The sequence below is a fragment of the Pelobates fuscus genome, chromosome 3 (genome assembly GCF_036172605.1).
Source record: "Pelobates fuscus isolate aPelFus1 chromosome 3, aPelFus1.pri, whole genome shotgun sequence".
NCBI lineage: Eukaryota > Metazoa > Chordata > Amphibia > Anura > Pelobatidae > Pelobates > Pelobates fuscus.
The window spans coordinates 258,589,914-258,662,002 of NC_086319.1; the positions used below are offsets into that span (position 1 = coordinate 258,589,914).

Below are 72,089 nucleotides of genomic sequence, written 5' to 3' on the forward strand. Positions count from 1 at the left end.
GCAAGCACTATATTTGACCCTGTAACTCTCCAAGACAACATAAAACCTGTACATGGGGGGTACTGTTTTACTCGGGAGACTTCGCTGAACTCAAATATTAGGGTTTCAAATTGGTAAATTGTATTACAACGATGATATTTTAAGTAAAAGTGACGTTTGTTTGCATTTTTTACAAATGAACGGCACTTTTATGGACTATATTATTGTTGTAATATGTTTTACTGTTTTAAAACACTAATATTTGTGTTTAGTGAAGTCTCACGAGAATAACAGTACCCCCCATGTACAGGTTTCATGGTGTTTTGGAAAGTTAGAGAGTCACATACAAGGCTTGCATTTCATTTTTTTGACATTGAAATTTGCCAGATTGGTTATGTTGCCTTTGAGAGCATATGGTAGCCCAGGAATGAGAATTACCCCCATGATGGCATACCATTTGCAAAAGTAGACAACCCACGGTATTGCAAGTGGGGTATGTCCAGTCTTTCTTAGTAGCCGCTTAGTCACAAACACTGGCCAAATATTCGTTTTTTGCTTTTTTAACACAAAAACAAATATGAACGCTAACTTTGGCCAGTGTTTGTGACTAAGTGGCTACTAAAAAAGACTAAACATACCCCACTTTCAATACCTTTGGTTGTCTACTTTTACAAATGGTATGCCATTATGGGGGTAATTCTCATTGCTGGGCTACCACACCGTCTCAAAGGTAACATTACCAATCTGGCAAATTTCTATTTGAAAATGGAACGTTCTATATTTGACCCTGTAACTTTCCAAAACACCATAAAACCTGTTAATGGGGGATACTGTTGTACTCGTGAGACATCGCTGATTACAAATATGTGCATTTTTGTGCAGTAAAGCCTAACAGTATTATGACATTCACAGCTAAAATGTCAGATGGAAATACAAATTTAAAACAAAAATCTTATTTTCTCCCATTTCTTTTAAATTGTATTCATAATGAATTATGTTCCATATATGAATAGTTAATGATAAATTAAAGCCCTGTTTCTCCTGAACAAAATGATATATAATAAGTGTGGGTGCATATAATATGAAAGAGGGGAACTACGGGTGAACAGACATATAGCGCAAATACCAGTTTTTGTTTACGTTTTGTTTTGATCAGAACGTGCACTATTGACTCCGTCCTGAATGGGTTAAATAAACTTTAGTAAATAAACCCTAAACAACCATAAAAATGCAAAATTTGCAAAGTCATTTCTCTGTATGCATGCATGGCTTTGCCTTTAAGAAGCACATAGCTGGGTGACAAATATAAAGCCAAAACCTCAGAAGACTTATAGGATGAGCACCTAGTAAGATTTAGGGGACAGCCCTTTCACCTCTGCTGTAGGAGAAATGTGCAGTATGACTACATGTGCACCTCTTCTGACCTCAGCAGGGGGCAACCCTTATAATAAAAACCCAGCAATTCCCAAACAGAATACCTTAACCCTCATCTGTTACCCGAGAGATAAAAAAAAAAGGGTTAGAAGGTCACATGTCATATTTACCCTGAAAACCTCCAGCTTCACCCCCATATTCAGCACAACAAGCTGGCCACGCCTTCTCGCTTCTCATTGGTCGCACTGTTACATCACCGCTCTCAGTGCGAGAGAAAGTTAGTTTGAGGCTGCTGATTGGTCAATATAACGTTCTGGGCGGATGCTAAACTGTCACTCTAGGACACCAGAAAAGGGTGGGATTACTAGTGAGTTTACCAAATCGCCATTTTAATTATTGGCAAACATGTAGACTAGCCGTGTTATAATCCCGGGAAGATGTTGTAATGCAATGCAATAACGATATCACCCGGTATAATTTGAGGTCGGATTTTGAGCACGATGTAAATTTTGCTTAGTTTCTGCGAGTTAAAGAGACACAATATGCACGAGTTGACCATTCCCCAGTATTTAGCGCATTGGTAGAGAATGCATAAACAGAGTAGGAAATAAAATAAAATGACCCAGAAGATTCCTTTAAAGTGCCTATGATGTAGATTAATTTTTAATAATTCTACATCACCTACTAGTGCTACAAATTATTAATTCACATTATGCAAACACTTATAGTGTTTTAGGGACAAAACCACTGAAAAATAGAATTAGGTGAAATTATTCTATCTTGTCCTGTTTAGTATTTGATTGAACAGGCACTTATATTCCTTCTCTAAACAAATAATTAAAAATATGATTTGGGTAATTTTAAACACTCCTTTTAATTTGAGAGAAATTAACGTTTTTTTTTTTTTTTTAAATATATAGTTTAAAATATGAAAAACAAAAAATATCTTGGCATACTAATTTGTCTGCTTTTAAGAGAATTCTGACCTCGAGACACAGGTAAGGCTGCACTTTCTTATGTGCAACCTTACTGTCTTATCTGTCCTGGATGTTTACAGTGACCCGCCCAAATAAGGAGTGATGTCATCCTACATCATAATTTATTATATCATAATGATTTATATAACATGTGACTTTCACCCTCTGAAGTCAATGCGCTCAAATATAGGAGTGATGTCATCCTACGTCATAATACGTGATATTAGGGTTTATTAACATGTCATAAAAAGCTACAATAAAGGTAGAACGTGGAGCACAAACCATATGAAGCCACATTTCAGACTTTGGGCACAGGGCCGGCGCCACCTGTAAGGCGACCTAGGCAGCCGCCTAGGGCGCAACTTACCAGGGGGCGCCGGATCCCTGTCCCCGCTGCGCCTCCTCATGCTGCGCCACCAGAGCGCTTTAACAAGCCCCAGGCGGCGCAGCACTGCTGCACGGAGGGCGGCCGGGTTTGAGTGACCGGCAGGAGGGAAGCGCAGAGCGCTCCCTCCTGCCGGTCTCTCCATGTAGCATGGCCGGGCGGCGCGGAACGCGGGACAGGAACCTTTGAGCATTTCCGGTCATTCCGCCGGCGGCCGGGTACAGGAAACAGAGGTTCCTGTCCCGCGTTCCGCGCCGCCCGGCCACGCTACATGGGCAGGAGGGGAGGGTAAGGACCACTAGGGGGGGAGGGGGGGGTTGTAAGGACCACTAAGAAGGGGGGGTTGTAAGGACCACTAAGGGGGGGTATAAGGACCACTAAGGGGGGGGGTATAAGGACCACTAAGGGGGGGGTATAAGGACCACTAAGGGGGGGGGGTATAAGGACCACTAAGGGGGGGTATAAGGACCACTAAGGGGGAGGGGGTATAAGGACCACTAAGGGGGGGGGGTATAAGGACCACTAAGGGGGGGGGTATAAGGACCACTAAGGGAGGGGGGTATAAGGACCACTAAGGGAGGGGGGTATAAGGACCACTAGGGGAGGGATGGGGGGGATAAGGACCACTATGGGAGGGAGGGGGGATAAGGACCACTATGGGAGGGGGGGGGGATAAGGACCACTATGGGAGGGAGGGGGGGATAAGGACCACTATGGGAGGGAGTGGGGGGGATAAGGACCACTATGGGAGGGAGGGGGGATAAGGACCACTAGGGGAGGGAGGGGGGATAAGGACCACCAAAGGGGGGGTAAGGAGGGAGGACTACTAAGGAGAGGGGAGGAGGGTGATTACCACTAAGGGGGTGGGGGGAGTAGGGGAAGGTCTACTAAGGGGTTTGGGAGAGGGAGGACCACTAAGGGGTTTGGGAGAGGGAGGACCACTAAGGGGGGAGGGGGGAGTGAGAAGACCACCAAGGGGGACTGCAGAGGGACAGGGGGCCAAGGGAGAGCACTAAGTGACAGAAGGGGAGAACACGGAGGGACAGAAGGGAAGGGGAAATCAATAATTGAGGGGAGAGCACTATGAATTTTTTTTAAAAAAAGAAAGAGCTGTTCCCCTCCCAGTCTCTATCCTACCCCACAAACCCTCTCTTTTACACTACACACATACACAATGCACCCCCCCCCACACAGAAACATACAATGCATTCCTACTCACACACAGACACACCCGAAACACACAATGCATCCCTTACGTTCTCTTACATAATTAATGCACCCCTTACAGACACACACTGCATTCAATTACATACACAGAAACAAACCTTGCACCCCTTACACACACACACACACACACACACACACACAGAAACATACAATGCATTCCTTACACGCAAACACACACTACATCCCCTATAAACACACTACATCCCTTACACAAATTGCACACATAAAACATCCCCAACTCATGGATGGGCCATGTAGGTGGATTTATGGGTGGGCATTGTAGGCGTATGCCCCCTGGGGGCCTTGAGCTGTGTAAGGGGCCCTAAAAAATGGAGCTGCTTCCTGTTCGTTAATTGTTGTGAGCACTGTTAAAAACAGTCTCCAGAGAGCCTCTTCTACACCAGACCTGTGGAGCCAGACTGAGCCCATCATCAGCCTCTTGTCCTCATCTGGTGGTAAGTAGGCAATCCAATATATTATTAGTGGCACTAATCTCTCATTTACCTCACATTAAATGGATACTATAGTCACCAGAAGCACTACAGCATAATGTAGTGGTTCTGGTGTCTATAGCCTGTGCCTGTAGGCTTTTTAATGTAAACACACTGTATTTTCAGATAAGACACTTTGTGAAGACTGGCGTTGGCCCATATGGCAGAGCATATGGGCGGGGCATTGTGATGTCACATGGTGGGCTGGACATATGGGGGGCGGCAAATTTTTTTTGCACCGGCCCTGTTTGGGCATACACAGTCTGAAATGTCTGAAATGTTTAGACTAATAATGGACAAGACTAATATTTACATTAAAGGGACACTATAGTCACCTGAACAACTTTAGCGTAACCCCTTAGTGACCAGGCCATTTTTCAATTGTATTACCGTTAAGGACCAGGGCTCTTTTTACATTTCTGCAGTGGTTGTGTTTAGATGTAATTTGCCTCTTACACATTTACTGTACCCATACATATTATATACCATTTTTCTCGCTATTAAATGTTCATTCTAAAGATACCATCATTTTCATCATATCATATAATTTACTAGAATAAAAAAAGTAAAATATGATAAAAAAACAAACAAAAAAAAACACAGCTGGCCATCATGCACCCATGTCCCAGTTGGAACATGTCTGAAGCCGACCAATGTAATTCACCTCCGTCAAACTGTATGTTTTTGAAAAGTACACACCCTAGGGCATTTCACATGGTGGCATTTGAACACTTTACATGCACTAATTCTACCACCAGTCTCTGTCAAACGTTTTTGTGGTGTTATTTTTCACTCACACATTCTACTTTGTGCATAGATTCTAAGCTCCTGTTAGGTGTTACTGCCAAAGGACACCACAATATGTACTTGGCATCATCTCCCGAGTACAGCGATAACACTCATGCATACGTTTGTCGGGTTCACTGGGGGGGTGCAAAGCGAAATGTCTGATATGCGTTTTTCAAATTTTATATATCTTGTTTGCCTATCTTGCTTTTGAGGGCCTTATCAGATATCCCAATGTATTTTCTTGCCATGAGCGTGCATATATTTGAAAAGTTTACACCCCACAGTAGTTGAAGAACGTGTGTGGAGGTAACTGTTCAATCCTCAATTTTACACACGCACACCGCTATTTGACTGTGATTTAGGAGAGCCCGCTGTTGGTTATTGCAAGAACATACCCCGGGTTGTTTTCTGCGAGGCCTCCTAAGGACACCCATGCCCCCCCCATGCATAGGTCTGCCAGGATTTGGGGAAGGTACGGTAACAATTGAATGACTTGCCATTTGAGTTGAAATTGAGAGTATGTCTTCTGATAGGCCTATCTTTAGCTTGGGGCTTATCACATACCCCAGTTTTATATATCGCCACAAAAGGGTACATACTTGAAACGTAGACACCCCGAGGTATTGCATGTATGTGGAGTGCTTTGATGCAACTTTTTTTTAGCCAGACAAAAGATAAAACAAGTTGAAGAACGTGTGTGGAGGTAACTGTTCAATCCTCAATTTTACACACGCACACCGCTTTTTGACTGTGATTTAGGAGAGCCCGCTGTTGGTTATTGCAAGAACACACCCCGGGTTGTTTTCTGCGAGGCCTCCTAAGGACACCCATGCCCCCCCATGCATAGGTCTGCCAGGATTTGGGGAAGGTACGGTTACAATTGAATGACTTGCCATTTGAGTTGAACTTGAGAGTATGTCTTCTGATAGGCCTATCTTTAGCTTGGGGCTTATCACATACCCCAGTTTTATATATCGCCACAAAAGGGTACATACTTGAAACGTAGACACCCCGAGGTATTGCATGTATGTGGAGTGCTTTGATGCAACTTTTTTTTAGCCAGACAAAAGATAAAACAAGTTGAAGAACGTGTGTGGAGGTAACTGTTCAATCCTCAATTTTACACACGCACACCGCTTTTTGACTGTGATTTAGGAGAGCCCGCTGTTGGTTATTGCAAGAACACACCCCGGGTTGTTTTCTGCGAGGCCTCCTAAGGACACCCATGCCCCCCCATGCATAGGTCTGCCAGGATTTGGGGAAGGTACGGTTACAATTGAATGACTTGCCATTTGAGTTGAAATTGAGAGTATGTCTTCTGATAGGCCTATCTTTAGCTTGGGGCTTATCACATACCCCAGTTTTATATATCGCCACAAAAGAGTACATACTTGAAACGTAGACACGCACACCGCTTTTTGACTGTGGAACACACCCCGGGTTTATCACGATTCCGGGAACCTAACACGCTAACAGACACACACACACACACAGAAAAGGTGCCGTACCGGACCTTAGAGTGGCCGGGCTAAGCACACACAGAATAGTCAGGAGACAAGCCGAGTCAGGGGAACCAGAAAACAGAATAACGAGAAACAAGCCGAGGTCAAAGGGTAGGAGAAAGTCACAAAGTCAGTTTAACAAGCCAGAGAGTACGTAACCACAAATCACAAGTTCAGAATCAATACTATACAGCAAAGACCACAACAGGGCAGGGAGGAACAGGAAAGGTGAGTATAAATACCCTAGGTTAAATTCTGATTGGATAACTTCCAATCAGAATTAACAATCACATGTGGGAGATATCTAAGCCTCCCACTGTGATTGTGGTACTGTTGCTTTAACGCCGGGTCACTCACGTGACCCTGGCGTTTGCATAAATCAACGACCTTCCAGCGTGCAACGTTATACATGCTGCCGCTGGGAGGCGTGACGGATGCGAGCGGCGGAGAGGAGACGCCGCTCGCCGACAGGTAGGAGGAGGGGAGACCGCGGGCGGCGATGGACTGAGGGTGAGTGCTGCGAGTTGCGAGCAGCCTCCCCTACTAGCCGCCCGCGGACCCCTGACAGGGTTGTTTTCTGCGAGGCCTCCTAAGGACACCCATGCCCCCCATGCACGGGGTAAATGTAACAACCCCCCCCCCCAAAGAAAAAGACACCAAAAAAAAAAAAACTGAACGGCAAAAAATAAATTAAAAATGGGCCAGCGTGTGGTATCGTTTGAAACAGTCTCCAATGCAGAGTCCAGGCTGCCCAGGGCAATCAGGACAGTAATATACACTGTCTTTTCTCTGCCCCCTCTTAGAACAGACCCTGCATCTTTTTGGGGGATTCTGTTTTGCCGCAGTAGGGGGAATTTTAAAAATAAAATGTGTAGCCCCAACTCTGCTCTCTCCCATCACCGCCCGGGGAGCAGGTGCATCATGGTACAAAATCCCCGAAATGATCTGGAGCTGAAACTGTAAAAATCTCAGTTGCGTCCCGGGGTTTGCTTTTTTGAACAACAAGAAAGCGTTGTGGGTTGCAATCTGCATTAGGTAGATTGCAACCTTTTTGTACCAGGCCCTTGTCTTTCGTATAACTAGGTAGGGCTGCAGCAGCTGATCTGCCAGATCAACCCCACCCATATGACGGTTGTAGGCCTTGATGCACACTGGCTTCCTCGTTCTCTCAGCTCTGCCACGTACAGGGACCTCCACAGTCCCCTCAGTGTGGATGGTGGTAAGAAGGTACACATCCTTCTTGTCTCTGTACTTAACTGCCAACAGCTCCTCTTGGCGCAGAGCTGAGGTCTCCCCCCTCCGTAGCCGGGTGCGTGCAAGTTGTCCTGGGAAACCTGTGCTGTTCTTTTTAATTGTGCCGCAAGCTACTGTATCAAAACAGTACAGTAGCTTGAACAAAGGGACACTTGTATAAAAATTGTCAGTATACAAGTGGTACCCTTTGTTCATCAGGGGGAATATCAGGTCCCAGACAATCTTGCCACTGGTTCCCATATGTTCTGGGCAACCTGGAGGGTCAAGGTGGCTATCCTTTCCCTCGTACACCCGGAAGGCCTGAGTATACCCAGTCTCGCTATCACAGAGCTTATACATCTTTACACCATACCTAGAGCGCTTGGAAGGAACATACTGCTTGAATCCCAGCCTTCCCTTATACTTCATCAGGGATTCATCCACGCATATATTCCTTCCAGGTGTATAAGCCTCTGCAAACCTGGCAGCAAAGTGGGTAATCAGGGGGCGGATTTTATACAGCCTGTCAAACTGGGGATGCTCCCTAGGGGGACACAGGCTGTTGTCGCTGAAGTGCATGAAATGCAGAATCATTTCATACCTCTTCCTCGACATACATTGGGAGTAAATGGGGGTAGAGCAGATGGGGCTACTGCTCCAGTAGGAGCGGATGGAGGGCTTCTTTATGATGCCCATCAGCATAGTCAATGCCCAGAATCTTTTAAATTCTGGCACATCGATGGGGGCCCATTGCTGCTTTGCCAAAAAAGAGTCCGGTTTTGTAGCTCGGAATTGATGGGCATATAAATTAGTTTGGGCGACAATGTTCCCCAATACATCATCGCCCAGAAACACCTCCATAAACTGCTGAGGGCTAAATCCTGTGACATCCAAATTAATGCCAGGATTTGCAGTAAAGGATGGGATGTCTGGCCTCTGGTTATGAGGCACTACCCACTCCTCAGCAGTTCTGCCAGCTGGAGCAGCACGTCTCCTTCTGGCAGGGGGACTAGCAGGCACAGATACAACATCACCAGATACATCACTAGCAGTAGACACTGTATCGAGTGATGATGTATCTGAGCACCTGGCAGGGTCAAAATCAGGGTCAGAGTCTGACATAGACGCGTCAGACGCTAGCGCAAGGGTGGCATATGACTGCTCAGCGCGGGTTGTCTTCCGTGACCCGTGTGCCATGATCACAATTGCTTTACTTAGTGACCTGTCACAAAAAAAAATAAAAAATAAAAAATAACCCCTGAAAAAATGAACAGACAGCAAAATAAGTGATGCTGTGCAAGAGCCTGTGATCTGTATAGTGATCACTGGCAGGGCAGGGGTTAATCGTTCTGAAAAGAGCTTTTGGGTCTCAAAAAAGATCACAAAAAAAATGAACCCCTAAAAAAAAAAAGGCACAAACAGCAGAAAAGATCTGCTGTGCAAGAGCCAGTGATTATAGTGATCACTGGCAAGACAGGGGTTAATGGCTCTGAAAAGAGCCTTTGGGTCTCAAGATTTTACAAATCCCTACCTATAAATACCTAAATCTCTCTAGCTAAACCACAGATCTCTCTCTCTCTCTCTCACACTAAAACACAAGTGAAGAGAGGGAGGCAGATCCACACTAATCAGAGAAATGGGGAACACACTTGGGATGAAATTGCTAATGGGGCAAGCTGTGATTGTATGACTCCAGCCTGCCCCTTATGATGCGGCATGCTAGGGACGCCCCCAGAAGCCCCATGATTCACTGCCTTTCGAAAAAAAAAGGGGGGGGGCGGGAGTTAATATTGATCATTTTCTTTATTTTATATTTATTTTTTTATATATATTATTTTATATGCACAGAGTGCCAGGACCCCTCAAGGCACTCATCACATGCAGTACATCACTGCTATACTATCAGAGCTTCCAGAGCTCAAAATAGGTGCAGACGTACCAGGTACGTCCAAGGTCATTATGGACTGTTTTCTGCCAGACGTACCTGATACGTCCGCAGTCGGGAAGGGGTAATGAAGCAGTTTTGGTTTATACAACATGTCCCTGCAGCGTCATTGCTCAATCCTCTGCCATTTAGGAGTTAAATCCCTTTGTTTATGAATCCTAGTCACACCTCCCTGCATGTGACTTGCACAGCCTTCCATAAACACTTCCTGTAAAGAGAGCCCTATTTAGGCTTTCTTTATTGCAAGTTCTGTTTAATTAAGATTTTCTTATCCCCTGCTATGTTAATAGCTTGCTAGACCCCGCAAGAGCCTCCTGTATGTGATTAAAGTTCAATTTAGAGATTGAGATACAATTATTTAAGGTAAATTACATCTGTTTGAAAGGGAAACCAGTTTTTTTGTTCATGCAGGCTCTGTCAATCATAGCCAGGGGAGGTGTGGCTAGGGCTGCATAAACAGAAACAAAGTGATTTCACTCCTAAATGACAGTGAATTGAGCAGTGAAATTGCAGGGGAATGATCTATACACTAAAACTGCTTTATTTAGCTAAAGTAATTTAGGTGACTATAGTGTTCCTTTAAGGTTATCCTCAAGAGTAAGAATTATTGAGAATTCAAAGTGAATTTCATTTTCTTTTTCATGTTAGAATTATTAGTATTTGTAAATAGAAATGACAAAAGTGCTGAAATAATGTGAAAAGGGTAGCGATGCAATTATACAATGTGCACAAATAAGATTCAGAGGTATCTGCATAAGTCTAACAAGCAACATTATAATCAAGGTCGGGTGCTGTGGCAGGGATGTGAATCACGTCATATCCCTGCTGGCGCCTAGAGATTGTACTGGGCAGCAGGGAACTCCACAGAGGCAGACAGCACACTTTCCAGGGACTTGATTGCACAGAGCTGAGATGTAAGTATGTAACTGTGACTGCATGTATGACTACCTTTGTCTGTTTCTGTATGATTGTGTCTATATGCCTGTGTCTTTATGTCTCAGAATGCCCTTGTCTCTATGTCTGTGTTTGTATGCCTGTATGTCTCCGTATGCCTTTGGTTGTATGTCTCTGTATGACTATATGTTAAGTATGTATGTCTCTGTATGCCTGTATGTCTCTGAATGCATTTGTCTGTATGTCTCTGTATGACAATATGTATGTGTCTGTATGTCTGTCATTCTATGACTGTATGCCTGTATCTGAAACTCTGGGCATTTCTGTATGTCTCTGTATGACTATATGTCTGTGTATGTATGCTTCTGTATGTCTCTTTATGTCTGTGTGTCTGTATGCCTGTGACTATATGCCTCTGTATGATTGTGTATGTTTGTCTCTGTATGACTGCATATTTGTGTCTGTATGTCTCTGCATGCCTGTGTTTCTCTGTATGACTATGCCCGTATTTTTCTCTATGTGTCTCTGTGTTCCTATATGGTTGTGTCTTTGTGCATGTGTGGCTATATTTGATTGTGTGCCTTTTATGACTGTGTGTTTGTATATCTTTATGCATTGTGCCTGAATAAGTATGTCTGTATGAAAGAAGAGATAGTTAGAAGAGAAGAAGGGCCAGGTCATCCAGAGTTTCAAAGTGGGGAAGTGTCATCCATTTGTGCCAGATTTTTTGGAACCTTGGGAGGGCACACCTGGAGTAGTAAGACAATTTTTCGTACATTTTTGCTTTGGTAAGCCAGTCAAGTATTAGCTGCAGAGTAGGAGCGGTAGAAGACATACATGCTGCAACCAAGAAATGCGTGACCATGTTCTTTGCATATCCCTAAGCTAAACTACACATGTTGAGTAAGACTATTTCAGGACTTTGTTGTGAATTTAAAATGGAAATGGAAACCACAATGTTGTATTCCTAGCCACCCGTGGGGCTGAAAACCCTTTTGTCACTTACCTGATTCCAGCACCGATGTCCCTTGGCTCTGGGTCAGGTTTCTCTTCTGCACCTCCTCCGCCAACGTCAGCTAGCAGGGGGAAATAATGCTATGGAGTTTTAGCTGACACTGGATGTACTCATTGCAAAACATAAAGTCCAATAAAAGTCCAAATTTGCACAACGCGTTTTGGCTAAATAGCCTTCCTCCTGCTGCATATCTATCTCCATCAGCTGTCCATCCTTTTAAATCCTAAAAATGGAAATTGGAACTTGCACCCTCTCCCTCCATTTCCTGCTTGCGGATTGTGGCATCATGCAGAGACGTCATCACGCCAAGACATCTCTACATCACTTCCTGTGACATCCTTGCTGTGAGTCTCAACGGGTAGATGGTCTCCCCGCTCCTACAAATTGTGTCATTGTTGACATCCTGTAACTGAAGTCCTGATCTGCCCTCAGAGGATAATTGAACCATATTTGAAATTCCACATTGTGTAAAAACAGAACAACCATACTGCGCACATAAACCTTTTTAAGCAGCATTCTTAATTCAGACTTATACAGTTAAAAGCAATTATTATACACAAGCATTAGGTGAAAAAGAAAAAGTAAAACCATTAAAAATACCTACATAAAGGAAAAAAGGAGACAGTCGATCACTTATCATATATAACGAAAAACATGCAAAACATGGTCTAAAATATATATTGCATCATATAAGTGTTAAATATGAAAAAAGACCGCTGTTTTCAGTGTACAAATCAATATAAGATTGCGTGTAGAAAATACAAGATTGCTAATTACCAATATTAATTAAAAAATGTATATATATATATATATATATATATATATATATATACACTCTAAAAATGGGGAAGAGGCTGCAGCAGGGTGCACTATGGGAAGAGAGCAGGCTGGTGGATGCAGTGTTATGATCTGGGCAATGTTCTGCTGGGAAAGCTTGGGTCCTCGCATTCATGTGCATGTTACTTTGACACGTACCACCCACCTAGAGATTGTTGCAGACCACGTACAGCCCTTAATGGCAATGGTGTTTCCTGATGGCAGTGGCCTCTTTCAGCAGGATAATGCATCCTACCACACTGCAAAAAGTGTTCAGGAATGTTTGAGGAACATGACAAAGAGTTCAAGGTGTAACCTTGGTCTACAAATTCCTAAGATCTGGCACAACAAATCTGATCCTTGACGGCCCCACCTCACAACTTGCTGGACATAGAAGATCTGCTGCAAATGTCTCGGTGCCAGATACCACAGGACACATTCAGAGGTCTTGTGAGACTACCATTGGAGCTGTTTAGGCCACACAAGGGGGACCTACATAATATTAGGCAGGTGGTTTTAATGTTGTGGCTGATCAGTGTAAGTGTAAGCCTTTTAATATCTGGGTGGACAGGGTTGGTTCCTCATAAAATCCATGTATGCTTATATTCAATTTTATTTTGGTGGTTTGAAATCCATGGGATTTACTGGAACCCCTTTTGTGTAATACACTGATCAGCCACAACATTAGAACTACCTGCCTATATATAGAAAAATATAGTGTAGTAAAATTTAAAACACCATAAATGCGCTTGATAAGATTGCACTCACAAGATAAAAACGAAATATGGGCGTATAAGTAATCTCTCAGGCTTGACGGATAACTGCAAACTTCTTTTGGACCTTATTAGAAAAGGAGAGACACACAAACCATAGTGCACCAATTAAATATAAAGTTAAGTGGTTTTATTAGATTGCACTCACACAAAATCGGTTGAAATCCAGCATATCAGTCACTTAGGGAGTCACAGTGTCGACATCTTTCTTCCCAAAGTATGATGAAAAACGAGAGCCGGATAAAAAACCATAAAAACAATAAAATTACATGAAATAAAAAATAAACAATAAAGTTCAATAAAGTGCTGTTGTGGTCCCTCCGCCCTACGCGTTTCGTCCGAAACCGAACTTCCTCAGGGGCAAAAAATGAAGGTCTATAGTTGCAGTGTTCTTCGTCCGTCTTTTAAACCAAATTTTGTAGTTCCCGCTTTCTGGGTGGCCAATCACCTCCAATCACGTTGCGTCATGTCGTTTGCGTTCCATTCGTGAGTTTCAAGCCTCTTTCTCGTGTCCGTTATGTATGCAAGCATTTCCGGTATTGCGTGGAACGCATAAATGCGTTCCACGATCGAGAAACCAGGAAGTGTCCAAAAAATTTAAACGGAACAAAGGAATAGAGTGAAATAAGAAAAGAGGCAGTAAGTTCTTAATAGAAAATAGTTTTTTCTTCAAATATAAAATTCATTAAAACAGATCAATCACAAAAATAAAGTGCAGATTCGTCTTATTAATATTCCAAACGTATATTAAGAATCCATTATAAATAATTGTAAAATACATATATGTAATTCATAGATGGTACATAGTAGAAAAGGGGACAAAATTGGATGACATAAGGGGGTATTTGTATCTATTAATGTACATTTAAATAAATAAATAAATAAATAGGTAATCATAAAAAGCATATCATGTCAAAATCGACATTCAATCCTTTCGGGCTAAGGGTCTTTAAGTTAAAAATCCAATAGCCTTCCCTTTGCCTTAATTTCTTAATTAAATCTCCTCCCCTGTCATCCAGAGTCACCTTTTCCAAACCCGTGCATAAAAAAGTTTCTAATTTAAAATCAGGACAATTGTTACAGTGGACCGGTACTGAGTGGGTGATCAATTTTTTCTTAATATTGTTACAATGTTCCATGAATCTAACCTTCAGGGCCCTGCTTGTTCTTCCTACATATTGCATACCACATCCACATGTTAAAAGATAAATTACATTTGTGGTATTACAATCAATATGTCCTTTTATTTGAAAAGATTCTCCTGTTATATGACTATTAAATGATAATGTTTTTTGGGGGAGAAATCTACACCCTTTACATCTCCCGCATTTGTAGAAGCCTTTAGAGGTTATTTTATTAATTTCTTTGGTTCTAAAAGTGCTAGGTGCTAGTGTGTTTTTGAAATTTTTCCCTTTTTTAAAAATTATTTTGGGTATTGGTGGAATTTGTTTCTTTAGGAGATCGTCTTCTAAAAGGAGAGGCCAATGTCTCTGTAAAATCTTTTTAATTTTAAAAGCTTGGGCATTATATTGAGTGACAAATGACAAAGTAAAATCATTATTAGAATCCTTATTTTTAACTTTATCTATTAAAAGATCATTTCTAACTGTATTTTTGCATCTCAATATTTCTTCGTCCAAAAATTTAGAGGAATATCCTTTTTCCATAAATTTCTTTTTTAGTAATTTGGATTGATTTAAAAAACACTTTTCTTCTGTACAGTTTCTTTTGATTCTAGTGAATTGGCTCCTTGGGACTCCTCTGAGCCAATTTGGGTGATGTGCACTTTTAGTGTTTATAAAGGAATTTGAGTCTGTGGGCTTGAAAAAGGTTTTTGTTTTAATAGTCGAATCTTCTATGTATAGGGTAAGGTCTAAAAAGTTGATGCTCAGGGAATCTATGTGGGGAGTAAAAACTAATGATAGGCTATTGACATTAATATGGTTAAAAAACTCTTGCAATAAAATAGGTGGCCCTTTCCATATAATTAAAATGTCATCTATATACCTCCGCCATAGTACCAAATTCGCGCCAAATGGGTTGTTGTTCCAAATATTGGAAGTTTCCCAACAATCCATAAAAATATTAGCGTAACTTGGCGCGAATTTGGTACCCATCGCTGTACCTTTGGTCTGTAGATAAAAATTCCCATTAAAACCAAAAAAATTATGTGTCAAGATAAACTTAATACCATCTAGAATAAAACTTTTTAAAAGAGGGGATAAATCAGTGTCTGAATCCAGTGCTCGTTTTACGGCCTCTAGTCCTCTGTTGTGATCGATGATTGTGTATAACGAAGTCACATCCAGAGTGGCCCACAGATAATTTTCTTTCCATTCGACATGTTCCAAAATTTGAATGAGGTTTTTGGTGTCTTTCAAATATGATTTCGCACTTTGGGCATATTTTTGGAGAGAAAAATCTATATATTCTGACAGTCTGGACGTCAAGGAGTCAATACCACTAATAATGGGACGTCCAGGAGGGTGTGAGGTAGACTTGTGCACTTTAGGGAGAAAATAAAAAGTGGGAATTCTAGGGAAATTTAGATGTATAAAGGAAAAAAGTTTATCATCTATGACATTATCGGTTTTATAACCTAGTAGTAATTCTTTTAACTCTTGGTTAAATTCTTTGTTGGGATTTGTTTTTAGTCTCATATATGTGTCCTTATCTCCCAATAAACGGTAGGATTCAGTTAAATAATATTGAGTTGACATAACTACCGTGCCTCCACCCTTATCTGCGCTCTTAATTATTATATCTTCTCTCTTTTTTAGGCCTTGTAAAATGTCATTTTCTTCTTTGGTTAAATTGAAATTTTTTATTTTTGGATTCATTTTCTCTAGATCTTTTGTCACCATTTTAGAAAAAGCCTCTATTTGGCTCCCTTTGTCATTAGGGTAAAAAGTAGACTTAGGTTTAAAAATAGTGCGTTCTAATCCTTGGCCGCTAGGGTCTAATTGTGATTTCTCATTTTTGGCAAAAAATCTTTTTAGGGAAAGTTTCCGTATAAATTTATTCACATCAATAAAAAGGTTAAAAGGATTGGCTGAGGTATTTGGTGCAAATTTAAGTCCTCTTTCAAGTATTTTAATTTCTTCCAAATTAATATTGGCATCTCCTATAATAAAAATGCCTCTACTTAATGCGTATTCTTTTAATCTTCCTCTGTTTCCTCTCCACTCAATCTTCTCCTTTTCCCCGGAATGTTCCAATCGCCCAATGGGGCAAAACGGTTGGTTAGATCTATTCTTGGTAGTTTCGGGGAGAAAAATTGAGTGATATCTTTCTTCTTTTTGTGGTTTGGACCCTGTTCTAAAAAATCTCTGGAGTAACCTGGATGACCTTGATCTTTTTTTGGGTTTGAAGTATATTCTCTTGACCTATATGGCTCTTTATTTTTCCCTTGTGCATGGTCAAAAGGTCTCCCTTTGTTGATATTTATAGGTGGTGATGATTTAGTTTTTTTAGGGAAATCTCCTCTAGGGGGTTTTTTAACAGGCGAAAAATTAGTAGAGGGTCTTCGGTAATTGTTAAAATTTCTCGTCGTTCTAGTTTGGATTTTACTTGAAATTTTGGTGATGGAGTGAAAATTGATTTCTCTATCTCTTCTATCTCTTTGATATTTTTTATTTTTCGTTTCAGCTATTTTTTCGTCAATTTTATTTATTTTCTCCAAGACCAAATTTTCTTTCTTTTTAAAAACTTCACTATTTTTATCGACACAAAATTCAGTATCTAATTTATCTATTTCACTAGTTAATTCTTTTATATTATCTTTTTCAAATTCAATTATAATTTCCATTAAAATAGTGGAGCATTTTTCTAGTGCTAGATCCCATTTACTTGCATATTTTGAAAGCTCCAGGCCATTAGCTGGCATTTTCTTTAGGCGTAAGCCTCTGGGAATCAGATTTTCTTTGATATAAGTTTCAAGGAAAGAGATTTCCCACCATTTTTTAGTTTCTTTAATGGCCAGTTTTTCTAATTTTTGGAAATAAACGTCATTATTATTCACTTGTAGCTCCAATTCTCTATTAGTAGAAAATAGGGAATTAAATCTCGCTTCTCTGGTTTGGTGTAAATTAGATAAAATACCTCTTTTTTGTGTCATATTGGGAAATGTGTCTGTGTATATATGAAGGAAAAAATTGATAAACAGAAATATATGTATACACACGACACACGTGCTCCCCAGTAGGTAAAAAATATATAAAATAAAATTACCAAATGTTAGATTGTAAGAAGAACCTTCAATCTTCTTAATACAAATATACAAAATACAATCTACAGGAAGGAATATAGAAAAATATAGTGTAGTAAAATTTAAAACACCATAAATGCGCTTGATAAGATTGCACTCACAAGATAAAAACGAAATATGGGCGTATAAGTAATCTCTCAGGCTTGACGGATAACTGCAAACTTCTTTTGGACCTTATTAGAAAAGGAGAGACACACAAACCATAGTGCACCAATTAAATATAAAGTTAAGTGGTTTTATTAGATTGCACTCACACAAAATCGGTTGAAATCCAGCATATCAGTCACTTAGGGAGTCACAGTGTCGACATCTTTCTTCCCAAAGTATGATGAAAAACGAGAGCCGGATAAAAAACCATAAAAACAATAAAATTACATGAAATAAAAAATAAACAATAAAGTTCAATAAAGTGCTGTTGTGGTCCCTCCGCCCTACGCGTTTCGTCCGAAACCGAACTTCCTCAGGGGCAAAAAATGAAGGTCTATAGTTGCAGTGTTCTTCGTCCGTCTTTTAAACCAAATTTTGTAGTTCCCGCTTTCTGGGTGGCCAATCACCTCCAATCACGTTGCGTCATGTCGTTTGCGTTCCATTCGTGAGTTTCAAGCCTCTTTCTCGTGTCCGTTATGTATGCAAGCATTTCCGGTATTGCGTGGAACGCATAAATGCGTTCCACGATCGAGAAACCAGGAAGTGTCCAAAAAATTTAAACGGAACAAAGGAATAGAGTGAAATAAGAAAAGAGGCAGTAAGTTCTTAATAGAAAATAGTTTTTTCTTCAAATATAAAATTCATTAAAACAGATCAATCACAAAAATAAAGTGCAGATTCGTCTTATTAATATTCCAAACGTATATTAAGAATCCATTATAAATAATTGTAAAATACATATATGTAATTCATAGATGGTACATAGTAGAAAAGGGGACAAAATTGGATGACATAAGGGGGTATTTGTATCTATTAATGTACATTTAAATAAATAAATAAATAAATAGGTAATCATAAAAAGCATATCATGTCAAAATCGACATTCAATCCTTTCGGGCTAAGGGTCTTTAAGTTAAAAATCCAATAGCCTTCCCTTTGCCTTAATTTCTTAATTAAATCTCCTCCCCTGTCATCCAGAGTCACCTTTTCCAAACCCGTGCATAAAAAAGTTTCTAATTTAAAATCAGGACAATTGTTACAGTGGACCGGTACTGAGTGGGTGATCAATTTTTTCTTAATATTGTTACAATGTTCCATGAATCTAACCTTCAGGGCCCTGCTTGTTCTTCCTACATATTGCATACCACATCCACATGTTAAAAGATAAATTACATTTGTGGTATTACAATCAATATGTCCTTTTATTTGAAAAGATTCTCCTGTTATATGACTATTAAATGATAATGTTTTTTGGGGGAGAAATCTACACCCTTTACATCTCCCGCATTTGTAGAAGCCTTTAGAGGTTATTTTATTAATTTCTTTGGTTCTAAAAGTGCTAGGTGCTAGTGTGTTTTTGAAATTTTTCCCTTTTTTAAAAATTATTTTGGGTATTGGTGGAATTTGTTTCTTTAGGAGATCGTCTTCTAAAAGGAGAGGCCAATGTCTCTGTAAAATCTTTTTAATTTTAAAAGCTTGGGCATTATATTGAGTGACAAATGACAAAGTAAAATCATTATTAGAATCCTTATTTTTAACTTTATCTATTAAAAGATCATTTCTAACTGTATTTTTGCATCTCAATATTTCTTCGTCCAAAAATTTAGAGGAATATCCTTTTTCCATAAATTTCTTTTTTAGTAATTTGGATTGATTTAAAAAACACCTTTCTTCTGTACAGTTTCTTTTGATTCTAGTGAATTGGCTCCTTGGGACTCCTCTGAGCCAATTTGGGTGATGTGCACTTTTAGTGTTTATAAAGGAATTTGAGTCTGTGGGCTTGAAAAAGGTTTTTGTTTTAATAGTCGAATCTTCTATGTATAGGGTAAGGTCTAAAAAGTTCATGCTCAGGGAATCTATGTGGGGAGTAAAAACTAATGATAGGCTATTGACATTAATATGGTTAAAAAACTCTTGCAATAAAATAGGTGGCCCTTTCCATATAATTAAAATGTCATCTATATACCTCCGCCATAGTACCAAATTCGCGCCAAATGGGTTGTTGTTCCAAATATTGGAAGTTTCCCAACAATCCATAAAAATATTAGCGTAACTTGGCGCGAATTTGGTACCCATCGCTGTACCTTTGGTCTGTAGATAAAAATTCCCATTAAAACCAAAAAAATTATGTGTCAAGATAAACTTAATACCATCTAGAATAAAACTTTTTAAAAGAGGGGATAAATCAGTGTCTGAATCCAGTGCTCGTTTTACGGCCTCTAGTCCTCTGTTGTGATCGATGATTGTGTATAACGAAGTCACATCCAGAGTGGCCCACAGATAATTTTCTTTCCATTCGACATGTTCCAAAATTTGAATGAGGTTTTTGGTGTCTTTCAAATATGATTTCGCACTTTGGGCATATTTTTGGAGAGAAAAATCTATATATTCTGACAGTCTGGACGTCAAGGAGTCAATACCACTAATAATGGGACGTCCAGGAGGGTGTGAGGTAGACTTGTGCACTTTAGGGAGAAAATAAAAAGTGGGAATTCTAGGGAAATTTAGATGTATAAAGGAAAAAAGTTTATCATCTATGACATTATCGGTTTTATAACCTAGTAGTAATTCTTTTAACTCTTGGTTAAATTCTTTGTTGGGATTTGTTTTTAGTCTCATATATGTGTCCTTATCTCCCAATAAACGGTAGGATTCAGTTAAATAATATTGAGTTGACATAACTACCGTGCCTCCACCCTTATCTGCGCTCTTAATTATTATATCTTCTCTCTTTTTTAGGCCTTGTAAAATGTCATTTTCTTCTTTGGTTAAATTGAAATTTTTTATTTTTGGATTCATTTTCTCTAGATCTTTTGTCACCATTTTAGAAAAAGCCTCTATTTGGCTCCCTTTGTCATTAGGGTAAAAAGTAGACTTAGGTTTAAAAATAGTGCGTTCTAATCCTTGGCCGCTAGGGTCTAATTGTGATTTCTCATTTTTGGCAAAAAATCTTTTTAGGGAAAGTTTCCGTATAAATTTATTCACATCAATAAAAAGGTTAAAAGGATTGGCTGAGGTATTTGGTGCAAATTTAAGTCCTCTTTCAAGTATTTTAATTTCTTCCAAATTAATATTGGCATCTCCTATAATAAAAATGCCTCTACTTAATGCGTATTCTTTTAATCTTCCTCTGTTTCCTCTCCACTCAATATCTGCCTAATATCTTGTAGGTCCCCCTTTGTGCTCCAAAAACAGCTCTGATGCTTCAAAATGTGTCTTGTGGTATCTATCACCAAGAAGTTAGCAGCAAATTCTTTAAGAACTGCAAGTTGATAGAAGACAACCTTCTTCCATTGCTCCATGGTCCAGTTCTGTCTCCTTTGAAGGCACTTAAAGCAGTGGACAAGGGTCATCATGGATATTCTAACTGGTCTGCAGCTACACAGAACCATACGCAGGAAGCTGTGATGCACTGTGGCAGGTACTAACCACTGCATACCAGGAAAACTCCAGAAGACTTGTCATTTTGGAGATGCTCTGACCCAGTCGCTAGCCATCACTTTTTGGCCCTTAAAGTCAATCAGATCTTTTCACTTTCCCTTTTTTCCTGCTTCTAACATATTAAATTCAAGAATTTACTATTCACTTACTGTCTAATAAATCCCACCCCTTGACAAGTGCCATTGTAACAATAAATCAGTGTTATTCCCTTCACCTGTCAGTGGATTTAATGTTGGGGCTGATCAGTGTACAAAATACAATCCTCGGGCTTCACAGTGTAGTTGCTCTATATTCAGGCTTATTGGTGTAGACAGAATAAAACGAAAAATAAATGTAACGTTTCGGCTTACATGGCCTTAGTAATGCATAATGAACCTCAAATGGCAAACAGTATAAATGCCTGAAAATTTGGTGCCAAAATTATAATATGCCCATAGCAGGTAGCTTCCCCCATTGCCGTGGTAAAACATACAAAATATAGTTATTAGTAATCTCTATTCTAAACATGGCCCCTGTAATACTTAAGTGGAACCACTAGATGGCAGTACAGTAAAATAGAAAAAAGAGTGAAAGATGTATGAATTACTATTTAAAAAATGTAAAAGGCATAGTGTATATAGTCATTTAATGGTTGGGTACACAAGGATGGAATTAGTCACAGAATAGAGCATGCAATCTGTAATTGTGGAAGCAGTAGGGATGTGGGTAGATGTACACTAACCTTGTTCTGAATGCCTTGGGTCAGAGGCAGGATCACTTCATGATCCAGGGCAAAATTAAAATAAAGTAATAGTAGACTTAATGTAGTCAAGTGACTGGGATGCAGTATGCCATTGCCAATAAGATGACAGAATGGGTGACTGACCTGTTCCTTCATTCCAGCTAGTGAGAGGCATTCAGTTGCATGCATTTTTTTGTTGTATCCTGTGTGAATAAATTAAACTGACTGTAAAGTACACTGTGAAGCCCATGATTTGTAATTTAATTTTACTGTGGGGGACCACAGATTCCTCTTTCATGCTGCCAGAAGGGGATCTACCTCCTGGCCATCCTTGCGATATGGGGGGGGGGGGGGGGGGGAGTGGGCAGTGCAAAATATTATTACGGCCCTCTCTACTATAGTTCTGTCACTGTCTGCACAAACCGACCCCAAACACCATGACCACTATAGATCAGTAAAGGGGTCATGGTGCTTGGGGTATTCCTTTAATATGGGTTACTTTAATATTTTCTAATTGTGACATGTTTTCCAATTGTATGTTCAAGAATTTAAAAATAAATAAAATTGAAAAATCTATTACTTTTGTTTTCGTGTTGTTTTTATCCCAAATAAGATGTAAAATCACAAAACTTTAAGCAGCCAAAAAAAGGCAGAACAAAGCGTTCTGTGCTAAAATGCAAAAACGGCTACTATATTGCCTAAATGTCAAGCCTAATGGCTAGACAATACTGCAATTTTTTTCAATGGCAATTCTGAGTTGTCAAACTTAGCAAAATTACATTATTATATATCTAGATTCAATATAAAAATAGGAAGTGAGATAAATTAGTTTTCTACTGATTGATTGGAAAAGTAAAAAAAAGACACTCACTCAGTCCATTCCACCCAGAGAAGAACAAAGCTCCTTTCCCACACATCCAGTCTATAGCTTCAGTGATGGTCCTTCAGTGTGGAAAAACACAGTGCCCTTTCTGTTTGTAATGATTTTGTTCTTTCTCTGTTTTAAGAATCAAACACACAGTAGACAGAGGTAGAGACAGTTTTGCATATAATAGCCCACCAAGTTCCAATAGTTATGTCTGAATAGCAGTGTAGTAGAGATAAATTCCACTTCTCTCTGTTTAGTAGATAAATATCAATCACACAGGAATCCAGGAGAGTAAGCCAGTTAACAAGTACAGAAATCTATATCCATTTAATCAGTCCATGGGCAAACAAATCAGTGGGAGAGGGAACATCCTGAATCCATGAGCAATATAACCGTAAACCAGAAAGTCAGTCCAAAGCCTATCATCAGATTAAATCAGGTAGCGAGCGTGGTCAGGAAATTAAGCCAGAGGCTAATACCATTTATCACTACTACCACCATATCCTGGCTGTCACCAATGAGTCGTCAAGGAAAGTGAGGAATGCTGGCCAGTGAGAACACTCTATAAATCTGGGCAATCAGGCAGGTGTTTTTATTAGCCTGCTTTTTTTTCACATGGCCCTGGAATGAAATCCAACAAAATGTTCAAGGGTGGGCTAGTGGACACTTCACTGCAATGATGATGAGTCCAACATTCTCTTTCCAACCTGCCACTGTCAACAATTGGCACTATCCTCATCATCCCCCCACTCTGCCTAGGGATGGTAATAATGGAGAAAGTTCTCCTGCTGCTGTGCTTATGTTTTTTTTGTTTTGTTTTTTAAATCCTGTCATGGTACTGGTTTCACTATGCTATAAAGCACTTGGGAAAAAAAATATAAAAATAGACTTTCTGTCTACAAACACTTTTGTTGACCTCAGCTTTCTTTCTGACTGCTCTACCGTTTACCAGACCATTCTAAGGATCGGTATTTGTCTATTTGTTATGGTATAGTTTGTAGGTTTTGGTTCTACACTGGTTCTCAGGTTCACAACAAAAAATAAAAGGCCATCTGCGTACGTCACATTATTATACTAAGTCCCTTTGTAGCAGTAACCTTTAACATTTACCGTAGCACAAGCATTTGGAAGATCGGCTTTACGGTGATTTAGATCACTATACAGGTTTAGTTACATTTGGATTTATTTGGTTGTGGCGTGGTTAGCCAGTATTTAAAAAAAAATAATTATTTCATTGGGGCGACTTGTTCAACAATCTCAGACGTGATGACATGAAATCAGAGTTGATGGCAAACAGCTGGATATTGTGGAATTTATAGTACGATGTTATGTTGCTCCATGATAAAGGCACATCTTTAGGTGCCGAAACATAGGGGTTATAGGTGTACACATGTCCAGCACTTTGTGGCTTTGTGTAAGTGTATTATTGCAAATTGTCCTCTGTCCTTTGTACATTTATTTTTGTAGTTGTATTGTTGTGTTTGTGCTTTATTATTGTTATTATTGTTATTTTATATGATTATTGATATAGTGTACATGCTTTTATAAGTACTGTCTTTTTTTAGAAGCCACTTAATCACAAATCCTGGCCATAGTTAGTGTTCATATTTGTGTTTGGCTTTTTGTACTCAAAAACTGCACTTTCACTGATAATATCTTCATCATTACAAACTTTACTGCTCTAAAACACACATATTTTCGGTTTAGCAAAACATGTCTCACAAGTACAACAGTACCCCCCAAGTACAGGTTTTATGAGGTCTCTGACAGGGCCATATATATGGGGCTTGCAAACAGCAGTCAGCTGGTCCCACAAGCAATATTCCCTCAAATTTTTCTTTGAGTATGCAGACATTTTCTCTTGTGCAATTTTTTTTTGTGATTTAGAATTCTGTGCATAATGAATATTTGTGCAAATATAAACGTGAAATTGTTTCTTGATAATTTTAGTACAGCCTCTCTCTCATGGTTAATAAATCTACATTACATTATTACTACATGATAATGTAGTATTAGTAGTTACACAACAGTATTATAGGGTGCCCACATGTCCCCGATCGCCCTGGACAGTCCCGCATTTTGAGAGTCTGTCCCAGGTCCCGGGCACCCTCAAGCTAAGCTACACTGCCGCCCGACTCCAGGCCTGGACTGGTCATTGGGCAAACTGGGCAAATGCCCGGTGGGACGTGATGGCCAAGGGCCGAGGCCGACCAGGGAGATCAAAGGATCTCCCCGGCCAGCAAACGCAGGGCCAACACTCAGTGAGCGCCGCCAAAAAATTTGACAAAGTCCCTTGATGTGACGGTGAGGAAACTGGAATTCTCCCTCACCAGCCCATTGCACAGACAGGCAAAGCGGTGCAGAGAGAGGGTGAATTTGTCTCCAGCTGGGGGCCGGCCATGTGGCCTGTTCCCACATGCTTGGGTTACTGAGAGCGTTGCCGCAGGTTTCCATGGCAACGCTCTCAGTAACAGCGTAGCTCACACACACACACACACACAAAACAGCCCCTGTATATACACATTAAAGCTCCCTACACAAACACACACACATCACAATCTGTCCCCTCTATATATTTAAATTTGATGAAGTGCACTTGTGAAAGTAAGTGTCCCTGAATGGCAGTTAGGAAATGTGGTCACCCTACAGTATTACTGTAATGTCAGCCATTTAGACAGACAAGCCTCTCTGCTAATACCCATTTTTTGGGGGGTGGTGGAGGGCAAACATGCTAATTCCCCATCTTGGGCAGAAACAGTGAATGCAGTCCATGGTGATATATACATAATAAATTCTTCTTACACATAAATCAAATTTAGCTGACATAATTATAGCAAACATTTTGTGGAGAGGAGGTGAGATGTCATGTCACCATAGAATTTGCTACAATTTTGCTACATTCTTTAATACACTTCCTAAAATACAAGAATGCAAAAGGAAAAAACAATTAAAATAAAACTAACTTCTTGGCTTTACAGCAATTGCTAATCTTGCCTAGCCATCAGTTTGTAAAGTATGAGTTTGTAAATGAATTATGTCAATTATTAGTTTGCCAATTTTGCCTATACCAATTCATACATATCTTTTTTCTTTAAGGAAAACTACAGACACACAGACTACTTCATCTCATTGAAGTGGTCTGGGTGCAATGCCCCTGTCCCCCTTAGTCCTGCAATGTAAAACATTGCAGTTTTTGAGAAGCATTACATTACATTACAGCAGTAGGACAGCCTCTAGTGGCTGTCTACCAGGCAGTCACTTTAGGCACTTCTTGGAGTTTACTGGACTCTAGATCACCTAAATAACGCTGGACATCCTTACGCTCTGCATGAGGGCAACTAGCGTCAGAGAAAACCAGTAGAAAAGCATTGATTCAATACTTTCCTATGAGAAGGGCCTAATGCCTATTCCTCTTTCTCTCAATGTCACTGGTTCTTTTGTTCCACATGACTAGTAACATGGCGGATCCAGGAGGGAACCCCGAGAAAATAGTAAAATGCCGAAGCTCTGCCTCACCCCACCCAGCCCATGCAAGCACTTGGCACGCTCCCTCACCGGGAAGCTGTAGTGGTTATTGTGCCTGGATTGTTCCCACCAGTGCCCCTCCCGAGATTAAGTTCTGTATCCGCCCCTGACTCCCCTACATCTCACTTTTCCTACCTATGTACCACCATAAGGTTCTCAACGGGAAGTTAAATTGATCTACGACCTATTATTTATCAGTTCAAGGTTGATTGGTGATTGCACACCTTACAAATGTATTTTATTTGATGCATTATTCGCATATGACCCAGGTTCAAATCATTTCATGGACATGCCTTTACATGACATGATATATGATATGAATTACAATTTGGACTCTGTTATGATAAGTTGTTTTGGAGCTGTGTATCTATAGCAACAATTAATTTCTGTTTCACACAGGAGATGCATATTCCTATGTAATTACTGAGGAGCCTGTCAATATATTATGTTATATTGACACGCCATTGTGACATAATCTGGCAAAGAAATGAAAACTTTTGCTCCCCAGTCCCCACCCCCTTCATAATGTTTGACGGGTAGGGTTATTTACTAATTTAAGAATTGTCAGGAACTCAAAGTAAATTTAATGTCAATATAGCTGAATTAGAAAAAATGCTCTAAGTCAATTGTACTTGCAGTTAATCTATTTTGGTCTAGAATTTGAAATTTACTTTAAATCCACATTGAATTACACTAATCTCACCATAGTAAATAACCCTGAAAATCTATGCTGGTAATGGATTCACACTGTAAGTGGGTCAATTGTTATAATGGGCTAAGAGAAATTCTACACCAATTAAATTGCCCTTAAATACAAATGAATAAAAAACACTTCTTTCCCAAAAACAATTAAGTTTATTCCCTAAACAAAAAATTGGAATTAATTGAAAACCATAACAAATTGCAAACTATTGGCAAAAAGTTCTGATTTTGTAACCTCAAATGATGTGGAGGCTCTTTTAGGCTACATTTTTCATTTGGCTTTTCAGTTTACTATAAATTTCTGTTCAGTTAATAAATTCCCAAAAATATAATGTTTTTCCTTAATACAATAGATTCAGTTGTAAAGGATTATGTTTACGGTCAAGATAGCTGAGCTGTAAACATAACTGATTTTTATAACTTGGCTTTTTTCGCCTATGTTACATAGTTACAGTTGAAAGGAGACATGCTGTTGCTCCAAAAGAAGGCAAAAAACGCAGTTTGAAGTACTTTCCAATATTGCAACAAACTAGGAAACAAATGAATACTTGACCACAGCGAGGCAGTCAGATCTCTCCTTGGTTCAAATAGCCAGGGCCGGACTGGCCCACTGGGGTACTGAGATATTTCCCTTTGGGCCGTCGGCACCTGGGGCCGGGCAGACATCTGGGTGTGCTGGCGGCCGCTGCAGGAGCTGTTCTGGTGGCCGCATGGGAAGCTGTGCTGTGCTGTCTCTGCTCCCCAGCGCGCTACTAAATGAGACCTGGGCTGGAATATGACGTCATATTCCGGCCCCGGTCTCATTCAGTACTGCGCGAGGGCGGGGAGCAGAGACAGCACAGCTTCCCATGCGGCCGCCATCCAGGATCCTCCAGCGGCCGCCAGCACACCCAGCTCTCTGCCCTGCACGACCCCCTGGCGGGTCGCCCACAGGTAATATGTGTAATGCTGTCAGTGTATGTGTGTGTGTGTCTGTCATGGTATGTGTCTGTCTTGTGCCATGGTGTGGGAGTGTGTGTCTGTCTGTCATGGTGTGTGTCTGTGTCATGGTCTGTCTGTGTCATGGTGTGTGTGTGTCTGTCTGTCTGTCATGGTGTGTGTGTGTCTGTCTGTCATGGTGTGTGTGTCTGTGTCATGGTCTGTCTGTGTCATGGTGTGTGTCTGTCTGTCATGGTGTGTGTGTTTGTGTCTGTGTTGCGTTGTGTTTGTGTCTGTATCATGGTGTGTGTGTCTGTCTGTGTCATGGTCTGTCTGTGTCATGGTATGTGTGTGTCTGTCGTGGTATGTGTGTGTCTGTCGTGGTATGTGTGTCTGTCATGGTATATGTGTGTGCAGGGCCGGACTGGCCCACCGGGATACCGGGAAATTTCCCGGTGGGCCGCGGCACCTGGGGCTGGGCTGACACTGACAGCCCCATTTAGTGATCAGGCTCCTGTGATCCCGGCCGGCCATGTGTGAGCTGTGCGGCCACATAGAGCCCCATGGGAGCAGGGGGAGCCAGGCGGCCGGCACAGCTCACACATGGCCGGCCAGGATCATTAAAAAAAAGAACAAAAATTGCGGCAGGGGCGGAGCCTAGTGTGTGGCAGGGGCGGGGCTTAGCTGCGGCGGGGCGGAGCTTAGCGTGCGGCGGGGGCCTGGCTGACTGCAGCATGGGAAGCAGGAAGGAGTCCCTGCTTCCCCAACAACCAGCCTCCAGGAGCTCCAAGGGATGTGGAGGTAAGAAGCAGGTCAGTGTGTGACTGCCTGTAAGTGTGTGACTGTCTGCCTGTGTGTGTGTGACTGTGTGTGTTACTGCCTGGGAGTGTGTGACTGTCTGCCTGTGTGTGTGTGTTTGTGTGACTGTCTGCCTGTGTGTGTGACTGCCTGTGTGTGACTGTGTGTGTGTGTGTGACTGTCTGCCTGTGTGTGTGACTGTGTGTGTGTGACTGCATGTGTGTGACTGTCTGCCTGTGTGTGTGACTGCGTGTGTGTGTGACTGCGTGTGTGTGACTGCGTGTGTGTGACTGCATGTGTGTGACTGTGTGTGTGTGTGACTGTGTGTGTGTGACTGTCTCCCTTTGTGTGTGTGTGTGTGTGACTGTATGTGTGTGACTGTCTCTGTGGGACTGTCTCGGTGTGACTGTCTCTGTGTGACTGCCTGCGTGTGTGACTGCCTCTGTGTGTGTGTGACTGCCTGCATGTGTGTAACTGCCTGCGTGTGTGTAACTTCCTGCGTGTGTGTGACTGTCTGCGTGTGTGTGACTGTCTGTACGTGACTGTCTGCCTGTGTGTGTGACTGTCTGCCTGTGTGTATGACTGTCTGCGTGATTGTGACTGTCTGCCTGTGTGTGTGATGGTCTGCCTGTGTGTGTGATGGTCTGCCTGTGTGTGTGATGGTCTGCCTGTCTCTGTATGTGTGGATGTTTGCCTCAGTGTCAGTGACTGTCTGCCTGTCTCTGTATGTGTGGATGTTTGCCTCGGTGTCAGTGACTGTCTGCCTTTGTGTGTGTGCATCTGCTAGTGAGTGAGCGAGCGAGCATCTGTGTGTGTGTGTGTGCGCGCATCTGCTAGTGAGGGAGCCACTGTGTGTGTGCACCTGCTAGTGAATTTGTGTGTCAGTGAGCTTGTCTGTAGTGAATCTGTGTGTTAGTGAGCTTTTCTGTAGGGAGCATGTGTGTGTCAATGGGCTTGTCTGTAAGGAGAGTGTGTGCGCATCAGTGAGCTTGTCTGTAGTGAGCGTGTGTGTGTGACAGTGAGCTTGTCTGTAGTAAGCTTGTGTGTGTATAAGAGTTTGTCTGTACTAAATTTGTGTGTGTGCCAGTAACCTTGTCTGTGTGTGTCATTGAGATTGTCTGTCAATGAGCCTATTTGTGTGCATCAGTAAGATTGTCTGTGTCTGCATGTGCGTATGCTTTACTGTATAATTTAATTACCCTGAAAGAACTAATATTTTAAATTAGAAGAAGAAATGTATCAAAATATATATTTTGAATTAGAAGAAGAAATGTATCTATATATATATATATATATATATATATATATATATTGATACATTTCTTCTTCTAATTCAAAATATATATTTTGATACATTTCTTCTTCTAATTCAAAATATATATTTTGACCATACTAGCGTGCACCTTCGTCAGGGGCTGAAAACGCGCGTCGGGTTCTTTTCTTTCTCACTTACTACACAGGGCATTCTGTCACCATGCGCAGGGACCAACATTCTAAGTATGGTCCTGCACATTAGCACGTTTTAACCTGTCCCTTTTTTTCTTCCTCCCGTTTTTAGTCTTTTTATATTAGTGGGACAATGTACACACTTATACCTGTTGTTTTTTTCATTTAGGCATTACAGACAGCCACTATAGGTCCGTCAGACCGTTTGACAGTGATGTCACAGTTCTCACTGCTTATTATTTTGTTGGTTTTGATTGTATAGCAGCTAATTGGATAGCTTGTATTTATTGGGTTATCTATATTGTGAACATTTCTCCCTTTTACAGCTATATCTGTGGCTTGTCTACCTTATAATTCTTAACAGGTTATTTCCACCCCACTTTTTTGTACGGATAACTTTGCAGCATTTTGACCTATTAGGCAGTAATTTCTCCTTACAGATTGCTTCCAGACTGCATAGGTCTCTAATTTACCCATGCTGGACATATTCTCCTCAGACCAGGCTTGCAGTCTAAGATATTTATAATTTTACTTTTCAGACATTGACCGCACATCTATGATTAAAGTCAGGAGTCTGAACCAGTTTAGACATTTATAGCAAGCTAGGGAGGCACAGCCATTTGTTTTGAATATGTTTATTGTTATCATGTCTTGAATTCTTACAAAGGGATGAAGCAATAATACTGGCAGGGATAGTAGGGGTTAACCCATAGAACAAATGAAAAAACAGGAAAGGGAGAAACTGGACTGTCCAGTGACCACAGCAAATATTAAAATATAACTTTTAATAGCTATGATTATAAAAAGAACTAGAAAAATATCTGGTTCTAAACGAACAAAAAGGGTAATATAGATCCCTATGCACTCAAAATGTAATCTCCAACGAAAATTCTCCTATGGAGGGATTAACTAGGTGAATAATCCTGTATAAATGATATAGAGTTGGAGGATCTACTATGAAGGGATAAACTAGATGAATAAACCTGCATATATGATACAAAGTGTCTTCTTGGTGAGAAGGAAAAAGCTCATAGAGTAGAAGTGAATAAATAGCAGGAATAGAGATACATCTAGAAAGTAACAGCTAAACTGTTACAATAGCAGCGATCAACAGGAGATGGAGATATAGAGATAAAGTAGGTGCTAGGTAGAACGTGTAACTAATATAGCGAAAAATCCCTGCTATAGCTACAATCTTAAATTCGTCGAGAGGACAATTAGCTCAGCTAGAAATCCCTAGACTGAATAAATAATCCTGGAGATGCAAAGTTAGCTAAATCGTAGCGTCTGACTATCTAATATGTGCTGGTCCGTGGTTACAATTACCCAGTACCGGACCTAGATATAGACAAGAACAGACAAACCCACGAGAATTCTAAGATTCTAACTATAGCTTCAAAAATCAGGACTAGCTAAACTAAAGGCACTGCTTGCCAACGAACAGAGAGTGAAGATACACGTCGCGCGTTTCGCCAGTGAGCGGCTTTTCAAAAAAGCCATTCCGTCATATTCCGGCTCCGCCTCCCAGCCTCACTCTGCGGCGCGCGAGGGAGCTGAGCAGACAGCTCAGAGGAAGTGCTCCCTCGCCAGCTGCCCGCCCAGCCCATCAGCCCGATAGCCCAGCAGCCACTGGACCACCAGGGAGAAAGATGACCCCCCCCAGCATTCCCAAAGGTAAGGAGGCTGGGGGGGTTAAAGTAAAAAAAAAGTGTTAATGTAAGTGAGTGTGAGTGTGTATGTGTGTGTGTGTGTCTGTTAGTGAGTTTGAGTGTGAGTGTGTGTGTGTCTGTTAGTGAGTGTGAGTGTGTATGTGTGTGTCTGTTAGTGAGTGTGAGTGTGTGTGTGTGTGTGTCTGTTAGTGTGTGTGTGTCTGTTTGTGTGTGTGTGTGTGTGTCTGTTAGTGTGTATGTGTGTGTGTGTCTGTTAGTGTGTGTGTGACTGTTAGTGTGTGTGTGTTTCTGTTACTGTCTGCGTATCTGTCAGTAAATGTGTGTGTGTGTATTTAGAAGGCGGGGCGGGGGGAAGGGGTGGCATGGGGGGATGAGGGGGGCGCCTGAGTTTTGTCCTGCCTAGGGCAGCACAAAACCAGGATACACCACTGGCTACCATTCCTTTATTTTCATCTCATATCACTTTTTGAACTGACACAGACTGGAGGCTATTACCAATGGTAACTAGATGTATTTTTAAATCATGGAAATTTATTATCTGAGTCTTTAATATGGAAGGTAACCTTAATTCTTTCATCTGTTTTATTTTCTTACAAGATTGTGACCTAAACGACTCTACCAACTCACCACAGCAGTTCACTATATATGCAAAAAGTGAATAAACCCCAAGTGGTGCCAGATGCATACAGACAAAAATGTGATATGATTTTCTAGATAACAAAATAATTCAGAATTTAAAAGAACAATATAGTGTTACGAATACAAACGTATTCCTAACACTATAGTTATCCGTTCAATGTTTATGTACCGGCCCCCCTTCAAATGCATGAAAAGATTAGATTTATTTACCTTTTCTCCATCACCGTACTGGTCTCTTCCCGGCTGGTCGTGGCTGAGATCATCAATCGTGACAATCCAAAGCTTTCCCCTTGGAGAGCATAGGGGGAATATTGGGTATACATGGCAAAATCCATACAGAGCATGGAGACTCTGAACATAGGTTCTGCAAACAGTGCAGCACTGACAAAGGAAGCACCTCTAGTGACGGTCTAAGTGACTGCAGCTAGAGGTGTCCCTAGGCAGTAATGTAAACACTCTCTTTTTTCTGAAAAGGGAGTGTTTATATTGAAAAGCCTGCAGGGACATGCTATAGACACCAGAACTACTACATTAAGCTTTAATGGTTCTGGTGACTATAGTGTCCCTTTCAGAGCTGGCTTTCATTTGATTTTGCATCTCTCACTATTCTATTATGTTGAAACATATCAAATTTTTATCTACAAAAGAAACAACCCTGATGTTATTCTCTGTTTCTTAAAAATATATCTCAAGCTTGTGGTTTGTAGAAGATGTAGGGTCATAGACGACTGCTGCACATTTCATTAGGGTGTACATATGCATTTCTTCTTTTCTGAATAAAGTGTAAATATTTACATATTTCATAACCCTACTTACCAAATTTATGTTCCCATTTAATGTAACCTCTTCTTTCTATCCCATCCTCCTTCTGTTTTTTTCCACACTTCTTTTTTCATCCCTTGCTTATTTCTTTATACTGTAAGATTGGTTTGGACTAGGTCTTGAGACTCTGAGTAAATAGATCAGCTTCTAGCCTTCTAGCACTTTGCCAGTTCATCCACTTAATTTTAGAAAACCACATAGAGCCCTTCTGTTCCTATCTCAGTCGGTACTCTACCTCCCTTTTGGTCAGAATTTGCTACTATTCATTAATTACCTCCCACTCATCTCATCCTCATCAATGCTTCACTACAATAAACAATCTTATCCAACATTCACAGCTTCTCTTAAATTCACAAGATTCTACCCTTACGGCATTAGGAAATACCTAGGGTCCACCTAAACATTCTCTGTCCTCCTCCTTAACTACTTTGCTAGAATCTCTGACATTGAACTTCTTACTATCCTAAAGCCACCACTTTATTTGCTGACAAAATCAGACACTGTCTTTATTGACTCCCTACTTATTCCATCATACTTGCTCTCAGTTTTTACTATCTCATTCTCTTTTGGCTGTTATTGATATTCCATCTAAATGACAGTACTCATCCCACTTCTTTAACAGCTATCCAGTCCATCAACTTGTCCCCAATATAGCCAATATGTTGGTGTTTGTTGTGCACAACCAATTAATAGAATTGGAGATTCATTTCAGTTCAAACTGCAATTCGTCTAAATTTGGGCCAATTGGGCAATTGGTCGAATTCCCGAACTCTGGTCTGAAATGTATCTGGATCATGAACCAACCAAAATGCAAAATGGGCAAGCATATTCTTTTTGATTTGTGATTCTTGATTCCGACAGTGGCGCCAAAAAAAAAGAGATGATTTATTAGAAAAAATAGGTGGCTGTTGGCTAAGATTTACAGATCAAGAAGTGAGCAATAGAGGGGGAAAAAGAAGATGCAGTAAAAAATAAATAAATTATTATTTAAGTACATTAACTAGCTCCCAGGACCAGGGGCGTACCTAGAGCATTTGGCACCCGGGGCGGACCCTGAGTGTGGCACCCCCCCCCCCCCATAATAAAAATGTAAGAAAACACCCACAATTTTTTGCTTTCCTATTGACTGTTTGAATGTGCGCGCACCTCTTGCCGCGCATGTGCATTCGGCTCCACTCGGGAGCTGACATCGGCGGGGGAGAAGAGGTCACCCCTTAAAACCCATTCAGCCACTTACCTTTCTCCAACGTCGGGCTCCCTCCCTCCCCCTGCCGACGTTAGATCCGAATGCGCATGCGCGGCAAGTGCATTCAAACTGCCCATAGGAAAGCATTACTCAATGCTTTCCTATGGACGTCCAGCGTCTTCTCACGGTAAGTTTTACAGTGAGAATTGCGGAAGCGCTTCTAGCGGCTGTCAGTGAGACAGCCACTAGAGGCTGGATTAACCCTCAGTGAAACATATGTTTTCAGCTGCAGGGTTAAAACTAGAGGGACCTGGCACCCATACCACTTTATTGAGCGGATCCTTAGAAATAGCATAGGAAAGGGATTTGAGTTCAAAAGATGTAGCGGCTAGGGCAGAGGTTTTGTAGAAGGGGGCCAGGGCAGGGGTTTTGTATAAATGCGATATTTTTGTAGAAGGGGGAAGACAAGTGCTTTTGTAGAAAGGGGCTGGTGAGAAACTTCTAGAAAACTCCTTCCCTGCCCCTTTCTACAAAGCCCCTGGTCTCGCCCCTTCTAGAAAACCCCTGCCCTTCGCCCTTCATATAAAAACCCTGCACACTAATCACATAAATTTCATACACTCCGTACACATAAAAACCCTGCACCCCGATCACATAAATTTCATACACTCCCTACACATAAAAAACCCTGCACATCCCCCTTAATTAAAAAAAAAAGCTGCACACCCCCTTAAAAAACCAAAAACCTGCACAACCCACCTTAATTAAAAAAATCATGCAAACCCTTAATAAAAACCCTGCACACCCCCTTAATAAAAAACAAAAACTTTCACAACCCCCTAACAAAAAAACATGCCCCCCCTTAATAAAAACCCTGCACACCCCCTTAATAAAAAACAAAAATCTGCAGTGCACATCCTCCCTTAATAAATAAAATACTGCAACCCCCTTAATAAAAAAAACAACCTGCACCCCCCTTTAATTAAACATACCCCCTCTAAATAAACTTCCCCCGTGCTGCACCCCCTTTAATTAATCCACATCCCCTTTAATTAATCCACAACCCCTCTTTAATTAATCCACCCCCTCTAATTAATCCACCCCCCTCTAATTAATCCACCCCCTCTAATTAATCCACCCCCTCTAATTAATCCACCCCCCTCTAATTAATGCACCCCCCTCTAATTAATGCACCCCCCCTCTAATTAATGCACCCCCCCTCTAATTAATGCACCCCCCTCTAATTAATACACTCCCCTCTAATTAATCCACCCCCCTCTAATTAATACACCCCCCTCTAATTAATACACCCCCCTCTAATTAATACACCCCCCTTTAATTAATACACCCCCCTTAATTAATCCACCCCCTCTAATTAATCCACCCCCTCTAATTAATCCACCCCCCTCTAATTAATCCACCCCCCTCTAATTAATCCACCCCCCTCTAATTAATACACCCCCCTCTAATTAATACACCCCCCTCTAATTAATCCACCCCCCTCTAATTAATCCACCCCCTCTAATTAATCCACCCCCTCTAATTAATACACCCCCCTCTAATTAATACACCCCCTCTAATTAATACACCCCCCTCTAATTAATACACCCCCCTCTAATTAATCCACCCCCCTCTAATTAATCCACCCCCTCTAATTAATACACCCCCTTTAATTAATACACCCCCCTTTAATTAATACACCCCCCTTAATTAATCCACCCCCTCTAATTAATCCACCCCCTCTAATTAATCCACCCCCTCTAATTAATCCACCCCCCTCTAATTAATCCACCCCCCTCTAATTAATCCACCCCCCTCTAATTAATACACCCCCCTCTAATTAATACACCCCCCTCTAATTAATCCACCCCCTCTAATTAATCCACCCCCTCTAATTAATCCACCCCCTCTAATTAATCCACCCCCTCTAATTAATCCACCCCCTCTAATTAATACACCGCCCTCTAATTAATACACCCCCCTTAATTAATCCACCACCCTCTAATTAATCCACCCCCTCTAATTAATACACCCCCTCTAATTAATACACCCCCTCTAATTAATACACCCCCCTTTAATTAATACACCCCTCTAATTAATACACCCCTCTAATTAATCCACCCCTCTAATTAATCCACCCCTCTAATTAATACACCCCCTCTAATTAATCCACCCCCTCTAATTAATCCACCCCCTCTAATTAATCCACCCCCTCTAATTAATCCACCCCCCTCTAATTAATACACTCCCCTCTAATTAATACACCCCCTCTAATTAATACACCCCCCTCTAATTAATACACTCCCCTCTAATTAATACACCCCCCTCTAATTAATACACCCCCCTCTAATTAATACACCCCCTCTAATACACCCCCCTTAATTAATCCACCCCCCTTAATTAATCCACCCCCTCTAATTAATACACCCCCCTCTAATTAATACACTCCCCTCTAATTAATACACCCCCCTCTAATTAATACACCCCCCTCTAATTAATACACCCCCTCTAATACACCCCCCTTAATTAATCCACCCCCCTTAATTAATCCACCCCCTCTAATTAATACACCCCCCTCTAATTAATACACCCCCCTCTAATTAATACACCCCCCTTTAATTAATCCACCCCCCTTTAATTAATCCACCCCCTTTAATTAATACACCCCTCTAATTAATCCACCCCTCTAATTAATCCACCCCCTCTAATTAATCCACCCCCTCTAATTAATACACCCCTCTAATTAATACACCCCCCTTTAATTAATACACCCCTCTAATTAATCCACCCCCTCTAATTAATACACCCCCCTCTAATTAATACACCCCCCTCTAATTAATACACCCCCCTCTAATTAATACACCCCCCTTTAATGAATCCACCCCCTCTAATTAATACACCCCCTTTAATTAATTCAGCCCCCTCTAATTAATACACCCCCTCTAATTAATACACCCCCTCTAATTAATACACCCCCTCTAATTAATACACCCCCCTCTAATTAATACACCCCTCTAATTAATACACCCCTCTAATTAATCCACCCCCTCTAATTAATACACCCCCCTCTAATTAATACACCCCCCTTTAATGAATCCACCCCCCTCTAATTAATACACCCCCCTTTAATGAATCCACCCCCTTTAATGAATCCACCCCCTCTAATTAATACACCCCCCTTTAATGAATCCACCCCCTCTAATTAATACACCCCCCTTTAATTAATTCAGCCCCCTCTAATTAATCCACCCCCTCTAATTAATCCACCCCCTCTAATTAATACACCCCCCTTTAATTAATACATCCCCTTCTAATTAATCCACCCGTTCTAATTAATCCACCCCCTCTAATTAATCCACCCCCTCTAATTAATCCACCCCCTCTAATTAATCCACCCCCTCTAATTAATACACCCCTCTAATTAATACACCCCCTCTAATTAATACACCCCCCTCTAATTAATACACCCCCTCTAATTAATACACCCCCTCTAATTAATACACCCCTCTAATTAATCTACCCCCTCTAATTAATACACCCCCCTCTAATTAATACACCCCCCCTTTAATTAATCCACCCCCCTCTAATTAATACACCCCCCTTTAATGAATCCACCCCCCCCTCTAATTAATACACCCCCCCTTTAATGAATCCACCCCCCCCCTCTAATTAATACACCCCCCCCCTTTAATTAATTCAGCCCCAGACATAAAATAACTACTTTATACTTACATTTTGATGATGCCTTGCTTGCCCGCCGAATCCGACCACTGGGTGCCTCACCGCCCGGAAATGGATCCTTCCGCTGAAGATCCGTGAAGGCGGACTGACGGCGTTGCGCACGTCGTCATCACGTTGCGCGACGCCGCGGCCCGCAACGCTCCTCCCTCTCCTCCTCATAAAGAAGGAAGTCCCGCCGGTGTTTGGCCGCAAAGGTGCTGCGGCTGTGCGCAGCGTAATGATGGGGGGTGACACATGACACTGGAAGTCATGGCACCCCCCTAGTCAGTGGCACCCGGGGCGGGCCGCCCCCCCCGCCCCCCCCTTAGTACGCCACTGCCCAGGACTCACAGCTACCAAGACAAGGTACATCCTTATGTAGAGCCTGGTAGCTCTTTTGGATGGCTTTCCGCCCACTCCTCCCCACACCACCCCACCTCCCGGAACTCACTACATTTATAGATATCACAAATTATCTGACTTACCAAACACACTAATTATGTCTCACAAACCCTCATTACCTGTTCAACTATCACACTACCTACCTGCAACCCCTGACTCCTCCAACCTCATCTAATTTTGCATTACTAAACCTCTTAATTTTATTAAGACACGGAGGCTCCTATTATGCTGCACTCTTTCTTTATTTCCCTCAGCAGCTAAGAAAATCTTTAACAATGAAATCAACACAGGAAACAGTCAGTAACATATCTTCAGGGCCGGATTTTCCTATAGGCTAACTAGGCTTCAGCCTAGGGCCTCAAGATCAAGAGGGGCCTACATTCAAATTGTTAGCAAAATTAAAATTACACTATTCTAAAAACAGTGAACACTAAAACACTGAACCGAAAATAAGGAGAAATTCTATGCATATGATATGACCAGTGGCGTACTAAGGGGGGTGGGGGCGGTCCGCCCCGGGTGCCACTTACTAGGGGGGTGCCCGGGGCAGACCGCAATGCCCCTCCTGCCGCGAATGCCGAGACCGGCGGTCTGCAGCTCCGCAATGTGCAGAGCTGCATACCATGTATCTCGCGTGCACTGCCCAATCAGAGCGTTGCCGCAGGTTACCACAGCAACGCTCTGATTGGGTCTCGCGAGATCCATGGACTGCAGCTCTGCGGAGCTGCAGACCGGAAATGAGGGCCACCCCTCCCTCTTACAATCTCCCCCCCTCTCCTCATCACCCCCCCTCTCCTCATCACCCCCCTCCCTCTCACAGTCAACCCCCCTCTCACAATCACCCCCCCTCTCCTCATCACCCCCCTCCATCTCACAATCACCCCCCCTCTCCTCATCACCCCCTCCCTCTCACAATCACCCCCCTCTCATAATCATCCCCCCTCTCCTCATCACCCCCCTCCCTCTCACAATCACCCCCCCTCTCCTCATCTCGACTTTTTTAAATTTATTATCCGTGCCACATTTTTTATAAAGGTTAGTACCAATCACAACATGTTTCCATAGGCGTGCGCACGGGGTGTGCCGGGTGTGCCTGGGCACACCCTAATCACACCTTCGTGCTGCACTACCTTTGGGCAGACTAACATGTCGGATCCTCGGTCTATGACCGAGGACCCGACACAGGAGGGGGCCGGCGGCGTGCACACAATGCCGCCAGGTGAGATGCCCCTCCCGTCCGTCTGCCCTGATCCTCAGTTTGCAGCTCCGCCGGGAGTGAGCTGCAGACTGAAGTATCTCGCGATCTCCAGCCTGTCAGAGCGTTGCCACGGCAACGCTCTGCCTGGAGATCGCGAGACTCACCATGTGGTCTGCAGCTCACTCCCGGCGGAGCTGCAGACTGAAGAGAGAGGGCGCCCACTGGACCACCAGGGCAGGTATTTAAACCCCCCTCTGCCCCCTGTCACTCACTGCCCCCCCACCCTGCTTCTGCACCCATACCCCCCCTAACCCCTGTCCCTAGCCCTCTAACCCCCTAACCCCTGTCACTCACTGCCCCCACCCCCCTAACCCCTGTCCCTACCCCTCTAACCCCTGTCACTACCCCCAACCCCTGTCACTACCCCTCTAACCCCCTAACCCCTGTCACTACCCCCTTAACCCCTGTCACTACCCCTCTAACCCCTTTCACTACCCCTAACCCCTTTCACTACCCCTCTAACCCCTGTCACTACCCCTCTACCTCCCTAACCCCTGTCACTACCCCCTAACCCCTGTCACTACCCCTCTAACCCCCTAACCCCTGTCACTACCCCCCTAACCCCCGTCACTCCCTCCCTAACCCCCGTCACTACCCCCTCTAACCCCCGTCACTACCCCCTCTAACCCCTGTCACTACCCCCTCTAACCCCTGTCACTACCCCCCTAACCCCTGTCACTACCCCCCAACCCCTGTCACTACCCCTCTAACCCCCTAACCCCTGTCACTACCCCCTAACCCCTGTCACTACCCCCTAACTCCTGTCACTACCCCCCTAACTCCTGTCACTACCCCCCTAACTCCTGTCACTACCCCCTAACTCCTGTCACTACCCCCTAACCCCTGTCACTTTCCCTCTACCCCCTAACCCATGTCACTGCCTCTCCACCCCCCAACCCCTGTCACTGCCCCTCTACCCCCCTAACTCCTGTCTCTACCCCCCAACCCCTGTCACTACCCCTCTACCCCAACCCTGTTCACTGCCCCTCTACCCCCTAACCCCTGTCACTACCCCAACCCCTGTCACTACCCCTCTACCCCCCAACCCCTGTCACACCACTCTACCCCCCTAACCCCTGTCACTGCCCCTTTACCCCCCTAACCCCTGTCACTGCCCCTTTACCCCCCTAACACATGTCACTGCCTCTCCAACCCCCTTAACTCCTGTTACTGCCCATCCACTCCCCCACCCCCTGTCACTGCCCCTCTACCCCAACCCCTGTCATTACCCCTCTATCCCTAACCCCTGTCATTACCCCTCTATCCCCCTAACCCGTCACTACCCCTCTACCACCACTAACCCCTGTTACTACCCCCTATCCCCTGTCACTAACCGTCTACCCCCGCTACCTCCTGTCACTGCCCCTCCACCCCCCACCTCCTGTCCCTCTACCCCCCAACCCCTGTTGCTGCCCCTCCACCCTCCTAATCCCTGTCGCCCACACAGTGCACCCCTCACAATCATACACACTGTACCCCACACACACTGAATCCCTCACAATTACACAAACTGTACCCCTTACAATTACATACACTGTACCCCTCACAATCACACACACTGCACCCTTCACAATTACACCACACTGTACCCCTCGCAATCACACACACTGCACCCCTTACACGCTGCACCGCTCACAATCACACACACTGCACAGCTCAGCTCACAATCACACATACACTGCACCTACGTATACTTGTATTTGTGTGTGTATGTATATATATATATATATATATATGTGTGTGTGTGTGTATATATAAAAATACATATACACGCGGCGTGTGTGTTTGTGCTTTAGGGTGCACACCCTAATGCAACAGGCTGCGCACGCCTATGAATGTTTCATTTAACATATTGATATATATCACAGTAATGATGTATTTTATTGACTCTCATGTAATTTACAAACTTAAAAATGGGAGGTGAAAGGGCCTCATAAGTGGAATAGCCTAGGGCCTCTTTTCATCTAAATCCGGCCCTGCATGTCTTCCATGGTAACCAACAGCCAATCAGGTTCCACTCTCCAGCTTTATAGGCAGTATTCCCTAAACTATTTCCTCTTTCTTTGCTGCTCCCTCAGTTAAGTACACTGATCCCATGGTTTCTTAACTGTGGTATTGATATCTTATATATTTATATATAGTTACATATATATATATATGTTACGATTGCCTCCAGGCTAGCAGGAGGTTTGATCGCTTGGATGTCCTGGTTCCCGGGCTTGAAGAGTCGAATGGAGCGATACTCGGTAGAGACCTGTAAGTGTAGAATCTCCCCCTAGCTATGGTGCAGCTAGGATACCCTTTCCCCACACAAAACGAGTCGAGGCTGCGAATTGAGGGTCAAAATAAGAACTGAGGACTGGGGGTGCCCAGCCTGCTTTTTATTGTAAATACACACAAAGGGGACACTCCCAAGGGGAGGCATAAAATACCCAATCACATATTGGGTTCAACCCACATGTCCCCTCCCCTCAGATAACCAAGTAACGCAATTATGTTACACATACTTTTGTCCATATTCTGGATGTACCCTAAAACCAGGGGGTACACCCCTACATCCTGCATCGCTAGATAGATCTTGTTCGGGAGGCCAACATATCCAAAAACTGGCCCGTTCGGATGAGCGGTTCGGGAGTTAGGAGTTTCTACAGTTTGGACCGACCGCACGGACTTTCCAGCCGAAAATAGTTCCATACGTTTAGGCCTTGCGGTCGGTCTTCGTTCGGACGGTAAAACTCCACAACCCTTTGCCTTCCGTAGTCATCCCTGGGGTCGCTGTATTCTCCATGTGCAGGGCAAGTGCCTTACGGAACGGTGAATAGTTCGGTACGTCCAGCACTAAGTTATGTGAGCCTGGAGGTCTCAGCGGTGTTCGCCTGTGTGTGTCTCCGTTTTTAGTTCCAGATGGCCATGGGCAAACACCGCTGATTGTAGGTAAGATGGCCGCGAACACGTGCAAAGTCCCGAAATGGCGGCCACCTATAGGCTTACATAGCGGGTTCGTGCTGGACCATACGAGGACTGTAAATCAGTCAGAACAGTGTCCAAAGTACCAAAAGTATGCGACAAAATAGGGCTTTCATAACAGGGGACAACAGTGATGTAACAATATATATATATAAAGTAGTTATGGTAGGTTGCACTCACGGATTCTTTAAAATGTAGCTTTTATTTTTAGTATTAAGAGCAAATCAACGTTTCAGTCCCTCTTGTGAACTTTCCTGCTGAAAGTCCACAAGAGGGACTGAAACGTTGATTTGCTCTTAATACTAAAAATAAAAGCTAAGTTTTAAAGAATCCGTGAGTGCAGCCCACCATAACTACTTTTTGGATATTGGAGCCTCGGTGATGCACCTGGTCACATAATTGAAGCCTGAGTGCAAGGTATAGTTGTTTATATATATATATATATATATATATATATATTTATGGTATTATTGTTTTATAGTGTGTTATAGTACTATTGTCTTTGGTTTCATTTTCCTTTATATTGAATATATGTTATGCTTAATATTTTGTATAAATACAATTTGTATGGTAAATGTTCCCCCTTCTGGTTCCCTTTAGTCCATTTTTAGGAGCTTCAGGAGGATTATTATTGTCTCCGGTTTTATACTCTCAGTTTTTTCTACCTACGATTGTTTTACTGCGTTCGCTGTGTTTTCGTGCCCTTTTTTCTCTTAATCTTTACCGGTCGTGGTTTTTTTCAGTTTCTAGTGTTCGCGCATGCGTACCGTTTGGTACTTTTGCCGTTCGTTGGTTTTCTATAGCTTTTCTGTTTCCCTGCGAACCCACGTCTGGTACTTTTCACCGTTCGTGTGTTTCTCATGTACAGTTCATTCGTACGAGTTTGTTAGTTTCAGTCCGGTGTTCTTTCCGATGTTTGTTCACTTCACAGGAGTCTAATAGACTTTTCATGCGAACGAGCAGTTGTTTCGCGGAATTTCAGGCTTTCTTTCTCGATAGTCTTGCCCCTTCACCTTCATTACCTTCTCCTGTCCGCTGCTCGCACCCATTCGGCTAACTCATGCTTGCAGGACTTCCTGTCCTGTTGTGTTTTACGCCACACCTCCTATAGACTGTAAGCTCGTTCGAGCAGGGCCCTCTTCAACCTATCGTTCCTGTAAGTTTTTGTAATTGTCTCATTTATTGTTAAATCTCCCCCTCTGATAATATTGTAAAGTACTACGGAATATACTGGCGCTATATAAATACCAGTGATAATAATAATAATAACAAACATATAATATATAAATAGATCAACTTAGATTGTTTGTTAATGCTCCTCCTCTTTTTCCCTCTATTGGTTACTTTAATCACTTGATCTGTGAAGCAAATGGCGGGGAAATGCTGCTATCAGTGTACTGCAAAATATATACATAATATTAAATTATATTTATATTTTGCATTATTCTGATTAGTTTATTTTTGCGCCCTTTTGATTCGTCTGATGCAGTTCCTGAATCGAGTTTTCAGTACCAAAATTCTGCAAAAGCTGTACCAACATATGACTGAAATGTAGGCATCCTGAAAAATTTCTACGTTTGGGAAAAATGGTTTGCAAAAAGTCCCTGGCCACACACAGTCAGCAGGGCCGGCCTTAGCGGTGTGCGAGCTGTGCGGCCGCACAGGGCGCCATGGAGCAGGGGGCGCCCTGCGGCCGCATAGCTCACACGGCAGGGGCGTATTAGCCGCGAGGCAAACAAGACATTTGCCTTGGGCGGCAAAAAAAGCCGCCCCCAAATGCCCAAGGCAAATGTCTTGTTAGCCTTGCGGCTAACAGACATGCTGGGCAGCTGGGCGGTCGGGCGGCGCTGCTGGGCGGCTGGCGAGGGAGCACTTCCTCTGAGCTGTCTGCTCAGCTCCCTCGCGCGCCACAGAGTGGGGCTGGGAGCCGGAATATGACGTCATATTCTGGCTCCCAGCCTCACTCTGAGGCGCGCGAGGGAGCTGAGCAGACAGCTCAGAGGAAGTGCTCCCTCGCCAGCCGCCTGCCCGCCAGCCAGTGCCGCTCACCCAGCAGCCACTGGACCACCAGAGAGGAAGAGACACCCCCCATCCAGCATTCCCAAAGGTAAGGAGGCTGGGGGGGGGGGGTGTTTAAATAAATTTTACAAAATGTGTTAATGTGGGTGAGTGTGTGTGTGTCTGTTAGTGTGTGTCTGTGTCTGTTAGTGTGTGTGTCTGTTAATGTGGGTGAATGTGTGTGTGTCTGTTAGTGTGTGTCTGTCTGTTAGTGTGTGTCTGTGTCTGTTAGTGTGTGTCTGTTAGTGTGCGTGTCTGTTAGTGAGTGTGTGTGTGTGTCTGACTGTGTGTGTGTGGCTGTCTGCCTGTGTGTGTGTGACTGTTTGCCTATGTGTGTGTGTGTGTGTGTGTGTGTGTGTCTGTCTGTCTGCGTGTGTGTGTGTGTGTGTGACTGTCTGCCAGTGTGTGTGTGTGTGTCTGTCTGTCTGTGTGTGTGTGGCTGTCTGCCTGTGTGTGTGTGGCTGTCTGCCAGTGTGTGTTTGACTGTCTGTGTGTGTGTGTGTGTGTGTGACTGTCTGTGTGTGTGTGTGTGTGTGTGTGACTGCGTGTGTGTGTGTGACTGTTTGCCTCTGAGTGTTTGGCTGTCTGCCTGTGTGTTTGTGTGTGGCTGTCTGTGTGTGACTGCCAGCCTGTGTGTGTGGCTGTCTGCCTGTGTGTGTGTGTGTGGCTGTCTGCCTGTGTGTGTGTGTGTGTGTGGCTGTCTGCCTGTGTGTGTGTGTGTGTGTGTGTGTGTGTTTGTGTGTGTGACTGCCTATGTGTGACTGTCTGGGCAGACTAGATGGGCCGAATGGTTCTTATCTGCCGTCACATTCTATGTCTGTGTGTGTGTTTGTGTGTGGCTGTCTGTGTATGACTGCCTGAGTGTGTTTGTGTGTGTGTGTGTGTATGGCTGTCTGCCTGTATGTGTGTGTGACAGGGTGTGTGGGAAGGGGGAAGAAGTGGGGGAGGGGGGGCGGGAAGGGGGAAGAAGTGGGGGAGGGGGGGCGGGAAGGGGGGGCGCTGTGAAGATTTTTCGCACAGGGCGCCCAAATGCCTATGGCCGGCCCTGACAGTCAGCATCCTCCTCCTCTGTCTGCACTTCACGCATATTAGTAATGGATTAGTTCCTATGCTGCTATACAACCTACCACTCCCAAAAACCTCAAACTGGTAAATTAAACCACTGGCAACAATATCAAAGCCCACTTGATGTGTTTTGTGTTGTTTAGCCTCATTTGTATATATTGTGTACTATAAGTTTTAAAAGAACACTCCGAGCACCATAACACTGTTTATTTAAAAATTATGGTTAGGGTGCAAATGAAGCAACATATAACAAAACAAAACATTTAGATGCAAATTGCTATATACTTTGATAAATATCCCCCCTTGTTTCTGTTTCCCCACCTCCATGCAGTATGTTCCGTTGCAGAAAAGAGCAGAACATCTAACAATGATTGATAGGGAGCTCTATTCTAGGAAATACTTAAATACAGTTAAATCATATTTGGAGCCAATAAACCCATTGTCTAGAAAGCTATTCATAAACAGGACTATGCAAGGTCACACATTTAGACGGGAGGAAAGGAGATTTAGTCTAAAGCAAAGGAAAGGGGTCTTTACAGTAAGAAAAATAAGGATGTGGAATTCGTTGACTGAAGAGGTGGTTTATCAGAGTCTTTACAGATGTTTAAACAGCAACTTGATGAATTCTTGCAAAAACATAATATTCAGGGATATAATTTTTTAATTGTGGGGTAACAGCTTCTTGGCTGCCACTCTTGGATGAAGAATTAACTTTTTCCTAGTTTTTTTTTTTTTATTCTTTATTTTTGATGTGCACAAAGTGAACAGGTAGCCTTGGCACGCCACAACAGCGACACCTGGGTGAATTGGCAGACATTTGCTTACAATGTGTGGCATTAGTTAGTCTGGCACATTTTTGTTATTTATCAAAGTTCAACAATGTAGTTTACATGAAAAAAAAAGGTAATAAACAGAGGACACAAAACAGCTAGGCTAGACACAGTAAACTTTTGTCAGTGAACAAAGAGACAGCGGTCTAGGCTAGCTAATAGCTTGCGACTGATTAGCCACGATGGGTATTTCAAGAAGTGTCCATAGCGCTCGGCCAGAGTGGAGATGTAGCCGTGTGCGGCGGTGGTCGTCCGTGGGGACCGAGATGACCCCCCCGGCCCAGAGGGGGGGAGGGGGGTGGCAGACCGCCGGCCAGAGAACTGGGTGAGCGGCCGTCTCGCCCGAGCTCAAGCCCGTAGGCCTCAGGCCTCGATCGGATGACTTTGGTGCCCTTGGGGGTCCCATCAGGTATCCCTGGAATCGCCATCGCATGGGTGATGTTGTGCTTGTATTTTCATGCTGTTGGGTGCCCATGGCCCGCCGTTAGCTCCGATTTTCGGCTCCGAGGCAGGAGCTCAGACAAAGCGTGTCTGATCCGGACGGCGGCTAGGCCCCACTTTTTCCTAGTTTGTTGCACAATGGGAAAGCGCTTCAAACAGGGTTTTTTGCCTTCTTTTGGATTAACAGAAAAACCATATGTGAGAAAGGCTGAACTTTATATAAGTCTTTTCTCAGCCTGTAAATTAATTAGGTAGCCATATGGATATCTACATATAATTTTTTAAGAACTCACATAAACTTATTAAATATAGGGGATAATTAAATATTATATTAAAATCTTGGAAGTGGTGACTCCCCTTTAATTCAGACCTTCTTTAAACCACTCAACGAGTACTGAAATTAGGCCATGGTAGCACCAGTCCTGCTGCACAATGCAAAAGTAACGTAGTGATTATTAATTCAATTATCAATGTCATACACCCCTTTTATACACCCTTCAATTATAATGCATAGTTTGAAATATGCAGCTAACCTCACCCTATTTAAAGGGAATATTTTTTCCCTTGACTTTTAAATCTGCATTAAAGTTTGTTCCTATTTCAAAGTATGCAGTTCTTACTTTTCAGAAACATCATGATGACTGTGCTTGTTACAAGGGGCATTCCAGATATGACTTGTCCCACATTTTTTAACATAATAAAAATAAACAAACAAGAAATAAAGATACTGGTCTTTGGTTAATGGATGTGCTGCACATTTCAAGATTTTCATACCAGCCAATATTACCTGCCCACCACCTGGGACAGAAATGGGCAGACAAGATCAGACCCACCTATGAAAGAGCAGGATCAACCGTGAAAGCATTGGCCCTATCAAAAAAGTGGGCTTCCTAAAGATGGGGAATAGACTGACTGACAGCTCCGATCTTATTGTAGACTATGCAGAGTGCAGCTAGTCCTAGTGCCTTATCCCTTCTACATCTTGAAACCTGGCCAGCAGATTCAACTGCTGGGCATATTTGAGAATGTGATCTGCCAGGCAGATTGAGCTGCTGGGTAAGTATGAGACTGTTTGACAGGACACAAAATGTGCAACTGTCCAGGCAAACGTTTAACTGCTGCCACCTATGGGTTTTTTCAGTTTCTTTCAATGAGCTCTGCCTAAACCAGGAAGTAGCTGAGATTTGTCACCAATTGTTTTCAGTTCGATGTGACCTTACCTGGTACAGTTATGGTTGCTGGATTCACCATGCATTCCTAGACATATATCACATCTTTGTGTCAATGGGCAGCATGTGAAAAGTGCTAAACTATAGTAAGTAGAACTAATTTGCTCTTCAATGATTCTACTGAGTAGATATTATATTCTTTTCCACGATTTCTTGATTGCCCTCCTACTTCACCGGAATTGTAATAGAGTGCAGAAGAGCACTTTTCTTGTCCTGTCCATAGATATATAGAGCTGTTTTAGATAGGCCTGTACCCGGCAAGGGATTTTTGGGAAAGTAGATTACCCCTCAGGAGCAGTTGCACTCATCTTTAGTGGAACTGCTTTATAGACTGACAACAGCCTTACTGCAATTGCTATTGATTTATACACAGCTAACCTAATTTGTATTTCTATTCTGCTGTGGTTTTTAAAATTGCTACAGCTGAAAGTTACTCTCAGAAGTGATGTGAAGGTACTAACTGCACAAAAAACGTTTCTATAGCCCACAATTGTTACGGAGATTAGAAGGCCAAGGGGTTCTCTCTGAAGATGAACCATCAATCATAGAAGAAAAGAGTGCTAAGACAAGACAGAAGAGAATAAAAGGAGACTCTCTACAGAGGTTAACAGCAATACAGTGGCAGATAAGCTGTAGTAAGTGCAGTCATCAGTATGGAAAGTTGTCAAGGAATCCTCTGTTCCTTATATATGTTTAGGCATAACAGGTTTAGCTTGTAAGGTAGTGAGGTACTGATAAATGTAGAGTGCTTAACATTGAAGTCCATCAATTAAGGTGGAGGGATACCTGGACAACGCACGAGCTCTGCCGAAAGTGAGGGTTAACGGGAAACTCGTTGTTCCGGTGCTAGGCTCGGGTTGGGTGCTCTTTCAGGCCCCGACTTAGGCCTGGTGTTGGGAACATCGCTGTCTCAGCATGATGCTACATTCACTATTATTAGAGTTATTCGCCTGCATGCGTAGTAGTCGGCATGCAGGCGAATAACTCTAATAATAGTGGATGTAGTATCATGCTGAGACAGCATGTACTCCTCCCGGGTACACTGAACGCAAACTCTCGAATGTAAATACAGGTGTAGTTTTGTATATAACGATTGCACACGTTCGTCTTGGATACCATGCTAACATTTGATCCCCGTAAGGATGGATCTTGTTACCTTGTTAATAAGTGTATTATCGGTTGTGTATATTCTGTTCACGGAATCTTGGTTTTCACCTGCTTGTACTCTACTCATTTTATTTTCTTTATATGCCCAGACCTGCGTGTCTTACTTTACTTTCATAATATGTCAAATATGCTCATAAATCAATACATAGATTTACAAAAAACAAACCAAAACAAAAAACATTGAAGTCCAATTCTAATGATGGCAGCTCAATACCTTTTGTGGTGTGGATGCACAATGATAATTCTGATCGTGATGTCCCTAAGGGGGTGCAGACAAGGTGGCTTTCCCACTGGACCACCAGAGTACACAAGGTAAGCCACAAAGACAAGGGAATAAAAGATAGTTTAGCTTTGTTTTAAAATTAAATTATGTTTTATTTTTATACTTGCTCGACAAACCCAGAACATCAGTCTCCCCAGCCCACACTTGTACAGTACATGTATAAGTGCTGACCCCATCTTTATACAGATAGCAATTACTATGTAAGCATCACGTTTCTAAGATTTAGTGATTCTTGCTCCAAAGGTTGCCATGTGGAAGCCACCAGGAAATCCCACCAGCAAACAGAGTTTGGTTACAGTTATGAGAAAAACAAAAATAATTTTAATCTTGACTGCTGACCAGTCCCCAACCCCTTACAGCCCCCAACAAAAACACTTGAGACCAGAATTATGGGTAAGGGCAACGACCACAGCTTTATTAAATTTACAACTATTTTAACGGACCAGCATTCCTTCCAACTGTCAGCTGTTGGCTAACTTACCCCAACAGACAGATCCCCCTTCCTTGTCCAGAGTTCGTATCAGCCTGCCTACCGCCATCAGCCCTCGGCAGGCTGCGACTTCCTAAGCCGACTCATCATTTCACTTCACTTTCCATTTCGCTGGCCTGGAGCAACGCTGGTGCTGTGACAACGAGAAAACAAAACCAGAACCATGCACAGACACCAGAAAAACCAAAAACCATTTATCAAGAAACACAGGGAGGGTGGGCAGGAAAGAGTCCCTTGTTCCTCCTTTTCCCCTATTCCCCTCCAACTTGCAATAATGTTATACCTTTGTGCCAACCCCCTTACTTCTGGGCAGCAGTCATGTCTGCCCTTCCTTTCAATCCAGGGCAATACTTTCTGAGTTTCTGTATTTCATGATATATTTGTGACATATTTGGTCTCCCTTCATAACTTCTCATGCAAAACGGTGTAATGGTTATCATAATAACTAGTATTTATATAGCGCCTTTCTCCTAGTGGAGAAACACACATTCTTGGAATTAACCAAATTGGCAGTTGAATAGTAATAGATGTTATTATTACCCAATCGATGGTACTCATTTTATCGACCACAGAAGGATGAAGGGCTGTGTTGACCTTTTTGGGATTTGAACCTTTGCATTGACTTTGCATTATTTGAAGAGGCTTTGTAATCAGGGAATTTACCAATTGCGCTACCTCGCCATTTCATGTTATTTAAAAATATGTTTCATCTGATGTTTTAGTTTATAATTTTATATCATATGCCCACATGCACAGCTTTACATATTCTTATACATTTCTACATTTCAAAAATCTTTATTCAACAAAGTGTAATTCATCTTTTTATTAAAAAAAGCAGCAATCAAAAACACTATTCCCACTTAAGTAGGAAAAGCTTTTTTGTTGTTGTTTTTTTTGCCAGTTATGCATACAATCTGTTTATAGATCTTGACTAGTAGAATCATTTGGACAGAGGGCACTGAGGAGAAATGCTGACTTTAGTTCTTAGCCTTTAATTCAGACAGCAGCTTCCAAAATGTATGATTAGAGCAATAAATGTTTATTACAGGGCAGTTGGGAATATTTATGGGGTGGTGTCCCCAAACCAGTAAGGGTGGCTGCAGTAGAAAGGGGAAGTGTCACCACACCTGCCATGCAAATTATAGGGTGTTACACCAAAGCCTGAGGCAAATACCAGGGGTGTGCTCTATGTTTTGGGAGTAACAGAGATGGTATAAAACCAGGGTGAATGCCAAGAGCAGATAGCCTGGAATCTGCAAGGCAAGGTAAGGCATAACATTTAAAGGGCATTATGCAGGTTCCAAATGGTGAGAGGCATGGCATTGAGGACAGGGAGACAATCAAGGGAGAATAAACAGGGCAATCAAGGGAGAATAAACCTAGGAACGAGCAACATTCAGCATGGGGCTAGAAAAGGGGGTTTTGAAAAAAGGACGAATGTGCACTGGCAGAAGCAAATGAGACTGGATGAAGGTTTTTTTTTTAAATTTCTTTACTAAAATGAAAATTGGTGGAAATGAAAAGTAATTTCAATGTAAATTTCATAATTTCAGGCCAATACTGTTGAATTTGAAACATTTTCCAAGTTTCCAAGTCAGCTATGCTTCCAGTTTGGCTAATTATGCTTTAAATTTGAAATTCAATTTGCATTTCTGACAATTCTAACATTAGTAAATAATCCTGATATTGTCTCTGATCTGTTCTTAAACAAAATGCTAGTTTAAACAAGCACGGCTGAAGGGGTAATGGTAATAGAAGTCAAGGTTCACTAGATAATAACATGGTGCCTAAAGTATGAATGCTGTGTGCTTTAGTGTAGTCTCTTTAAAACCACAATATGACTTGTGTAGTTTCATTAAAACCACAATATGACTTGTGTAGTTTCATTAAAACCACAATATGATTTGTGTAGTTTCATTAAAATGTAATATGATTTTCGTTGCAGAAAGATGAGGGCCCTAACATTCCTTGCATGCTGTTTATTGATTGCATCATCCAGTAAGTATCTTCCAACTTTTCAAACACCTTTTAAAAGTCATTCCATTCCTATATGTCTCCACAAGCTGGGGGAATTTCGGTGATGGAAAGAAGACCTGTCTATATGAGAGTTCTCCTGCTCTCTTTTGTCAGAGAGAGTTGTATGCTGACATTTGATTGGCATGTAGGGGAGCAGCCAACATTTTAAAGAGATTTAAATTGAGATCTATATATTTGCTCTTTAAAATGATGATATTTGTGTGTACCATGACACACTTTAAGTATGTTAAAGCAAAGATGTAAGGCTATCTAAGTAAGTGGTAAATGGGAATTGTGATAGACAGACCTACCTCTGACTGCAAGTGTGTAGGTAAACAAGAATCTGTATTTTTTTTTACATTTGAAATTGCTGACCAGAGCCTACACCCAATAAAGGTCTTCAATTTAATATTGTTGGATACAATTCTGAAATGATTTAATATTTTTTTATCAAATTTTGCTGTTTTTTTTATATATTGATATATGTCTTATATTTGTTGTTTTGATATTTTAGTATTATGAAGAAAAGAATTGTAAATGTTTGAAAATTTAAAAAAAAATAATAATAATTTGCAAAGCTCATGCAACAATATTAAACTGAAGGAATATTAGGACAATTATATCTTAGAGGGTTGGGGTGGAGGACAATGTCTTTTTTTAAGGATGGCCATCATGGGCAGATGACAAGAATGAGGTGTCTAGGCAGCAAATGTTGCCACACATGAATAATATTGCAGGGTGATTCCCTCAATAAATGATTGGAATAGAAACATGCTTTGCAAAACATTTAGTATAGATATGTAATTGGATTAAGTATTTCTCCATGAAAGATTACCTTACCATTATCAGTTACTTAAATGTTTATTAATGGGTTATTGATAACTTCTACTTATTGCAAATTAACTATCTATGCATGATGTCTGTTAGTCTACTTCTTATGTATGAGATATCTGAACTTCTTTATGAAATACACATTTGTAAAAATAAAACAACAAGAAGCTGGTGTCATACATGATGAGTATAGGCTCTTCCACTACCCTGGTTGCATTCTTCTCCCACTCTCTTTAATCAGTGTGAGCAAGTAGGCGATCTATGAATCCACCTTACTTCCCAGCTCCCTTGTACGGTTCCATTTGTGACCTTGTGACTATGGGTGATGGGATATGACATTGGGTTCCTTTTGCTGTGAGCACTATCAGTCTACAAGTCAGGAGAATAGTTAAACTAGTTGCAGCTTCAAAGGGCCTATTGATTCTGTCTCTAATGTGCTCTTGCATGTAAAGATGTTATTTCTATTACTCCATTCCTTCATTGATTAACATAATAAAGAATTAAGGATTGTTTCTTCACTCATGTAGTATAGCTTGCAAGGGAAGAGAAAAATCCTTGCTATCCTACAGTAGACCACTATTGATGGTCTTTAACTTGGAAAGTTCTGCAGTTTGTAAAGTTATGCACTTTGAGACAACTATCTCATTAAAAAGATTTGGCTTTGAATGAGACATATCCATTTAATCTGTAGGCTGAAAAAAGCAGGTAAATATGTTTTTTTCATGTTTTCCTGCTTCCTCTTTCTTATGGTTTAAATATAAAAACAGCAGCAGAAGTAGAGCTTAGAATATTTTACCACATAGGTCCCCTGAAGTAAAAGCAATGTATGAAATGTTAATTGTATAAACATACAAATAAACATGCTTGGCAACACACAATTTCAATGTATTGAATGATTATAAAGATTTATTGAAAAAGTGTCATATTTAGTTATTTTGTATCTTCTTTTCACTTTCTGCAGGTGCTCAGAACTGGTGGAACTACTTTCCTGGATCATGGGGGAATTCTAACTCTGGAGGAGGGGGGTATAATTCCGGAGGAGGAGGTGGGCACCCAGGAGGATCATCAGGGGGTTATAACTCAGGAGGAGAAGGGTCATCAGGGGGGTATAATCCTGGAGGTGGGAATTCAGGAGGAGGAGGATCATCAGGGGGCTATAAACCTGGTAATTCAGGAGGAGGAGGATCATCAGGAGGCTATAAGCCTGGAGGTGGATCACCAGGAGGTAATACTCCTAAACCCGAGCCTGGACCTAACAAAAAGTGTGATTTGAGCTGCATAACTATTACTGGAAAAAAGGACACTGCCGAATGTCCAAGAGGTAAGATAGTTTTCAAGCCACTTCACTATCACTATATATCTTAATCTCCTTCTCCTCTGACATCAAGTCAACTACCAAACCCAGTTGCTTTCATATTACAAAAAAAATACAGCTGGAATCTGCCCCTTCCTAAAACCAGATGAACCTAAGTTGCTCATCCATACCATAGTCATAATGAATAAACCATGCCATACAGTTATAATAAATGCTCATATTCTTGCCCTCTCAAACTTCCCCAAGTCACTGCTCTGTCAGTATTTAAATTGGCTTCTTATAGGCTTCAGGGTTCAGTTTAAAATCAAAGTGGATGTGTACATTTATTCAGAACACTGTCTTTATCTACCTATCCTCTCTAATAAATATGTTCTAGTCAGACTACTTTGTTCTGTAGGATACCTGCCCATGTTCTCTTCCCATTCTCTCGCCTTCAACTCTTGAAGACCACTTTATGGAATTCCATTCCCCATTCTGTTACACTTGCCCCCAGTCTTCATTTCTTCAAAATTACTGAAAGCTCACTTCTTCAAGAAGACATATTAAACTGTTAAAGCAACTCTGTCACCTGCAGGAGTCAAGCTCTTTTTTTTCTCCTCAGCTGCCACTGATATTGAATAAGGGCTTGACAAGGCTTAACAAAAGGTATCTCCACCTTTTGTCAAGCTCTGTCAATAGTAGGAATAGTTAGGACACCTGCTTGCACAGTGCATGTGTGGAAATGCACTAACAACGCTTCTCATACTGAAGTATTGATCGCAATGCTTCTCTATGAGAAGCACCCATTTTTTATTTGAAATCCAGTTCAAAGTGAGTGAATCAGGAAACCCTTTTTAATTTGATTAAAAAAACATGATTACACATCTTATATTGTCTTTGTGTGTACATTTATAATGCACACATATAAGTGAATACTTATTTTAGTGCATATCCTCCTTCGCCTTTGTGCCATAGGGACAAGGCATTTTTAAGTCCTTTTTGGTCACAATCACTTCTCTTCCACTGTTTATCCAAGACATGCAAGTAAACAGAATGTGGTATCTATTCATGAATCCTGGTGTCATGTGGCATGAGAATATATAAAAGGTACTCTGCACCAGTTTCAGCTATTCAAATTGTGCATTGCCTCTAGTACAGAAGGTGCTTCTGTCCAAAGAGGATATAAAGCTCTCATGTGGTAAGGGTAAGTCAAAAGATGTGTGGAAAATAGATAGTAAGCAAATATATGCATTAAAAATAATACACAAAAAGGATATATGAGCAATCTTTAAGTTTTAATAATAACATTAAATTGCAGTTTTCTTTTAAAGGAGTCATATACAAACCTACTGTCGCTTGCTCTTTGTTTAGTAAATTACTACTATGCAAAATGCAAAGATGTCTTTATTTTTTAACTTTTCATTTGTTCTGCTATATTAGTACGTCACACTACATGAATCTCTTAAAGGGACACTCCACTGCCCAAATATTTTTAATCGCTATTTAGTAGATATACCCTAATGGAAAAGTGCATGCATTTAATTTTGCATTTTTTTCTTTGGGGTATATCTAAAAACAGCTTGTAAAATCTGCAGATCCTTCTGAAGCTTTTGGAAGCCCCCCTTCTAACCCCATATTTTGATGACCCTCTATCTAAAGCTCCTCCCCTGCCCCTCCCATATTCTACCATTTAGCACACCTCTTAGAACACTTATTTACAGACACACACCAATACACAAATGCACACAGACATGCATAGGCAAGCACACACACACACAGACATGACACATATACATACATGGACAGGTACACCCAGGCACAGACACACACACATAGGCACAGAATGGTAAACATATGCACACACAGACAAGCAGAAACAGGCACACACACACGGAGAGTGGCACAGACAGACACACATAGGCACACACAGGCACAGGCACACACAGGAATAAAAAGGCACAGACATACATATACACAATAAAAGGATGTGTTTGTACTTTGCCTTCCTAGACAACAGTTTAGCAGGGTTGGCAGCTGTAAGTCTTCTGTAGGGAGAGCACCCAGCACACCGCGAGCTCTGCACTTCATGGTGTGCCAGTCTCCTCATGAAGACTCTTGTAGACCTCTTTATGGATCGCCCCCAGTCTTCATTTCTTCAAAGTAACTAAATGTGACTACAAGCTGTTAGTAGCATCTTTTAAAGTTGAATTAACTCAAGATATACAGTAAATGTTTGCAAAGCTTTAATTTCTCTTTAATGCATTCTCCTTTTTATACAGGATACACCCCGACAAGCTGCATTTGTGGGAATGGATGTAAAGACTTTGACTTTGAGAATGACATCAAATGTAGCTGCTACTGTAATAATGTGCCATTCACCAAAGCCCGCTGCTGCAAGGTTATATAAATAGCTCATCTGTAGCCCGTCTTTCACTTATTTCACTTCCTTATTTTTGTACATTAGTTCACTGCAGAAACAACAATATCATAATAAAGAAAAATATTTCACAGTTTTGACTGTGGGTATTCATTGTTAACAGTGCATTACCATAAATAAATGGGGGAGATTTTGTGGTGTAATATAAGGAGTTATAGTGAGAGATTATATGAACTAATAGGAGGGGTTAAAGAGAGGTGAAATGTAGTAATAAGCAGTAATATAAGGAGTTATAGAGAGGTTATATGGAGTAATAGGAGGAAATTTTTTTAATTAAATTTTCTAACAACAAATTACAAAACAATGTTCAGTGTATCAAAAACATATACAAAAATACAATTAAAAACAGAATGTCATATCTATATTTTTCCAATAATCTGTAGTTTGTTCCTTTACATATACATCTTTTATGTCTTTAATTATCCGATTAATCACAGAATCTGTTGTCAAAATTATTTGTTTGGATGATTTTAGACACCTTGCTTGCCATAAATGATATATTACAATACAATTAATTACATATAAAGTGCATTTGTTAATATTACCTGCCCATTTGAAAGCTCCATATACTAATTCAGCATATGACTGTCCTTTAAAATGGGATATAGACATTTCAGTCCATATTGCTAAACTGAAGGGACAGTCACACAAAAAATGAGACATTATTTCTAATATCCCTGAACATTCTTCCCTCGGACAATTTCGTTCCTCAAGTTTTTTAAATTTCAAATTAGATCGAACGTATAATTTTCCTTGAAAACTAAGCCAAATAACATCTCTCAATTTAACTGGTATTCTCGTGCTAGTAACATTCTGAATGGCTTTTTTCATTAAGGTATTAGGGCAGTCTTTTAAAACCAGCTGGGCACTATAGTACTTATTTAACAGAACATGATATAATTGTTTTCTATCTAGCCCAGTAATATCTTCATATGAAATTTGCCATCTCAGCAACATCTTTATACATTGCTGAGCATATAGAGAGCAATGTTTAACTTTACCAGACAATCTTTTGATCTGTACACCTCTTGTCCAAACTCTAACAAAGTGATTAATCTGGTTTTTATATAAGACTCCCCATAAATCTGTCCTACCAGATTTAAAAAAAAACTTAAATTCTTGGTTATAAACAAGAGATTGTAAAAAAGTTCAGGACACAACATGCCTAATCCTCCATCTTTCCTATGAAGATATGAAATGTTACGTTTAACAATATTTAAACGATTTCCCCATATTAGCTGAAACAACAAACCGGTTATCTTAACCACTAAATTATCATGTAGTGGAAATACAAAACTAGTATAAATAAAAATGGGAAATAAAAATCGTTTGATAGCTTGAATTTTCTTTTGGTAAGACCATTTCCAATTTTTCCATTTGTGTATTTTATCTGAGAATATTTTTAATTTATCATCCCAGTTTCTCTGGGCAATGTCTTCTACACATCCAAATGTAATACCCAACACTTTGATTGTTTTATCTTTTCTTTTAAAAGGGATTTGAAAAGCTTCTACATTATCCCCCAGCCACAATGCTTCACTTTTCTCCATATTAACTATAGAGTTTGAAATTTGAGAGTAACTTTTAAGTTCTCTTTGTAACAATTGGTTATCTCCTTCTGATTTCAAAAAAACTGAAATATCATCTGCATAAGCACAAACTTTGACCCTCTCGGAAACACCTTCTACCTTCACTTCCAAACCTTGAAAATTATGGTTTCCTTTTATTTTTCTTAATAGAGGGTCAATGCTAAAAACATAAAGCAAAGGACTTATAGGACAACCCTGACGAACTCCAGATTCAACCTGAAAAGGGTCTCCCAAACTACCATTAATTAAAGGGAAACATATTGCTTCTTTATATAATATCTTCAACCATTTAGTAAAAGTATCAGGAATGCCATATCTCCGTAAAGTCTCAAATAAAAATTCATGGTGTACTCGGTCAAATGCTTTGGTTTGGTCTAGCCCTACCAAATAAATACCTTCTGTCTGCTGCTTAGCGTATTCTACCACCTCTCTTATTAGCAACAGTGTATCCTGTATGCTACGATTCTTAACTGCACACGACTGACATGGACTTACCAAATTTTCAGCCACCGCACTAAGCCTTATAAACATGACTTTTGCAAGAATTTTGTAATCGGTATTCAATAATGATAACGGACGCCAGTTCTTTAGCTCATTTAAATTACCACTTTTAAATAAAAGTACCAAGACTGAGGCATACTGTGAGGACGGCAACTGTCCCAGAGTTAGCACTTCGTTATACAGTACTACAAGGTCCGTTACCAAAAGATCTAAAAACACTTTATAAAACTCTGCAGTTATCCCATCCAATCCTGGACTTTTCTTCCCAACTAAGGATTGAATGCTATTTCTAACTTCTTCCTCTGTTATAGGCTTAACCATGATCTCAGCATCCACTGCATTTAACACTGGATTATCAACATCTTGCAAATATTTTAAAATATTTTCATTTGCGATAGGCTGTCTTGCAAACAATTGCTTATAGTATTTTGTGACAATATTTAAAATGTCTTTACTTTCTGTTTGTGTTTCACCATCTTGATCTACCAGTCCTGCCATGGCTTTCTTACATACTCTTTCCTTACACGCTTGAAAAGGATCTGGGGCTGTGAAACCCCAACTATCAAATTCATTTTCAGCTTTTAGAGAGATCATACGGTCATATTAGAGTTTTTTCATTTTATCCTTAACTTGATCAATGCTATTTGAATTCACAGTCTCACCATTATTGACCAAGGAATATAATCTACTAAGTCTAAGTCTTAGGGCAAGATATTGCATATATTGACGATTTCCTTCTTTTCTAGCTTTTGATTTAAAAAAACTTTTAATATCTTTTTTTATTTGTTCCCACCAACTCGACATCGTGTCGTATAAGCACTGCGTGGTTTTTCGATCTTCATAAAAAGTAATGAATTCATGTTTAACATTTTCATTATCAAGTATTGTTGAGTTTAATTTCCAGATACCTTTCCCATATGTTATTCCTTCCTTTACCTTTAAGGACAGACTAATCATATCATGATCTGAAAATTCTACCAAGACTAGATTATATCTAAAAGATGAAGTTTGATTTTTTACATAAATTCTATCTATACGACTTGCCCACCTCCCTTTATGATATGTAAATCCTCGCTGTGTAGGATAATTATATTTAAAAGTATCTATCAAAACACTTTCTTCCTACCTGCTATTATCTGAGGAGCATGTATATTAATTATTCGATATCTCACATCATTAAGTGTAAAATCTAACAAAAGGCATCTACCTGCAACAATTTCCACTATCCAATCAATTTTAAAATCACAGTTCTTAAACAAAATACCCACACCATCATAACTTTCCAGTCCAAATGACCAATAAGATGGGCCCATTGTCCATTCTCTTTTAGCACAAAAAACCTGACTATTATTTCTTAATCGTGTCTCCTGTAATAAACACACATCAAATGATTGTTCTTTCAGAAAAGTATAGAGTAAGTCTCTTCTCTCTTTTAATCTCAAACTGTTAACATTAAGCGAGCATATATGTAAAGTCATGAAACCCAAGGAGACTCAGCGCTTTTTCTTTACTGCTCCTATATTGTCACCCTGAGATCCCCATCGTTTTATTGAAACAGAGGCAGTTGCTTCTTCTTCACACATCAACTGCAATTCCTCTGTGGATCGCCTTTTCCAGAGAGATCCTTCACTCTGTTTAAACTCCATGGCATCTTCACTCGGTTCGTCCAGGATAGCATAGCGACCAGCAGTTATTTCAAATGATGAAAGCATCGGAGGAGGTTTTTGTGACTCACAAGAACCTGGATATTTTAATTTCTTCTTGCGCTTTCCTTGCACCAACTGAAATTCTTCATTGTTTTTTTCTGGTACTGGACCCTTTTCAACATTTAATGGAGATTGTATTTCCTTTACGTCTTTCCTTAAGATGTTTTCTGGTTCAGTAATGTCATCTTTCTGTGGCTCATTTGTATCTTGTTTCTCGGTTGTATTGGACTCTTCCATTGCTTCAGTAAGTATGCTTTCCAAATCTAGCACACAGTCATTTATCTTATTATGGTGTGCTTCTGGGCACTCTCTAAAGGTGTGACCTTGTACAGAACATAAGTTGCATATTACGTCCTGCTTGCATTCTGATCTCATATGGCCCAGACAGTTACATTGAGAGCACTTTATTTTATCACAGCAATAGGCCAAATGCCTTATTGACCCACATTTATAACAGCTTCTAGGCTGTCCTGGATAATAGCAGATGCCTCTGTCCGCACCAATAAAAAAACTGTGTGGTAAATGGTGAGTAACGCCCCCTGTCTGCCACAGTTTAACTTGCAGTTTCCATCCACCATTCCATAGCCCAATCTCATCATAAATCTTTTGTGGGTCACTCACAACTGTACAGTGTCTCTTTATCCAATACATTATGTCATTTAAAGCCACTACTTCTGTCTGGAACTGGAGATTGATGGACACTGTAGCCTGTTTTGTGAGTGGGATAGCTTTCATGTTTTTCCAGATACCATCTGATTTTGTCCTATGGAAAATCTCCCAAAACATATCCAAGTTCTGCATCAGTTTAAAACTAATGTCAAATTGTCTTGATCCAGGAAAGTGAATAAATGCAAATATTTCACTTACAGAAAAACCCATGAATTCCAATAAGAGTTTGCGACCAATGAATATTCTGTCTGGAATGTCAGGTTCTGGTCCTGTGAACAACAGGCGCACTGCATTCTTCCGCTTAGATACATCACCCCTTGATCTTGCTACATTTGAAAACAAATTCCCGCTTGCTGCAGGTTGTTGTACATTTACCTGGGAGCTGCTTTGTATGCTGGTTCCTATTCCCATTTTAGTACCTGAGTCCGGGCCATGTTTTAGTCCTACTGCATTGCTAGAGCCAGCTCCAGATTGCAGATGACTATCTGGTGATTCCTCCAGATTCAGCTTTGCTGTGGAATTCCTGCTTTGTATCGTATCTCTTGCAATGCTTACACCAAGAGGTGTTTGCAAATCACTTTCTTTCTCTTGATCTGTTTCTTTCTCAATAAGCTTTTCCACAACACGCTTTATGCTCCTAGATCTCAGCTTATGGACAGTTATTTCATTTGAACATTCAGGTATGGCAATACTGAGGGCCAGTGGCGTACATACCAGGGTCGCCCCTGCGACCCGGTATGTACCCACAGGGCCAGCCTCTTCTGCTGGGGGGCCCAGGAGCCGGCCACCTCCGGGCCCCCCGAGGCTGGCCCTGCTGTCACCCGGCTGGCGGGCGCGCGAGGGAGCACTGTCCCCTGGGTGCTCCCTCTTCAGCTCCCTCGCGCACCGCACTGAAACCGGAGCCGGAAGATGACGTCATCTTCCGGCTCCGGTATCAGTACGCGGCGCGCGAGGGAGCTGAAGAGGGAGCACCCAGTGGACAGTGCTCCCTCGCGCGCCCGCCAGCCGGGTGACCAGCAACACCACTGGACCCCAGGGAATCCCCCCAGCTCTCACACAGGTAAGGAGGCTGGGGGGATTAAATTTAAAAAAAAAAACAGAAAAAACGTGTGTGTGTGTGTTTAGTGAGTGTGTGTGAGTGTGTGTTAGTGAGTGTGTTAGTGTTAGTGAGTGTGTGTGTGTGTGTGTTAGTGAGTGTGTTAGTGTTAGTGAGTGTGTGTGTGTGTTAGTGAGAGTGGTAATGAGTGAGTGTGTTAGTGAGAGTGTTAGTGAGTGTGTTAATGTGAGTGTGTTAGTGTTAGTGAGTGTGTTAGTGAGAGTGTGAGTGAGTGTGTTAGTGTGAGTGAGTGTGTTAGTGAGTGTGTTAGTGTGAGTGAGTGTGTTAGTGAGTGTGTTAGTGAGTGTGTTAGTGAGTGTGTTAGTGTTAGTGAGTGTGTTAGTGTTAGTTTGTGTTAGTTTGTGTGTGTGTTAGTGAGTGAGTGTGTTAGTGAGTGAGTGTGAGTGAGTGAGTGAGTGTGTTAGTGAGTGTGTGTTAGTTTTAGAGTGTGTTAGTTTTAGAGTGTGTTAGTTTTAGAGTGTGTTAGTGTTAGTGTGTGTGTCTGTTACTGAGTATGTTTGTGTGCGTCTGTCACTGAGTGTGTGTCTGTCAGTAAATGTGTGCGTCTGTTCATGAGAGTGTGTGTGTGTGTGTCTAAAGCACTTACCTTTCTCCAGCGCCGGGCTCCCTTGGCGCTGGGGATCTCTCCGTCCCGATCCGCCTCTCAGCTCCGAATGCACATGCGTGGCAAGAGCCACGCGCGCATTCAAACCGCCCATATAGGAAAGCATTACTCAATGCTTTCCTATGGACGTTCAGCGTCTTCTCACTGTGATTTTCACAGTGAGAATCGCAGAAAATCCTCGAGCGGCTGTCAATGAGACAGCCACTAGAGATGGATTAACCCTCAGTGAAACATAGCAGTTTCTCTGAAACTGCTGTTTTCAGCTGCAGGGTTAAAACTAGAGAGACCTGGCACCCAGACCACTTCATTGAGCTGATTTGATCTGGGTGTCTGTAGTGGTCCTTTAAGTGTATGTGTTTATGCATGCACTGGCGTACATACCGCGGTCGCACGGGTCGCAGCCCTGCGACCAGGTGCCCGCCCGCCATGTGTTGCGGCCCCAGCCCGCGCAGAGTAAGCGGGGGGGGGGGGGCCCACAGATCAGTTTTCGCATCGGGGCCCCATGGGTTGTGTGTACGCCACTGCTGAGGGCTGCTGGTTTAATGCACCCAGGTGAACTCTCAGGTTTACATTCAGCAGCAGCCTCTCCTGTTTGAGCAGGTAAAGTCACTGGGCACATTTTATCACTTAATTTCTTTATCATTACCCCTACTTGCTTGTCTTTAAGGGGTTGTGCTGGTACCTTCTTAATCCTTAATGGGTTTAACTTTTGCATTTTATAACATTTTCTTTCCTCACCTTTTATTGCACTTTTCAGTTTTTCAATGCTTTCCTCTTTTACATCCATTGCCGTTTGTAGAGAGTTGATCTCCTCCTGGATCTCATCAATCTGCTGCAGTAAACCTTTTCTCTCAGATTCCTGGGTTACTTCATCCACTTTCTTCACCAAATATTGCTTCTGCTTGTGCAAATCATCATACATTGCACATAAAGTCTGATAATTAGCAGAAGCATCTCCCAGTCTTTTGTCCAAAACCGTCAAAGCTTTACTGATTAAACTTTCTTTAAAATGTCTGCTTTCGTTTGTTTGAGCTTCTTGGCCTTCCAACACCTCCAGGCCTGGGACTAGAACAGGACTAGTATCCAGAACACCAACACTCCCCCCTGGGTCTGAGGCCATCCTCAGTCCCCCTACAGGAGCTCCAACACATAGGAGTTATAGGGAGAGGTTATATGGAGTAATAGGAGAGGTTATATGGAGTAATAGGAGGGGTTATATGGAGAGGTTATATGGAGTAATAGGAGGGGTTATATGGAGAGGTTATATGGAGTAATAGGAGGGGTTATATGGAGAGGTTATATGGAGTAATAGGAGGGGTTACAGGGAGAGGTTATATGGAGTAATAGGAGGAGTTACAGAGAGAGTTCATATGGAATAATACGAGGAGTTATAGAGAGGTTATATGGAGTAATAGGAGGAGTTATAAAGAGAGGTTATATGGAGTAATAGGAGGAGTTATAAGGAGAGGTTATATGGAGTAATAGGAGGAGTTATGGGGAGAGGTTTGTATGGAGTAATATGAGGGGTTATAGGGAGAGGTTATATGGAGTAATAGGAGGAGTTATAGGGAGAAATTATATGGAGTAATAGGAGGGGTTATAGAGAGAGGTTATATGGAGTATTAGGAGGAGTTATAAGGAGAGGTTATATGGAGTAATATGAGGAGTTATAAGGAGAGGTTATATGGAGTAATAGGAGGAGTTACAGGGAGAGGCTATATGGAATAATATGAGAGGCTATAGAGAGTAATAGCATGGGTTATAGGGAGAGGTTATATGGAATAATAGGAGTTACATAGAGGTTATATGGAATAATAAGATGGGTAATTGGGAGAGGTTATAAGGAGTAATAGGAGAGGTTATATGGAATAATAGGAGGTGTTATGATATTATAGGGAGTAACATGAGGGGTTATAGGGAGAGGTTATATGGAATAATAGGAGGGGTTATAGGGAGAGGTTATATGTAGTGATGTCACGAACATAAAATTTTCGGTTCGCGAACGTGAACTTCCGCAAATGTTCGCGAACGGGTGAACCAGGCGAACCGCCATAGACTTCAATAGGCAGGCGAATTTTAAAACCCACAGGGACTCTTTCTGGCCACAATAGTGATGGAAAAGTTGTTTCAAGGGGACTAACACCTGGACTGTGGCATGCCAGAGGGGGAACCATGGCAAACCTCCCATGGAAAATTACATAGTTGATGCGGAGTCTAGTTTTAAGCCATAAAGGGCACAAATCACCTAACATTCCTAAATTGTTTGGAATAACCTGCTTTAAAACATCAGGTATGATGTTGTATCGATCAGGTAGTGTAAGGGTTATGCCCGCTTCACAGTGACAAACCAAACTACCCGTTTAAAGCACCGCAAACAACTGCAAACAGTCCATTTGCACAAACACAAACTCCCCATTTGCACAAGGTTGGATACCAAGCTAGCCATGTCCCGTTCCTTGTCCTCACTGATGTCATTGAAGGTCTCTTCCTCCACCCAGCCACGTACAACACCAAAGGTCCCCGAAAGATGACAACAAGCCCCCTGGGACGCCTGCTGTGTTTGGTCTTCCACCTCCTCAAAGCCACCTTCCTCCTCTGACTCCTCTTCTTCAGACTCTTCTCTCTTTGCGTTGCCTCTCTCTGCGTTATTATAAGGTGTGTTAAGTAGTACTATTCCTATCAGTTTAATCCCTGTTATGTCCCCTATCAGAAGACAAGCCTGGAGAAGGTCCCAGCGGGACTTCACCAACTAATGATAAAGAAGAAGCTACAGGTTCCAGCCCTGACAGAGACTGACTCCAGAAACACAGTTGGTCCCTTCTACCTCTGCTCCTTCTCCTTCTTCCCCCTCATCTGGATTGAATCCTGAAAGTCCCAGCTTTGTCCCTCATTCACCAGTTAGGGACTCTAACTCTATACGAGGATCTGGACCTCTGTCTGCCAGATCCCTTCCCAATGGTGTGGGAAAAAGACCCTGTAATGAAGAAATTAGTGAACAACCACCGAGCAACTAAGGTAGAGGCAGAAGAAATCGGAGGGCCCCGAGATTCTTGACCTATGACAACATTGGGGAACCCACATATTCCCAGAACCCCCACACGTGCACTAAGTTAATCAATGTGTTGCATACTTTGACTGAAATATTGAGTGATAGAATTTCCCTGTATTAGATTGTTTTGTACCATCTTGTTAAACGGTTATAAACCAGATGGACTGCTCTTGCCAGTGGAAGGCAAGGATTCTACAGAGGGGAGGATGTAACAGACTGCTATATTTGACTGTTTTTACTTTAAGTTTTGAGATATTGAACTTTGCCCTTCGCCCTGTCTTGTGAGGTATGAGGGGCTAGGATGGCAGGAAGAAGAGGACAGGGGATAAGCCATGTTCTCTGAGTCTGCTATAAAGAAAGTGTGTTCCTACCTGTTTATATGGTCTATTACTGCTGGGACAGTGAGATAAAAACAGGGGACGGCTAATGCACTGCAACTACTGCAAGTTGGAGACGGTCTACTGCTCTGCTAGGAGAATTAGAAAACTGTCATTTTATGTTCAACTCCCTGCAGATTCTGGAACTTTCTGCAGGAGTGTGAATGAGCTCTTGCATCCTGCCAGCAGAAGGAAGAGAAAGGATTGCCATTGCTGTTCTGCTGCTGTCCTACATTCTGCTGGATCTCTCTGGAAATATCTGCAGTTACAGAAGTCACTCAAAAGGTACTGTCTCCAGTGATTGCTTCAGGATTCTCCATTATAACTGTACCTGGGTAGCGCTACCTACACCCCAACGTTGTGCACATAATTTACCTGCAGGTACCTAGAAGTTTAACTGTTCAGATGTAGTTATTTATGTTAATAAGAGAAGTTTGTTGTCTGCATTGCTGCTGCTAAAGACTCTTGTGACTGTGTTTAACATTAGCCAGGAACTGCGTTGCTATATGTGTATCCCTTTGACCACAATACAGTGTTTATTCCCATGTCTGTATTTTTTTCATGTCTCTGAGGTATTAAGTGGAGGGTACTCATCTACTCAGCGGGGTGGGTTCCCCATAAATAGAAGTTGCACTGAGTGGAGACACTGCGTCAGAACAAGATGTCCCGATCTCCCAACTATAGCGCAGGCTCAGGATCCCTGTCAGCCACAGAAGAAGGTGTAACTGCTGCTAGCTACGGCTTGTTGCCAGGAGCAGGGCAAAAAAGGGTTACAGGGTTACAATGGCGTTGATTTTAGGAACCGGGAGATGGAAAAAGATGCTTGGTCGGTCCTCCTACTTCAAATTTGGGGTACTGCGCGTGCAATCTAATGTGCCACCAGATAGGAGTGGTGTGTTAAGTAGTACTATTCTTATCAGTTTAATCCCAATGTCACGACTACTAGTGTAGTCCAGCACGCAGAAACTATGTAAACATATACATAGGCAAGAAAAGGAAAATAAAAGGACAGAGCGTAAACCGGACCTTAGAATGGGCGGACTAATACGCTAGAGACAGCGAATGGTCAAAGGGAAAGCTGAAGTCAAGGAAGCCAGAAAATACACAATACCGTTTACACAAGCCAAGTCAGGGAAACCAGAATTCAGAATAACCAGAGAAAAGCCAAGATCAGGATACCAGGAAATCAGATTCACAATGATAAAGCACTCTCAGGAAACCAGGAACAGGAAACCACGAGGGCAAGGTACTGGGTAATATCACGCGGCGGGCCGGCAGCCGCGACACCCTGTTACGTCCCCCTCATCAGGCGTCCCCCTCATCAGGCCTTTTTTAGTCGAATGTATCGCCCACTGTCAGTCCCTTCGGGATCCATCCCTCATTCATCTTAATAAAGGTGAGGTAATCTAAAGTTTTTTGACCTAGGCGACTTCTCTTCTCAGTGACAATACCTCCTGCTGCACTGAAGGTCCTTTCTGACAGGACACTTGAAGCAGGGCAGGCCAGAAGTTCTATCGCAAATTGGGATAGCTCAGGCCACAGGTCAAGCCTGCACATCCAGTAGTTAAGGGGTTCATCGCTCCTCAGAGTGTCGATATCTGCAGTTAAGGCGAGGTAGGCTGCTACCTGTCGGTCGAGTCGTTCTCTGAGGGTGGACCACAAAGGGCTGTGGCGATGCGTAGGACTTAAAAAGCTCCGCATGTCCTCCATCAACAAAACGTCTGTAAAGCGTCCTTACCTTGCCGGCGTGGTCGTGGGAGGAGGAGGATTACTTTCTCCTCTTCCCCTGTTAGATTCCCGTTATCCTGTGACATCACCCTTATACGCTGTGTAAAGCATACTTTTTAATTGATTTTGGAACTGCTGCCTCCTTTCCGACTTGCTGTAATTCGGTAACATTTCAGGCACTTTCTGCTGATACCGGGGGTCTAGTAGCGTGGACACCCAGTACAGGTCGTTCTCCTTCAGCCTTTTTATACGAGGGTCCCTCAACAGGCACGACAGCATGAAATACCCCATTTGCACAAGGTTGGATGCCGAGCTACTCATGTCCCGTTCCTCGTCCTCAGTGATCTCACTGAAGGTATGTTCTTCCCCCCAGCCACGTACAACACCACGGGTACCAGATAGGTGACAATGAGCACCCTAGGATGCCTGTTGTGGTTGGTCTTCCTCCTCCTCCTCAAAGCCACATTCCTCCTATGACTCCTCTTCCTCACAATCCTCTTCCAGCATTGCTGCAGGTCCAGCAAGCGATGCTGATAAGGCTGTTTCTGGTGGTGATGGTGACCACAACTCTTCACGCTCATCTACGGCCTGATCCAGCACTCTTCGCAGGGCATGCTCCAGGAAGAAAACAAATGGTATGATGTCGCTGATGGTGCCTTCGGTGCGACTGACTAGGTTTGTCACCTCCTCAAAAGGACGCATGAGCCTACAGGCATTGTGCATGAGCATCCAGTAACGTGGCAAAAAAAATCCCAGCTCCGCAGAGGCTGTCCTAGCACCCCGGTCATACAAATAGTCGTTAACGGCTTTTTCTTGTTGGAGCAGGCGGTCGAACATTAGGAGTGTTGAATTCCAACGTATCGGGCTGTTGCAAATCAAGCGCCTCACTGGCATGTTTTTTCGCTGCTGGATATCGGAAAAGTGCGCCATGGCCGTGTAGGAACACCTGAAATGGCCACACACCTTCCTGGCCTGCTTAAGGACGTCCTGTAAGCCTGGGTACTTATGCACAAAGCGTTGTACGATCAGATTACACACATGTGCCATGCACGGTACATGCGTCAACTTGCCCAAATGCAATGCTGCCAACAAATTTCTTCCGTCACAAACCACTTTGCCAATCTCCAGTTGGTGCGGAGTCAGCCACTGATCCACCTGTGCGTTCAGGAGTGCTGGTCCGGTGTAACTCTGCTTTCAGGCAATTCAACCCCAAGACGGCGTGACACTGCCATATCCGGGATGTGGAACAGTACCTAGGGAGCTGGGGGAGTGCCGTTGATGTGGAGCAAGACGCAGCAGCAGAAGAGGACTCAGCCGAGGAGGTTATGGAAGAGGATGGAGTAGGAGGAGTAGAGGAGGTGGCAGCAGGTCTGCCTGCAAGTCGTGGCAGTGTCACCAAGTCCTCTGCAGAGCCACGCATTCCATGCTTGGCAGCCGTCAGCAGGTTTACCCAATGCGCAGTGTAGGTGATATACCTGCCCTGACCATGCTTTGCAGACCAGGTATCAGTGGTCAGATGGACCCTTGCCCCAACACTGTGTGCCAGACATGCCATTACTTCCTTTTGCACAATCGAGTACAGGTTGGGGATTGCCTTTTGTGCAAAGAAATTTCGGCCGGGTACCTTCCACTGCGGTGTCCCAATAGCTACAAATTTTTTGAACGCCTTAGACTCCACCAGCTTGTATGGTAAAAGCTGGCGGGCTAAGAGTTTAGTCAAGCCAGCTGTCAGACGCTGGGCAAGGGGGTGACTTTGTGACATTGGCTTCTTACGCTCAAACATGTCCTTGACAGAAACCTGACTGTGGGCAGATGAGCAGGAACTGCTCAAGGCGAGAGACGGAGGGGCGGATGGTTGAGAGGGGGCAAGGAGGACAGCAGTGGTTAACGTGGCTGAAGATGCTGGACCAGGAGGAGGATGGCGGCTTTGAGTTTGTGTGCTGCTTGTACTCATGTTTTGATCCCATAGGCGTTTGTGATGTGCGATCATGTGCCTTCGCAAAGCAGTTGTACCTAGGTGGGTGTTGGACTTCCCACGACTCAGTTTCTTTTGGCACAGGTTGCAAATGGCATCGCTGTTGTCAGAGGCAGACACACAAAAAAAATGCCACACTGCTGAGCTCTGCAATGACTGCATGCTGGTGGTGGCAACAGCATGCGTTGATTGGCGTGCTGTCTGGCTGACCCCGGGTGCTGATGCATGCTGTCTGACTGTGCCACTAGCTCCTTGTGACGACCTCCCCCTGCTTCCAACTCGTCTCCTCCTCCTCCTCTCTGTCTCCCTATCTGAACTTTCCCCCTGTTCTTCTTCTCTTCTAGCGGGCACCCACGTGACATCCACGGATGCATCGTCATCATCAACCGCTTCACTTGTATCTGACAACTCAGCAAAGGAAGCAGCAGCGGGTACAACATCATCATCATCATCATCATCATCATCACACCGTACGTGTGTAATGCTGCCTGACTGAGACATATACCTGTTATCTACATCCTCTGGCAATAATGGTTGTGCATCACTCATTGCTTCTGTCAGGATCGGGACAGGGATCCAACACGCAGAGTACGAACAGGAGAGGAGTATGTATACCGGACCTTAGAATGGCCGGACTAACGTAAGGAGAAAGCAAAGAATGGTCAGAGACAAGCCGAGGTCGAGGGACCGAGAGAACAGGTAAGCGAGAGACAAGCCGAGGTCAAAGGACACGAGAGGTAAACAGGAACGATAGTACAAGCCGAGTCAAAACCAAATAGAACAATAGACATGAGAGCACTGAGGAACCAGACAAGCTAGAACCACGACAGGGCAATGAACCATTACACACATCCCTCTTTTATACCCTGGTTCTCTAATTGATGACTCCGCCCTTGCCGAGCCCTGATTCGTTGTTCCGAACTAGATTGACAGGTCGGGATGTGATTGCCGTCATGACGTCGGCTCCTGAGCGTCCTGTCATAAAAGGAAGCGGGGCTATCGCGGCCGGCGTGGGAATGACTAAGAGAGCTGTGAGGATTGGATGAATCAGCCCCCCTGAGAGAACGGCCGTCGGGAAGTCTAACCTCCTCCGAGGTAGAGACTTCAGGTACCCTGACAGTACCCCCCCCCCCCTCAGAAACGCCCACCGGGCGGAAGGAACCGTGGCGAGACGGAAAGCGAGCATGAAAAGCCCTGAGAAGGCGAGGAGCATGCACATCCTCCTGGACCACCCAAGATCTTTCCTCAGGACCATATCCTTTCCAGTCAACAAGATACTGCCCCTTCCCCCGAGAAATCCGAGAATCGAGGATGGAATTGATCTCATACTCCTCCTGACCCTCAACCTGGACAGAACGAGGGGAAGGCACAGTGGAGGAAAATCTGTTACACACCAAAGGCTTCAATAAAGAAACATGAAAGGAGTTCGGGATGCGTAAAGCAGGCGGAAGAGCCAGACGATATGCAACAGGATTTATACGACACAGAACCCTGTAAGGACCTATGTAACGAGGAGCAAATTTCATGGAAGGAACTTTCAAGCGGATGTTCCTGGTACTCAACCATACCCTATCACCCGGAGAGAATACCGGAGCCAGCCTTCTGCGTTTGTCAGCGTGTCGTTTGGACACCATGGAATTATGAATAAGAATTTGTCGAGTCTGATCCCACAACTTTCTCAGATTGGCAACATGAATATCAACCGACGGTATCCCCTGGGAGGGGGAGGCCGACGG

The 72,089-nt window shown here is 42.3% G+C and overlaps 2 protein-coding genes across 2 annotated transcripts in view; one reads left to right on the forward strand and one right to left on the reverse strand.

The window, feature by feature from the left end:
• Positions 1-1,629, reverse strand: part of LOC134601070 (protein PET100 homolog, mitochondrial) — a 10,319-nt gene extending 8,690 nt beyond the window's left edge. Inside the window, exon 1 of the mRNA XM_063445493.1 lies at positions 1,524-1,629. Coding sequence (XP_063301563.1) covers positions 1,524-1,550 — 27 coding nt within the window. The 5' untranslated portion in view covers positions 1,551-1,629. The remainder of the gene's footprint in view (positions 1-1,523) is intronic.
• Positions 1,630-51,686: 50,057 nt separating this feature from the next.
• Positions 51,687-57,069, forward strand: RETN (resistin). Its single transcript, XM_063445494.1, has 4 exons — positions 51,687-51,725; positions 52,406-52,458; positions 54,269-54,628; positions 56,881-57,069. Exons 2-4 carry the CDS (start codon positions 52,410-52,412, stop codon positions 57,006-57,008), a joined length of 537 nt encoding a protein of 178 aa, XP_063301564.1. The 5' UTR covers positions 51,687-51,725; positions 52,406-52,409; the 3' UTR covers positions 57,009-57,069.
• The last annotated feature ends 15,020 nt before the right edge of the window (positions 57,070-72,089 follow it).

Bases quoted from the DNA above. Each gene is read 5' to 3' on its own strand.
- RETN (XM_063445494.1), top strand. From the start codon at position 52,410: ATGAGGGCCCTAACATTCCTTGCATGCTGTTTATTGATTGCATCATCC. The intron at 52,459-54,268 runs GTAAGTATCTTC...CACTTTCTGCAG, and splicing joins TTTATTGATTGCATCATCCA to GTGCTCAGAACTGGTGGAAC. The intron at 54,629-56,880 runs GTAAGATAGTTT...CTTTTTATACAG, and splicing joins CACTGCCGAATGTCCAAGAG to GATACACCCCGACAAGCTGC.